Raw genomic sequence first — 72,089 nt, forward strand, 5'->3', positions numbered from 1 at the left:
GGTCCTTTCATTTAGCATCATACTGTATGGCCTTATGTATATAGGTTTTGCTCTATTGCAAATCTCTCACCTATGGACAGATCAACCAGGCAAAAACTCAACAGAGAATCCTTAGAATTCAACAACTGTATAGACCAACTAGATCTAACAGATATCTGCATATTATTTCATCCTGCAACAACACAATATATGTTTTTTCAACAGCACATGGAACATTTTCGAAAATAGACCACATATTAGGGCACAAAACAAACCTAGGCAGATTCAGAAACACTGAAATTATTCCCTGCACTTTCTCAGACTACAAAGGCATCAAATTGGAACTGAACAATCTCCACCAGCGAAAACCCTGTAGCTCATGGAGATTGATCAACACATTGTTGAATCACCAATGGGTCATCGAGGAGATCGGAACAGAAATCCAACAGTTTATGAAATTTAACAAAAAGGAGCATACAAAACACCAGCTCCTTTGGGACACAGCAAAGGCAGTACTCAGAGGAAAATTTATAGCTCTGAGTACCTACAATAACAAATTAGAAAATTCGCAAACCAACAATTTAATGTGTCACCTTAAGCACCTGGAAAAAGACCAACAAACCAACCCTAATCGCAGGAGAAGAAAGCAAATTATTAAAATCAAAGCAGAATTAAATGAATTGGAGTCCAAAATAACTATAGAAAGAATCAAGAAACAAGGAGTTGGTTCTTTGAAAAAATTAGCAAAATTGACACACCCTTAGCAAATCTTATCCAAAAAACAGAAGGGAGCATACTGAAATAAGCAAAATCACAGATGAGAATGGTAATATCAGGACAGAAATTATCAAGATCCTGATCATCACGAGGGAATACTTTTCAAACCTTTAGTCAACAAATTGGAGAATCTAGAAGAAATGGATGAATTTCTAGTTAATATTAACAAACACACGGAACCAAAAAGATCTATCCCAACTAAACAGGCCTATTTCAAGCACTGAAATAGAAATGGAAATAAGAGACCTTCCACCTAAGAAAAGCCTAGGGCCAGATGGATTCACAGCTGAATTCTATAAGGTCTTCAAAGCAGAGCTCACACCAATACTCCTCAAGCTCTTCAACGAAATTGAAAACGAAGGCTCTTTGCCAAACTCATTCTACGAAGCCAGCATGACTCTCATCCCCAAACCAGACAGAGATTCATGAAAGAAAGAGAACTATAGACCCATTTCTTTGATGAATATTGATGCAAAACTCCTCAACAAAATACTGACCTACCGTTTACAACAACTTATCAAAAAAATCATACACTATGTCAAACAGGATTCATCACAGGGAGGCAAAGCTGGTATAACATATGCAAATCAATTAATATAATTCAACACATCAACAGGATGTCTCAATAGATGCAGAAAAGGCATTGACAAGATCCAACATCCGTTTATGCTTAAAACTCTGTAGAACATTCCTCAGTATAATAAAGGCTCTGTATGACAAACCCACAGCTATTGTTATTTTTTCACCAGTCCTGGGCTTGAACTCAGGGCCTGAGTATTGGTTGCCCTTGGGCTTTAAGGCTAGAACTGTACCACTTGAGCCACAGCATCACTTCCAGCTTTTTCTATGTATGTGGTATCAAGGAATCAAATCTGGGTCTTCATGCATGCTAGGCAAGCACTCAACCCCTAGGTCAAACTCCTGACCCCAACATTGTCCTTTTCCACATACCATCTGATGTCACAGCATATAGGTCCTTTGTGAGGGGCCAGTGAGCGGCATTTGGGGGAGTGAATCTGCTGCATTTACTGATGAATGCAGAGAGCCAAAGAATACAGGCAATGGAGGATGTGGACTGTGGTGAGATAGGACCCTTGATGTTGAGATTCTTAAGCTATATTTTACATAACAGGTGTCTCAAAGCTGGTCCAGCTTGAACCTCAAGCTCCCAGCTGTTCTTTGGGATAACTTCCCATTTCCATCCACCAAAGGAAAAGGTTGCTAAGTGAAGCACTTTGCCTCCAGTGAGGCAGACTTCTTTGTGAAAATATGAAAGAATTTGAAGTCATAGAGGTAAGTCTTTGCTACAATGTTATGCTGTAAGCTGTTCCTTTCCTTGGAGGTGCTCATAAAGATTTTCTAAGTGTGCATGATGTATGACATGGACTGTTGATTTTCAGTATGTCACAATAGCTGATCTGGGGATCTGTTTGGAGAAAGGCCTGGAAAGAAGCTATCTGCACTTAGCTTATTACACAGAAAACCTGGGCTAGACTTTCATCTATACAAGAAGTCATTTTGGCTGATTTGCTTCCATTGAGATTGCTAACTTCAACCTCTAATATATGAGTAGATATGCTTTTATGTAAACAGATAAGAAAATCTGAGGTACTATTTTCAAGTAATGGTATTTGTGCTATAGGTATTGATTTTGTGGCAGGTGATACCCCTGGGATTTGTTTCACATTTTTTTTCTTCTTTAGAATCAAGAATATGTGTCAGAATGGAAAGGGATCCTGGTCATATGACCAGCTTTGTGAAGCTTCCCAGTTGGTAGCTTTGGGACACAGGGTCAAGTGTGAAAACTCAATGCAAGGTGGGCTGTGAGGGCCTGGAGTGTAGCCTATTGGTAGCATGAATGAAGCCTTGAATTTGATTCCCTGGTGCCACATACACAAAAAAAACAAAGTGGTGCTGTGGTTCAAGTGGTAGAGCACAATCCTTGAGAAATCTCAAGGCCAGTTCTCAAGCCCTGAGTTAAAGCACCAGGAGTAGCAGAAAACAACCAACCCAAAAACCAAGCACATAACATGGGACATCATCCATTTCCTCTTGACCTCAGAGAATCTCAGGGTCAGACCGAAGGCCTAGCTTCAAGTTCCCAAACTGGCGCCAAAGAAAAATTCTCATTCCACCAGTTGTATTTTCTCCCTTTTTGCCAGATATGGGGCTTGAAGAAAGGGACTGGACACTTTTCCTGGCTTTCCTTCTACCACTTGATGTGTAGATCAATGGATCTATACATATATTTTTGCCTTTTAGTTGTTTTATACTGCTGGGCAAGGTGATTTTGAAATGTAATTCTCACAGACTTTTTTTGCCAGGCTCTTATTTTTTAAATTTGGCAGCCTCTGGCTCAAACTCAGATCCTGTGAACCTTCCTTGAGTTTGCTTTGATGAAGGCTACCACTCCACTGCTTGAGCCATAGCTCCACACTTTTAGCCTTGTTTATGCGGTAGTGAGGAATCAAACCCAGCACTTCATGTATGCTTGACAAGTTCTCTTCTATTTTTTGTTGTTTTTGTTTTTTTTATTAAAAGATTTTATTAACACTGATTTTTTTACATCATATTTCAAATATCATGGTTAACAAGTATTCAAGAAAGAAATCTGTATATGCAACCACTAGCACATAAATTTTAGAACATAGTTAAAATTAAGCTGAGAGTTTGTATGTCATAGACACATAGCAAGCTAAGTAACATGTTTATATAGTATATATGGGATCATAGATTTTTATGTCTATGTAGTTGTCTTTACATTTCCAAGAGGTGTCAATAATCTTGAGTATGCAAATATTGCTCTTGTACTGTTTGGATGTTGTATCCACATATAAAGGAGACCAGGCCTCTTTTCTTTCTTTGGTCTTGACTTATCCCATTCAATATAATTTGCTCATTTCATCCACTTCCCAGAGAATGCCATCATTTTGTCTTGTCTGTAGGTTATGTATATATATATATATACATATATATATATATATACACTCATCTGTAGTGTTGCATCTGGTTGGTTTCCATCACTTGGCTATTGAGTAGCGCAGCAATGAACATAGTTGTGTAGGTGTCCTTAACATAACCCAGGTTATGATGCTCAGGGTAGATGCCTAGGAGTGGCATGATTGATTCATAGGGAAGTTCTGTTTTTAGTTTTTTCAGATATCTCCAAACTCCCTTCCAGTGGCTGTACTAACTTACATTCCTACCAGCAGTGCAGTAGGTTCCTCTTCACATCCCCACCAGCATTTGTTGATGTCTGAAGTTCTCTATTGAGCCACATTCCTGTACCATGCCCAGGCTGTCTTTATAGCATGAACCTGAGATTCAGTCTCTTAATAGACAAGTACACATGAGTGGCCCACAGGTCTCAGCTTCCACCACATATTTTTAATTTTTGTCAGTCATGTAAATTGAACTCTGGGCCTGGGCACTATCTTTGAGCTGTTCAGTACAATGCTACTCCCATACCCTTCAAGACATAGTGCCACTTCTTGTTTTCTAGTGGGTAAATTGAGATGAGTCTCATGGACTTAGGCCAGTGCTGTGGCTCATGCCTGTAATCCTGGCTATGCAGGAGGCTGAGATTTCAGGATCAAGGTCCAAGCCAGCTGGGGCACAAAAGGACCAAAGACTCTTATCTCCAATTAACCACTAGAAAAAGGGAGGTGGGGTTTGGCTCAAGGGTAGGACAGTAACTTAAAGCTGAAGAGCTCAGGGACGGCACCCAGGCCAATTTCAATCCTGAAGACAAGCCCCCCCACACAAGAAAAAGTTCTCATGGACTTCAGTGAGATCCTCAGATCTCAGCCTCCTGATTAGCTAGGATTATAGGTGTGAGCCACAGAGCCTGGCTACACTACATATTTTTTGTAAATGATTTCTTTTTCTTTAATCATGGGGCTTAGACTCTGGGCCAGGGTGCTGTCTCTGAGATCTTCAGCTCAAGGATACCACTCTATACCACATCTGTTTTACTAGTGGTTGACAGTAGATAAAAGTCTCTCTCTCTTTAGTGCCAGGGCTGGATTTGAACCTTGATCCTCAGATATCAGCCTCCTGTGATTAAAGGCATGAGACGCCATGCCTGGCATATAACTGAAGTTATTAAAACTGTCAGATAAATAGAAATTTATTAATTAAAAAGCCCATGTTTTGATCTGTGTGTTTCAATAGCTATAGTACAGTTTGATCTTGGCCTCAACTCATCTGTAGTATTCAGAATGTTTTACAGTAGTTCACGTTTGCATTCCCCTAAGGATTAAAACCTTTAATAACTATTTTAGCCAAGTCTCAGAATGGTATCTAACTTTGATATTCTATATGGTGAACTACGTATTAGATAGGAGTAGTGTGAGGAAGACAAATCTCAGACAACACAGGTGTTTTAATCACCACTCATGAAATGTTGCTTGTATCCTTCTTTTATTTATTTCTGACAGGCTTGGAGCTTAAACTCATGACTTGGCCAATATCCTTGGGCTTTTTTAAGGTTAGTGCTTTACCATTTGAGCCCCAGGATCATTTCATTTTTCTATGTATGTGGTACCAAGGAATCAAACCTAAGGCTTTGTGATTGTTAGGAAGCACTTTACCACTAGGCCATGCTCCCAGGCACAGATTTTTATTTATATATTTTATGCCTGCCTAGTGGGTCCTGGGCTTCCATGTACTAGTCCGGCATGCTTGAACCACAGCTTTAGCCTTATTTGTTCTATCTACCTGCATATCAATCTATCTATTGATCTCTATCTGATATCTATCAGTCTGTCTCCTGAGTAGCTAGGATTAAAGGTATGAATCACTGGCACCCCACTCTGAGCTATCATTTTAAGGATACTTAATCCTGGCAGTAGCGGTGGGAGTGGGATTTATTAAAGCATCTCCTTTACCTGCACACATTTGCATAGGAAAATCTTTACTTCAAGGATGGACAGACACTGGTTTAGAAGAAAGCAACATTTGTGGCCAGGAGTTTGTCCTGGTGGTAGAGTGCTTGCCTAGCATGCATCAAGACCCAGGTTTGCTTCCTTGATACCACATCAGTAGAAAAAAGCTGGAAGTGGTGTTGTGGCTCAAGTGATAGAGCTCTAGCCTTGAGGAAAGCCAATGAAAGTGCTCAAGCCCTAAGTTCAAGCCCCAGGATTGGCAAAAGAAAAAAGGCAACATCTGACTTTTATTAATCCTTTATTTAAAGGCATGCTAAATAAAAATGATGAATTTCATTATCTCTACACCCAAATGATATCAGTCTTAACTACAAGTACCATCAATAGGTGTCTAGAACAAAAGGAACAATCAGCTGGGTGCCAGGGTCTCATGCCAGTAATCCTAGCTACTCACAAGGCTACTCACGATCTGAGGATCGTGGTTCAAAGCTAGCCCAGACACTAAAGTCCGTGAGACTCTTACATCCAATTAACCACCAGAAAACAGGAAGTAGCACTGTGGATCAAATGTTAGAGCACAATCTTGAGCTTAGGGACACCACCCAAGCCCACAAAAAAACCCCAAAACCTACCACCTAAAAATAGAAAACAAAACTCTTCTTTCTTCTTTAACCTAGGAGAGTTTGGATTTGAACATTGATATTCTCACACAAAATCATCTGATGAAATTAAGTATATTTGTTTTGTGTTCAACATCACAAGAGTAAGGAAAGAGCCTGTTACTTTCCTGATTTCATTCAATTGAAAATAAAAGGGAACCCTTGGATCCCCTCCCTCCATCCCTGCAGAAATGACAGAATTTTTTTTCATTTTGCTTTTTCTAATTTTTGTGTTCATGATTGCATACATGTGAGAAAGAACAACCTAATTTGATGACTGAAAGTTGATCAGACTGAACAGGAATATTTTACCATTCAATATGGGCCATTATTTAAGGGCTGTTTATAAAATGTACTTTGTAAGAAGTCAGTACTTTAAGGATTTGCTCATGAAATCAAAATCCTTGATTCATGGCTGTTTTCAGATCTATACACCACCTATTCTCAGGACTGATGTCTTAGTGCAACCACTTGTATGTCCTTGCTTCCATTCCAATCTTCCTTTTATTTCTCCACCTCTACCAAGACTTAGGTGGTCCCTGGCTCATTGGAGGTGCCCTGCCTCTCCCACTTGGCATATCAAGCTTTTCAGGATTCCTTCTAACATTCAGAGCTGAGAAAACTTTTTTTTTGGCCAGTCATAGGGCTCGAACTCAGGGCCTGAGCGCTGTCCTTGGATTTTTCTCATGGCTAGAGCTTTACTACTTTAGCCACAGATCCACTCCCAGATTTTTTTCTATGTATGTGGTACCAGGCCTTTGAGCATGCCAGGCAAGCACTCTACACTAGGCCAAACTCCCGGCCCTGAGAAAGATTTTATTTTTTTTTGCAGCTTATGAAGATCTTTTTGATTTCTTTACTATATACCCTATTAGTGAGTACATGAGATTGTATTTCCTCAAGTAGTAAATGAAGCACAGGATAGCATTTTAATGGTTCTTCTTAGAAGCTTGATATCATCGGTCTTTTGGAGGATTCATTTTCTTATGACATCTGTGATATTGTCCATAAGGATACCAGTGATGCTTAGTAGTAAAGAATATTTTGCTAAGTTGCTCTATCATGGGTCCTTGTTCAAGAGGTCCATTTGTTTCTGCCAGTCTGGTTTTAAGCACTTGATAATGTGTTTCTTCATTATTATGCACAGGATTTGGTTGAGGGATGGGTTTAGTATGTTCATATGGAATATCTACAGAAGGATGGTAGCATACTATTGTCCTCCCATCAGATGTCAAAGCAAGCTCCACTTTGCAATTATGGTCATTTGAAAGAGGAGAGTAGGTAGATTTGTGACAAAGACAAGATAAAGCTCCATTTAGAATGCACAAAGGCCCAGGTTTGATTCCTCGGTACCACATAAATAGAAAATGCTGGACTTGGTGATGTGGCTCAAGTGGTAGAGATCTGGCCTTGAGAAAGAAAGTCCAAGGACAGTGCTCAGGCCCTGAGTTCAAGCCCTACTCAGGAGGCTGAGATTTGAGGATCTCAGCTCAAAGCCAGCCAGGGCACTAAAGTTCGTGAGGCTCATCTCCAAATAACCATCAGAAAACAGGAAGTGGGGCTGTGGATTAAGAGGTAAGACTTTAGCTTTGAGCAGAAGAGCTTGAGGACAGAGTCCAGGCCCAGAGTTCAAGCCCCACAACTGACAAAAAAGAAACAAACAAACAAAAATATATGTGTTGGCTAGGAATGTAGCTTAGTGAGAAAGTGCCTGTTTTTTGTTTGCCAGTCCTGGGGCTTGAACTCAGGGCCTGAGGACTGTCAAGGTTGGCACCTACCACTTGAGCCACAACACCACTTCTGGCTTTTCCTACATATGTGGTACATCAAAGAATCAAACCAGGGTCTTTGTGCATGCTAGGCAAGCACTTTTACCACTAGGCCAAACTCCTGGTGAGTGCTTGTTTAGTACACATGAAGCCCTGGATTCAATTCCTCAGTACCACATACATAGAAAAAGCAGGAAGTGGCTTTGAGGCTCAAGTGGTAGAGTGCTAGCCTTGAGCAAAAATAAGTTCAGGGACAATGCCCAGGCCCTGAGTTCAAGCCAAGAAAGAGGAAGAGAAGGAAGAGGAGGAGGAAGAAAAGGAGAAAGAGCCCTGAGAAAGCTTTTGAGACAGACAATTTTTAGTCTTCTGCTTAGCACATTCAACTGTGTTCCACCCTTTTGCTTATGCTCAAATGATTCTAGATCTTGGCTAATCTTATTCTGTCCCATTGAAGATATAATTTGCTAAGTCAAAATTTTTCTTTAGTTTTCTTTAGTGGGTCATCTTGGAAGCTGCGTCTATTCCCTTGGCATGGAAAAAAGATAGTTATAGAAAGTAGCACTATTCAATAGAAAGAAGAGTTCATTGGCTATTGTAACTCATGTAGTATTCTGCTTAGCTCAAGGAAAATATAGGTAAAATTACAGGATGGGCATCTGTGTCTCATGCCTATAACCCTAGATACTATGGAGGCTGAGGTCTGAGAATTAGAGTTCAAAGCCAGCCTGGATAGGAACTCGATGAGACTTACTTCCAATTAAATACTAACAACACTAAATGTAGAGCTTTGACTCTAGTGGTAGAGCAGGCATGTTGAGAAAAATAGCCCAGGTGCATTGACCAAACCCTGAGTTCAAAACTCAGGATGTGTACACATGCAAATCTATTGTCAGAGCAGGCCAGGGTTTCTCACGCCTGTACACCTAGCTACTCAGAAGGCTGAAATCTGAAGATCATGGTTCAAAGCCAGTCCGGGCACTAAATACTTTCAGACTCTTACCTCCTATTAACCACCAGAAAACCGGAAGTGGTGCTGTGGCTCCAGGGGTAGGGCTGTAGTCTTGAGCTGAAGAGCTCAGGGATAGTGCTCAGGCCCAGAATTCAATTCCCACGGCTGACAAAAAGAAAAGGCGGAAGTGGCGCTGTGGCTCAAGTGGAAGAACACCAGTTAAGAGAAAAACAGAAAAATAAAACAGGAACTGCACCCGGTTACTGCATTAAAGCCCCAAGACCTGTAGATAAAGAGAGAGCAACAGCGCCCCTCAAAACCTTTGATCTTATAGGATGGCACTCTAACCCAGGAAGATGCCTCTGAAATTCCTTTTTTTCGTGCTTTGGTTTGGCACTGGGCTTTGCTAGCCTCAGGGCTGACTTGCAAACGGAGCTGGACCACTGCAAGATTAGCCCGGTGCTGCACGGGAACACGCATGCTTAGCCAGTCCTGGTCCCTGGTGCAGAAGTCCTAGGCATGTGCAAGGGCACCCAGTGAACCTGGCTGCTGAGAAACAACCGGCATGAGAAAAGGAAGGCAGCACTCAGAGGCTACCGCGGCCTCTCTTCTGGCCTTGGTTCCAGGTTTCCTAGCTCCCAGTCTTCATGTGGTCATGGGGGATGCCAGAGCTTTCCCTTGTTGGCTCTGCACCCAGGGTGGCAACCAGGTGCTGGTGCCACTTCTGCTTGGGCTTCCGTGTTTCTGGGCTGAGTGTACCACCATCCCAGGCACACCGGGGAGCCGTAACTATCCCTGCTCTGAGGTAAATCAACACATCTTCTTGTAGAAAGAAAACAAACACCAACTGTCGTTTATGTGCTCATCATTTGTTTGAACTCACTATTTTATTCCTTGTCCCTGCACATTTAGGTCCCCAAATATCCACAAAGTAATGCAACACTGGAAACAAAAACCTCACCATTTGTGGAAGGTGAGATTGCAAGAGGATTCAAACTTGTTTTAGTTGTTGAGATAAGAGTTTTGAGAACTTTCCTGCCCACTGTGGTTTACAACCATGATCCTCAGATCTCAGTCTCCTGAATAGCTCGAATTATAGGTGTGTGAGCCCAGCTACTTGTTTTTTCTTTTTTCTTTTTTTATTAAAGAACTTATGAACATTGATTGTTACATCATATTTCAAATGACATGTTTAACAAACAAGTGTTCAAGAAAGGAATCTCTATATACAATCGCTGGCAGTTAGTTTTTAGAAAATAATCAAAGTTAGGTTAAGGGTTTTTATATCATAGATAAATTAATTTATGAAAAAAATATTATATCTATAGAGTCATAAGTTTTTTTAACTTTTTATTGTAATTAGTAAAAGGGTTACATGATATTTGCCAGATAGAAGGTGCATTAATTCACATACATTGATACCCTTTCACATGTCTTGGTACCCATTACCCTACCCCCCGCCCCCCCACCCATCTTGGTTTTCCCCCCTTCCCTATCAAATTTCAAATAACCAAGTACAACTAAATTCAATATATCAGATAACAAAGTGAGATACTGCAACAATATGAGATGACCAAGGGACAGCAAAGAGTGTCCCTTAGACTCATAGGTTTTAATGGGTATGTAGTTGTGTTTACATTGTTTTCTTTTAATAATTGAAAATTTGAAGAACTCCAGGGAAGAAATTTTTCCATTTGAGTATTTTAAGGATTCTTACTCTATTCCCCTTGTGCCTATGTTCTCATTTGGAAACTCTTTCCTTTTATTGCTGCTGTGCCCAAACAAGGAAGATTGCTCAGTTGTTGGAACTGACAGGAAATCAAGATTGTACGACACCAACTCCAACAAGTAAGAACTGCTGATGAGTGTCGGCCCACTATCTGTGATGTCAGGGTGTATTTAATTTGAGTTAATAAACTTAAATGCACAACAGTATTATCTGGAAGACTTTGTAGAATAAGTCAGCTTGGAGGACTAAGATTCAGAACTGAGAAGTTGGATTTTGTGCTGGTATGGAACTTGAACTCAGGGCATTTCCACTGAGCTTTTTTTGCACATGGATAGCACTTTACCACTTGAGCTATAATTCACTTCAACTTTTTAGTGGTTAACTAGAGATTAAAGTGTCACTTCCTGTATAGGCTAGCTTTGAATGGTGATCTTCAGATCTCAAAATCTTAAGTGGCTAGAGTTATAGGCAGGAGCCACTTCCAGCCAGCTACAAATTCACTTAAAGAGAAATGTAGGCATTACCTGAATTTTTTGTAGTGGTAACCTCTCTGTACAACACCTTAACAGTAATAATAAAAGTACAAATAACACTTGTTTCCAGATTTTAAAAATTTACTACAGTCTTGTCAAGCATAGACATGCTATCTAAATGAACTGTTTGCTTTTTTTTCTATTTCCACTCTTGGGCTTAAACTCAGGGTCTGAGCACTTTCCTTGGGCTTTCTCCAGGCTAGAGCTCTACCACTTGAGTCTCAGCACCTGTTCCAGCTTTTTCTATGTATGTGGTACCGGGAAATTGAACCTGGGCCTCCGTGCATGCTAGGCAAGCACTCTACCACTAGGCCAAATTCTCAGCCCAAAAATCAATATATTTTAAAAAACAAAATGCACAAGCTGTGCCTTCTCTGTTAGTTAATGATGTTTGTTTTACCTGTATATATTTCTTAAATGTGCAGAAGCATGAAAGAAAGTTGCCTCTGCTAATTGTAAAGCTAAAGACATTTTCTCATGATTGAATACAGTATTTTAATTACCATTAAGAACTATTTTCATAGTATGTTCTTATAATACACAGCATACATGTATATTGCTTTCAATGAGCCAAAATAATACTCTTATTATTCAAGGTAATTTTTCCCTTAGGTTTCATATAGTACACTCCAAAATGTCATCCAAATATCTTTCTCTAATGTTGTCCTTTCAAATGAAAGATTCTAAATCACTTGTATGATAAGCTATTGTATATATCATATTTGCCTATTTATTTATGGTGGTGTTTAACTCATTTATTTTCCTCCAGTCACTTCTGATTATATTCCTTGTATGCCCCATCAAGTGTGAATTAAGCATTCCATTATCTCTTAGCGCTATTGACTGCTGAGTCCTAGACTGGAGATGAGTCCAATTTCAGATGAGCCTAAGGGTAAAATTTTCTACTGTCTTGGTATTGTGTGTCTGTGTCTGATGTAGGGCTCAAACTGTGGGCCTGGGCATTGTCCCTCAGATCTACAGTTCAAGGCTAACACCCTACCCCTTGTGCCACAGTGCCACTTAGATTTTCTAGTGGCTAATTGGAGATAAGAGTCTTAGGTGCTTTTGTGCCCAGACAGGCTTTGAACCTCAATCCACAAATCTCAACCTCCTGAGTAGCTAGGGTTTCAGGCCCCAGAAACTCTTAGCTCCAATTAATCATTAGAAAATGGGAAGTGAGACTGTGGCTCAAGGCTAGGACAGTAGCCTCGAGCTGAAGAGCTCAGGGACAGCAACCAATCCCAGAGTTCAAGCCCCATAATCCACAAAAAAAGAAGAAAATTAATGAATTAAAAAACAAAAAGGACCGGAAGTTTGGCCTAGTGGCAGAGTGCTTGCCTGGAATGCAGGAATACCTGGCCTCGATTCCTCCATATCATGTACATAGAAAAAAGCTGGAAATGGTGCTGAGGCTCAAATGGTAGAGCTCTCGCCTTGAGAAAACCAAAGGACAATGCTCAGGCCCTGAACTCAAGCCCAAGACTGGCAAGGAAAAAAAGTAAATAATTAAATAGATGTACTGTTTACCTGACTAAAATGTAACTGTAATCCCTGTGTACATCACCTATATAATACCAAAAGACCCTATTTATATTAGATCATTATAGTCCAGACTGCAATAAAACCTATGTACACACACAGAATAAAAACAACTTAGAAAACATTATAAATGTCCTGATACAGTGACTACATTTGTGGTTTGCTGCATCCCTAGTATCCATTAAAGCATCAGTATCAAGTAATAATTTGGAATGTCTGGGAGAAACTGTTTACCTATAAACTCTACTAAGTTCTGAAGTGTTGGTGTAGTAGGTTTTTTCTTTCCTCAGTCCTGGGGCTTGAACTCAGGGCCTGAGTACTGTTCTTGGTCATTTTGCTCAAGGCTAGCTGTCTGCCACTTGGGCCCCAGCACCACTTCCAGCTTTTTTCTATGTATATGGAACCAAGGAATTAAACCCAGGTCTTCATGCATGTTCAGCAAGCACTCTACCACTAGGAAAAACTCCTGGTCCCAAGCAGAAATTTTTTTAGGACACACTGATGACTTGTTTTTGTGTCCTAACTTTTGATTATTATGTTCTGTCCCTTTTCCTCTTCTAGTCACCTTCAGCCTTGACTTTTTCTGCCTCAAAGAATTAGGTCAAACTTGGCACCAGCTAAACTGTGTAACCCTATCTAGTCAGAAAGCTGAAATCTGAGGATCGCAGTTTGACTTCAGCCTTGGCAGAAAAGTTCATGTGACTTTTATTTCCAATTTACAACCCCAAATCCAGAACTGAACATGTAGCTCATGTGCTATAACTCCAGCCTTGCGTGAAAACACCAAGTAAGAATGTGAGTGCTATTCCTGGCTTTTATACACACACAAACACACACACACACACACACACACACACACACACACACACACACACACTTGTGAAAAGAAACGGATCTTTTGTAATACCCTTTTTAATGCATATATTCAGTATAAGAGCTATAGTATTTCATTAACATATTGAAACATCTAGCATTTCTGGTACTTTTCTACATAGGGGTAAAACACAATTGTCAGAGACCAAGGAGTTAAACGGAACAAAGCAAAAACCCTCTAGCTTTGAGCAAACCGCACCTGGTTGAGTCATCTGCACAAAATACTTCTCGGAATAACCGCAGGTTGTGTCGCTTGGGTTAGCACAACAGCCAAAAGAATAGCCTGACCCACCCCTAACCTTGAAATTTCCCGTTCTTGTTATCGCAAAAACTTTCCATCCCCCCCCCATACTCCCTTCCTTACACTCAGGGTATATAATCCCTGCTTTGCTTTTAATAAATGAGACCTTGACGTGACCCAGACTGACTCTGTCTTTCTTTATGCGCCTGGTCTCCTTCCTCTCTTTCCCCCATTGGTTTTCTTCTCTTAGGAGGTGCCTCCTCGAGCCTGACGAATAACTGAACCCGCGGGTCGGGTCAAGTGGCGCCCAACGTGGGGCTCGGGGTACGGTGACCTGCCGAACGGCGCGGAAAATAGGAGCTCCGAACTATCCAGAGGTAGAGACGCCCGCACCGCATCACTCGTGCACCGTGGGAGGGTCTTGAGGTAAGTTCTGCCGTCCCATCTACCATGGGCAAAGCATTATCAAAAGAGGTATTATTTATAAAAGAAATGAAAGAATCAGTTAGGAAGAGAGGAATAAGAGTTAAAAAGAAAGATTTGGTAAAATTCTTTTGTTTTGTCGGAGAGAAGTGTCTGTGGTTGGTCTTGCACGGGCCAGATATCCATACCCTCACCTGGAATAAGGTAGAGAAGAATATCAATGATTTACTCCGTCAGGGAGAGGAAGTCCCCGAGGCCTTCTTTAGCTTCTATGGGGTTGTTAGAGACATCTTAAAGGACGCAGAGGAGGGAGGTGGCAGTGCTCGCTTACTAGTTTTAACAGAGGATTACCTAACGGGGTCACGTTGTCTGTTTCGTAAGAGCCAAAGCGACAATGAAAGACCTACAGCCACTGGCCTGCCGTCTGGCTCGCTCACCCCCTCTTTGATTGATAAGCCTGTGCCCACAGGACGCCGCTTGGCGCCACCTTTATTCCCGAAAAAGAGGAACAAGTCCAACCCTCTTTAGAAGACAGCACCAAGAACAATACTAAAAAGAAAAATATGCCACTAAAACCATATAAAAGTATCTATCCTATTATTTCTAAGACTTCTCCTGATAGTGGCGGACTCGATTCCTCCTCTGAGGTGGAACTAGAGGAGGAGGCAGCGCAGTATGAGGAAGAAAAGTATGGCCCTTTTCCTCTTCCCCAAGTTTTTGCAGCTACACAGACTCCGGAAACAAGGGCCCTTCACTGGCCCTCCCCTCCCCCTTATCCAGACCCTTCTCTCCCCTCAGCCCTACCACAGGAAACGTTGAAATCATTCTCTGTTCCTCCAGAGATGCAAGGCCTCCTTAAAACCAAAGATTCTCTCTTAAAACAAGTAACAGAATTAAAAAACGTTCTTCACTTGAAAAGAGAATTAAAGGACCTCACTTTACAAATTCATAACTTACAAATGGATCTTGTTGGGGAAACTCTACCTCCCACGCCTAGGGTAATAAGCCCATTAAAAATCCCTCAGCTTCAAAGAGCCGCAATAATAGACTCAAATCTGGAGCGCAAACTGTTTCCCTCTCCCTCCCCGTAATTACTAGCTCTACCTCCCAGTCTCGGGAAAGGGAGGAAGAAGAGGAGGCTGACACCACCAGGAGGCAGGAGGAAGGACAAAACTTAGATTCCTCTGCATCTGAGGAGGAGGGGGGTGATCAGGAAGAGACAAGGGAAAGTTCTCAAATTACATATAAAAAATTAAAATTGAAACAAATTAAAGAACTACATTCGGCTGTCAAGAATTATGGAATTAATGCCCCTTTTACTTTAACAGTACTGGAGGGCCTCGGGGGTGAGGGACATTTATTACCTCATGAGTGGCATAAAATTGTACAATCTGTTTTAACCAGGAGTCAATATTTAACCTGGAAAGCTGAATTTATAGATAAGGCAGAAAATCAAGCTATTACCAATAAAAAACATACACAAATGGCTTCTTGGTCCTCTGATAAAATTTCAGGGAGGGGCAAATTTGCCTCAGAGGAAAAACAGCAAAGACTCCCTGCAGGAATATTAATCCAGACTGCCCAGGCCGCCCTGGCCGCCCTGGAGAGCCGTGCCCGCTGCAGGAGCAGTTACCACCTCTCTTTCCAGGGTAGTACAAGCAGCCGAAAGAATATTAGGTGAGGTAGATACAGATAATATTATAGTTAGACAGTTGGCCATAGAAAATGCTAATGCAGCCTGTAAACCTGCTTTAAGAGGCAAAACAAAGACCCTAGACTTAAATGGTATGATTAAAATTTGTAATGATGTGGATTCCTTTGAATATAAAATGTCTAAATCTATTAATTTGGCCATTGGTGCCATACTTCAGAACCAGACTCCGCCTTCAGGAAAACTAGGACAAATATCTAGCCCTAAAAACTGTTTTAAATGTGGACAAATCGGACATTTTGCTAGAGAATGCCCTGAAACTATTAAACAACCCAACGTTCCTGGGGCGATTCCCCTCCCCCTCCCCCTGGCCTTTGTCCTAAATGCAAAAGAGGCCTTCACTGGGCTAGAGAGTGCCGGTCCAAGACCGATATAAATGGCCAGCCTTTGTCTGCGGTCTTGGGAAACAGGCTACGGGCCCCAGCACGGGGCCCTACCTACCCACCATGACAACCATTGACCATTCCCGCCCAAAATATGCCTCTAATGCAAACATCGCTGACTCAGACTTGTTCCGAGCCACTGCAGGCAGCACAGGACTGGACCTCTGTTCCTCCACCACCAGAATTATAACCCCAGAAGAAGGAACAGTTGTAATAAATTCTGGAAAGTATGCCCCCCCCCCCGCTGGAAATGTTTTTTCTTATTATAGGCCGAGCTTCAAGCTCACTGCAAGGACTCTCCGTCATCCCCTCGGTAATTTACAATGATTATTCAGGGGAATTAAAAATTTTAGTGCATGCCTCTCAAGGCCCTCTTACCATTTCAGTGGGCCAACGCATCGCCCAAGCCCTCCCTCTTCCGGTAATAGGACAATTCCCATATAAACAACCCCAACGTGGCAATTCTACCCCAGGATCAACAGATGTATTCTGGGTACATCAATTGACGAAATCTCAACCAACCTTAAAGCTTTTTTTGGAAGGAAAACAATTCCTGGGCCTTTTAGATACAGGGGCCGATGCTACTGTCATTGCAAAACAACATTGGCCTATCTCTTGGCCTCTGGAACCCACCAGTACCCACTTGCAACGTATTGGGCAGACGCGAAATACACTCCAGAGTTCTAAAATATTAACATGGACGGACCCTGAGGGAAACACTGGGACAGTTAAACCTTTTGTTGTGGAAGGACTCCCTGTAAATCTGTGGGGAAGAGATATAATGAGCCAAATGGGAATTATCATGTTCAGTCCTAATGAGACTGTGACTAACATAATGCTTAAGTCTGGATATTTGCCAGGAAAAGGACTGGGAAAGCATGAGCAAGGAATTAGTCACCCAATTATACCCACCCCTAAATGGGATAGAAAAGGTCTTGGGACCGACCTTTTTTCCTAAAGACCACTGCTCCCCCTGCGCTCCAAGCCGATAAAATAACTTGGAAATCTGACAATCCGGTTTGGACAGACCAGTGGCCCATGCCTCAAGAAAAGGTTCAGGCTGCTCTTCAGTTAGTGCAGGAACAATTAGAGCAGGGACATCTTGAACCTTCTACCTCTCCCTGGAGTACTCCAATATTTGTTATAAAAAAGAAAAATGGGAGTTGGAGGTTACTACAGGATCTAAGGGAAATTAATAAAACTATGGCACCCATGGGAGCCCTACAACCTGGACTGCTCTCTCCCACGGCTATCCCTAAGGGATTCTTTAAAATTGTAATAGATATAAAAGACTGTTTTTTCTCCATTCCCCTCGATCCTGGAGACTGTAAAAGATTTGCCTTCTCCATCCCCGTGGTGAATCATAAAGGCCCTAATCCCCGCTTTCAATGGCGAGTACTCCCACAGGGCATGGCCAATTCGCCTACACTTTGTCAAAAATTTGTGGCTCAATCCATAGACCCAATTCGTGTTCAATACCCTCATATATATATTATACATTATATGGATGATCTATTAATTGCCGCCAAACAAGAAACGGAGGCGCATCAAGTGACTCAAAAAATAATTATTACTTTACAAGATAGAGGATTTTTTATATCCCCAGAAAAAATTCAAACCTGCTATCCCTTTTTATTTTTAGGATTTCAATTAGAACCCAACTTAATTTATTCGCAAAAAAATTAAAATTAAAAGGGATAAATTAGTTTGCCTAAATGATTTTCAAAAACTTCTAGGGGACATTAATTGGCTACGCCCTTATCTTAAATTAACAACAGGAGAATTAAAACCCTTGTTTAATATTTTGCAGGGAAATTCTGATCCCATGTCCCCAAGAAAAATTACTCCAGAGGCCGAAAAGGCCTTAATAAAACTAGAAGTAGCTATTACCCAACAAAATATAGGCCATTTTGACCCCAGTTTGCCTCTTTATTTAATTATATTTACCACCGAATTCACCCCCACTGGTTTACTGTGGCAGAGAGCAGTACCCCTATTTTGGGTACATGCTTCTGCCTCTCAATCTAAAGTATTACCCCCCTACCCCTTTTAATATCTCAACTTATCTTTATAGGATTAAAAACTTCAGTCAGGTATTTTGGAAGAAATCCCGATATCATAATTACCCCTTACTCCAAGGAGCAAATTAGTTGGCTGCAACAAAGACAAGATGATTGGGCTGTGTTATGCACTAGGTTCCGGGGTAGTTTTGATACTCACATGCCCAGCGACAGACTTATTCAATTCCTTAATATTACCCCTTTCGTTTTTCTAAAAAATACCTTAATAAAGCCTGTCCCCAATATTTTGAACATCTTCATTGCTGGATCAAAAAATGGAAAAGCTTCATATGTTATCGATAATGTTCCCCACTTTGTAAATACTTCCTTTAATCTGCTCAGTTAGTAGAATTATTTGCTGCACTCTGTGTTTTTCGGTTATTAAAACCCACCCTTTTAATCTGTTTTCGGATAGCCATTGTGTTGTCAGAGCTTTACAAGTTTTAGAAATGGTTCTGGTTATTTAACCTACTACACCTACTTTTCAAATATTTTTTGAATTACAGAAACTTATTAGACAACGTTCGTACCCTTTTTTTGTAGGACATATTCATGCTCATTCCGGCCTACCTGGGCCACTAACCCGGGGTAATGAATTAGCTGACTTGGCAACCCAAATAGTTACCTTATCTCAAACAGTTGATCCGGTGACCCTTGCACAAGAGGCCCATGCTGTTCACCACCTTAATGCTCATACCCTGCACTTAAAATTTAAAATTACTAGAGAACAGGGAAGACAAATTGTTAAAAACTGCAAAAATTGCCTAACCCTGCTCCCTGAACCCCAGGTAGGTGTAAACCTCAGAGGGCTCATACCTGGACAACTTTGGCAAATGGATGTTACTCATGTCCCCTCCTTTGGAAGGTTAAAATATGTACATGTTACCATTGATACCTTTAGTGGATTTATTTGTGCCTCCGCTCATTTAGGGGAGGCCACAAAAGATGTTATAAACCATCTCCTATATGTTTTTTTTCTGTCATGGGACAACCCCAAACTATAAAGATGGATAATGGGCCCGGATATACCAGTCAAAAGTTCAAACAATTTTGCTCCCAAATGAGCATAAAACATATTACTGGAATCCTCTACAACCCCCAAGGACAAGGAATAGTGGAAAGGGCTCATCAGACTTTAAAAAACACCCTCATTAAACTTGCGTCACAAGAAACATTATATTCCCTTAAAGGAAACTATAAGACTCCACTATTACATGCTCTCTTTGTCTTAAACTTTTTAACTCTTGACGCTAATGGCAAATCTGCCGCAGAACGCCTTTGGCATCCCACCACACACACAGACTACGCCCAGGCCCTATGGAAAGACCCACAGATGGGAAAATGGAACGGCCCTGACCCAGTCATTATCTGGGGAAAAGGATCAGCTTGCATTTATAATTCTAAAGAAGGGGGAGCTAGGTGGTTACCTGAAAGATTAATAAAACCGTATAAGAAATCCAGGGACCCTCCCTGAGAAAGTTTTTCTCTTCTTCTAGGATCCACGGCGCTGCAGAGTCTCAATAACTCGTGACCATTCCTGTAATTGGTAAGATAAAGATGCAGCCAAAACTTGTGCCCCTATGGCTTTTAGCCTCAATAATAATCAAAAATGTAAATTCAGGCTTTGGACCCCTCCCCTCAAGAAAGGAACTTTATACTGCACTCTTTGGCCCTCCCTGTGACTGCTCAGGAGGATATTGGCCTGAAGCTCCTAGTAGTTACACTTGGACAGTGGATTGTACAACTAAGGTGGCCTACCTCCGCGCAGAAGTAAATACTAATTCTGGAGGATTTCATCAACCAAAATGGGTTTGCATTAATAAACCAAAAATAGTTCCCTCTAAAACAGGCCAAGCCAGACAAAATTGCTCAGAATCCTGCGCATATACTACAGCAATGCACAGCACTTGCTATACATCAGCCGCCATTTGTATAGGCAAATAAGGCCTTCAATACTTTCAAGCCTCCCTGACCAAAACCTTTCACCCTGAAGGAACGGCCACACCTGACCACTGGTCTTTTTGGGTATACAAGACTCCATACGCAGTTGCAACTTGCCGGCTGTGAGGGAACTATTGGCAAACCCTCTTGCTGGCCCCTTACAGCCCCCATAGGCGTATCTGATGGAGGAGGGCCCACAGATGCTATTAAACATATCCAAGTACTGAAATCACTAGAACCCCAACTGCCTCAACTTACGTATCATCTCTTAGCATTACCCAAGTCCCAAGCATCAAATTTAGATATAAATACAATGGATATTTTAAACACCACCTTTCTTTTACTCAACAACTCTAACCCTGTCCTTGCTAGCGATGGTTGGCTTTGTTTAGCAGCAGGGAGAGTTATGCCTTTAGCCATTTCCGCCACATATAATGTGAGTACTAAAGACACATGCTCCCCTAGCCCCCCTCTTAGGGTCCAACCTATGGGCAATTTTACAACCTGCCTCTCAGGTGCAATGCAAAATAATACCCTAAATGTTGATATTGGCACGTACCCCTCCAATAATTGTGAAATATTGAAGAACTATTCTCAACCTACACCGTCTCTTTGCCCCCCCCCGCGGCACAATATTTGTCTGTGGAGGAAATTTGGCCTATCCCCAATTGCCATGCAACTGGACAGGAAATTGTGTTCTCGCTTTATTACTCCCAGATATAAGTGTCGTACCAGGGGATGAGCCCCTACCTGTCCCTAGTTTTGATATGACAGGAGAAAAGAGACACACACGAGCAATTACATTTATTCCCCTCCTCGCGACCCTAGGAGTTACTGCGGCTGTAGGGTCGGGAACAGCCGGATTAGGTGGGTCTCTACATAAGTATAATCAATTATCAAAACAATTAATTGGAGATGTCCAAGCATTATCTGGCACTATCCAGGATCTACAGGACCAAGTGGACTCCCTAGCGGAAATGGTCCTCCAAAATAGAAGGGGGTTAGATTTACTAACTGCAGAACAGGGAGGTATCTGCTTGGCATTACAGGAACGATGCTGCTTTTATGCAAACAAGTCTGGCATTGTCCGGGACAAGATCAAGAACCTTCAGGAAGATCTGGAAAAACGACGAAGGGAACTGACTGATAATCCCCTCTGGACTGGGCTTAATGGGCTTTTACCTTATCTCCTACCCCTGTTAGGACCCTTATTCGGTATACTTCTTTTACTCTCTTTCGGGCCTTTCCTTTTCAATAAAATTATGACTTTTATAAAAACCCAAATAGATAACAGTAGTTAAGACTAAAATAATAACTATTCAATATCAGCCCCTTAGTACCGTTGACACTGACCAAAATCCAGGACTAGACTTTACCACTCTAGCCTAATTTCGGGACCTTTTTAAATTTTTCCAGTGTAATTCTTTTGGCCTTTGAGTTTTTTCAGCGCCTTACATATTTTATAAACATCAAGTTAATTCTGTCAATCTTGGTGCATTGTCGTTGCCTAGAGGATCTAGAAGGCCCTGCAGGGCCTGTTGAGAACCCTCCTGAGAGAGGACTTCAGTTCCATAAACTCCTCACCCGTTAACCCCAAGGTAGCTAGAGAGCATCCAATGACGGGAATAGTATGGAGCTTACCCTGGATGGCACAACATACAGAGGCCGTACTGGCCAGCTCAACAAGGCATGTTGCCAATAGTAAAGTGGCCCTCCATATAGCCTAAGACAGGATGTTCTCTCAAACAGTCTTTAAAGACTGTTCTTTAAAGGAATGGGGGAATTGTCAGAGACCAAGGAGTTAAACGGAACAAAGCAAAGACCCTCTAGCTTTGAGCAAACCGCACCTGGTTGAGTCATCTGCACAAAATACTTCTCGGAATAACCGCAGGTTGTGTCGCTTGGATTAGCGCAACAGCCAAAAGAATAGCCTGACCCACCCCTAACCTTGAAATTTCCCGTTCTTGTTATGGCAAAAACTTTCCATCCCCGCCCCCCATACTCCCTTCTTACACTCAGGGTATATAAACCCTGCTTTGCTTTTAATAAATGAGACCTTGACGCGACCCAGACTGACTCTGTCTTTCTTTATGCACCTGGTCTCCTTCCTCTTTTTCCCCCATTGGTTTTCTTCTCTTAGGAGGTGCCTCCTCGAGCCTGACGAATAACTGAGACCTCGGGTCAGGTCACACAATAAATCACCAAAAGTTGAACAGATCTCAGGTATAGTTTATTCTTCCATGATAATTCAAATTCTCGTTTGGTTTTTTTTTATGGGTCATGGGGCTTCTAATTCGTCAGGTCATTGTCCCTGAGCTCTTTAAGGCACTGCCCTACTCTTGACACAAGCCCCATTTCCTTTTCTAGAGTTTATTTGGAGATAAAGAGTTAGGTCCTTTAGTGCCTGGGCTGGCTTTGATTCTTGATCCTCAGAGCTCAGCCTCCTGAGTAGCTAGGATTAAAGGCATGAACCACTGTGCTGGCTCAAGACGAGTTCTGTCTTCCCTCTTCCATTTCCTCAAGGAGCTGGTGGACATCACAGTTGGTGGGAACTCACTAAATAACCTTAGCTTGTGGTGATTTTTCTTTTTTTGCCAGTACTGGGGCCCGAACTCGGGCCTAAACACTATCCTTGTGTTTTCTCAAGGCTAGAGCTCTACCAGTTGAGTCACAGCACCTCTTCCTGCTTTTTTCTGTGTATGTGGTACTGAGGAATCAAACCCAGGTCTTGGTGCATGCTATGCAAGCACTCTACCACTAGGCCAAACTCTCGGCCAAATTGGGGTGATTTCTATTCCAAAGCTCATTGGATTTCAGTTGTAGCTGATGTCTAGGAAATACCAGACTTGATTTTGAGCAGGTGACTTTTGGAGCCAGCCAGCCCATCTGGGCCTTGTAGTCATTGAGCTGCAGCCTGCTGTTTGCCACTAAGGACTGTAGACCAGCCAGGGGTAAGGGTGGTGGTGAGGAAGAGCCGCTGCATTCCTCCTGACAATTTCACGATCCACAATGTTACAGCGGCATCTACTGGCCATACACAGTGCTACAGGCACTCTTGTCTGGTCCTAGAGGGTTGTTTTTTTTTTTTTTGTGTGTGTGTGTGTGTGTGTGTGTGTGTGTGTGTGTGTGTGTGTGTGTGTGTGTTTGTGTTATTCCTCTTCCCCGCGTCTCCCCCCCCCCAAACCACACACACATCTTGGAGCTTGAACTCAGGGTCTGGACTATCCTTTTTTTCCCCTAAATCCTACTGCTGCAGCACTTGAGCGAAAGCTGTTTCTAGCTTCTTAGTGAATCCTTGGAGATGAAAATCTCCTGGAGCTTCCTATCCCACCTGGCGTGGAATGTTAACCCTTAGGTCTCAGCCTTCTGAGTAGCTAGGATTGCAGATGTGAGCCACCACCACTAGTGTGCAGCTGAATCCTGGCTTTCCTCTACACTGGCAGGAGGACATTGGGAAAATTGTTTAATTTCCTTTAGTCTCAACGTGTAGAAATGTTTTTGTTGCAAATCAAAAGAACTCTAAGATTCCACCTCACTCCAGTTAGAATGGCCAGGATCAGCAAAACGAATAACAACAGATGCTGGAGGGGATGTGGCCAGGAGGGATCACTACTACACTGTTGGTTGGAGTGCAAACTCATTCAACCACTATGGAAAGCAAAAGGGCAGTGCCTCCTAGGCTAAACATAGAGCTCCCCTATGACCCCGCAGTTCCATTACGTGGCATTTACCCAACCATCCAGAAATTAGGGCATACTAAATCCACTAGCACAACAATGTTCATTGCAGCATTATTCATCATAGCAAAAATATGGAACCAACTTAGATGTCCCTCAGTTGATGAGTGGATCAACAAGTTGTGGTATTTGTACACAATGGAATTCTATGCTGCTGTCAGAAAGAATGACCTCACCCCATTTGTCAGGAAATGGAATGTCTTAGAAAAAATCATATTAAGTGAAGTAAGCCAGACTCAAAGGAACTTAGGTTCAATGGTTTCCCTCATTTGTCATAATCAGTAGAAACCTTGGGCTCTACTAGCAGAGATCTACAATAGAGCAAAACCTTGATACATAAGGCCATATAGTATGAAGCTAATTGAAAAGACCCCCAGGATATTGAAAGAAAAGCCATATAATGAATGATTGTTGTCCTTAATGTACTATATTATCTCTTTTCTCTTTTGCTGTCCCTTGCTTATCTCATATTATTACAGTATCTCACTTTGTTATCTGATATGTTGGATTTCTTTGTATTTGGTTATTTGAAATTGGATAGGGAAGGGGGCAAACCAAGATGGGTGTGTGTGTGTGTGGAGGGTAGGGTAATGGGGACCAAGACGTGGGAAATGGTATCAATATATGTGAATTAATGCACCATCTCTCTGGCAAATATCACGTAACCCTTTTATTAATTACAATAAACAATATTAAAAAATGAAATGTTTTTGCTGTTGTTTTGTTTGGTCTTTGTTTTCTTTGTTCTGCCAATCTTGGTCCTTCAACCCTGGGCTTGGTACCTGTACCTGAGCTTCTTTTGATCAAGACAAATGCTCTACCACTTGAGCCACAGTACCACTTTCAGCTTTTTTTCAGTGGTTTAAATAGAGATAGGAGTATCCTGGAATTTCGTACCTGAGCTAGCTTCAAACAACAATCTGAGATCTGTGGAGCCTCCTAAGTACCTAAGATTACAGGAGTGAACCACTGAGCCCAAGGACAGTGCTCAGGCCCTAAGTTCAATTCCCAGGGCAGGCAAAAATAATTTTAATTTAAAACTTTTGATTTATTTAATAAATGAATTACCTACTAGGAGAGGTCAGTCATCGGGAAAGCCATACTATATCACTTTAGGAACAGGCTGAGCAATGGTCAGCGACAGTTGGGGGACAAACGGGGATGGGGACAGACCCCAACCACAGCTTTGGGCTTCCCTGGGCTGGGGCTGCTTCATGGTTCAGTGCCTGTGGGAAGGTCTGGTGTCTTTTGCCTTGCCCCTCCTCAGTGCCAGGACCTAGATGTCTTTATTGCCAAGGCTAGCTTTGACCCTGATTCTCAGATCTCAGTCTCCTGAGTAGCTAGGATTACAGGCATGAGCCAACCACACCTGAATCAAGACTACTTCTACTATTAGCTTCTTATTTATTTTTTGTGGGTCATGGGGCTTAAACTCAGCCTGGGTGTTGTCCCTGAGTTCTTCAGCTCAAGGCTACCACACTAGCTTTGAGCCAAGCCCCACTTCCAGTTTTCCAGAGGTTAATTGGAGATAAGCGTCTCAGAGTGTCAATATGTGAGAATTAATGTACCTACTACATGGCGATTGTAACTGTAACCTCTCTATACATTACCCCGACAATAAAAAATAAAGTTAAAAAAAGTCTCAGGTCCCTTTGTGCGTGGGCTGACCATGAACCTTGATCTAGAGATGTCAGCCTCCTGAGTAGCTAGTATTCTAGGTGTGACCCACCAAGACTGGCTCTTTCCAACCATCTTGTATCTTGATTTACTCCCTCATTTTTTCCATTACTACTTGAATTAAGTTTAACAAAAGCATGTCTTAATTGTGTGGTACACCTATCTTCAGAAAGATGGAGAAAGGGAAAATAATGATGGCAGATAGATGTTCATCCTCCTGAGAACTTTAATTTCAACCTCCACAACAGGGAGAAAGCACAGGCTCTTCACATTATCCACACTGATTTTTTATTATAAAAAACAGAATGGGCAAGAGTAAACAATCTCAAGCAACACATCATTCATGATTAATTCAATATATAGGAAAAGCTAGTCATTTTGGGGTTACTCATCCAAACTTTAAAGAATCTTCTCTTTATTCACCAACCAAAGAACCCCAATTGGTGAAGTGGCTGAAGTTGTAGAGCATTAACCTTGAGCAAAAGTGCATGGCTCCGAGTTCAAGCTGCCAAGACTTGTACCATCACACAAAGAAAATGTATACCAAAGTGTGTATCTGTTTTCTGAATGTTTCAGGAACTAACAAGGAAAAAAAGGAGTTGAGACAAGCCGGGCACAGTTGCTCACACCTGTAATCCTAGCTACTCAAGAGGCAGAGATCTGATGATCTCACAGCCAGCCTGGGCTGTAAAGACAACTAAAGTCCAAGAGACTCTTATCTCCAACTAATCACTAGAAAAAGGGGAAGTGGGCTGTGGATCAAGGGGTAAGGTAGTAGCTTAGAGCTGAAGAGCTCAGGGACAGTGCCCAGGCCCAGAATTCAACCACCATGACCCACTTTAAAAAAATGTGTTAAGAGAGATTTGAGATTTTATAATGTCAGGAACCAAATGGCTGTTATCTGTAAAACCTTGATTGAAAATACTATCTTTTCTACCCCTCCCATGATGGCCCAACCGCGATATCTTGTCTGGCAGAAAGAACTTGGCTAATATCCTGTTTGGTAGCCCAGCCTGACCCTCTCTGACATCCCAAACCTGACTCAAGCACATGATGATAGTTACTAGGCAGCCCACTTGCGTTAACTGCCTTCTCACTAAAGCATATATAAGCAGCTGTGTAAAAATGAAGTTTGAGACCTTGATCAGAATACTGTCTTGGTCTCCTTTCGCATGTCTATTTGTTTCTCTCATTCAGGTTTGCTCCTCCTCGAGTTCCAGTTGACTATCCTGTAGGCCAGGGCAAGTGGCGCCCAATGTGGGGCCCTAGGAATGGAATACAAACTGAACGCGTCACCCACCAGAGCAGCGGTGCCTCACCAGATTGCCAGTGCTAAGCAGTTATTTGTCACCCACAACAGAGAACTGCCTGCGGTGTAGGTCCGGAAGGAAATTGCCACTGCTAAGCAGTTATTTGTCATCTACCTCATTGAACCCGCTTGTGATGTAGGTCTAGAAGGTAAGAGAATCAACGTGATATGGAATAAACACTTAGTAAACATGAATTGTTTATCCACGGGCTTAAGGCCTCATTCAAGGCAAGAGGAACACGGGTTAAGAAAAAGGAACTATTAGATCCACATAGGGGCCACTGCAGAGAGCTTGCCTGCAATACAGGTCCATGAAGAAAAAAAAATGTAAAGTAGTAAAGGAAAAATGTAAAGTAGTAAAGAAATATATATATATATAATTTTTACAGTAAAAAGCAGTCTATTATGACAAAGCTGAGGCCAGGGGCAACAACAATGTCTTGCCTGAAATTCAGACTGCCTCCCAGGATTTAAGTTCCTCCCAATAGCTCCTTAGCAAACAGCAGGCCTCTCGCCATTCAGCCACTGTTCTTAAACAGGATCTGCCCAATAATCACTAGGATGAGACAAGATATGGATGTTGTGGCATTCTATGATGAGTGCATTAAACTGCCCCTTAATTCTAGGGGCCACAGTTAGTTTGGAAATCACATGATTCTGTATGGATGGAGCAATGGCCTTCTGGCAATAAAACAAAAACAAAAAGCAAAAAACAATCAGAGCTATTAAAATTAGTATAGAAACAGCTTCAAAATTCCCTATTTTTTTATCAAAAGTGTCAGAAAAATACAAGTTTATGAAGCCCAATCGGGGCTCCCAAGTCTTTCATAAATTCCCAATAAATTGTATGCTATTGAGATAAAGGATTGTTTTTGTTTCTTTTTTTCTGTTCCCCTTCACTCATTGGATAAGCAGTATTTTGTCTTTACCGCACCTCCTCTTAATAAACTTTTTTGGGAAAGATGCCCAGGTGAAAAGCAAAGGCCTCCGGAGGTAAGTAAAATTCAGCTGACTCCCTGTATGTCTGTGTTTTTTTTTGTTTTGTTTTGAAAGTGCACTGTGGGCCTAAAACAGAGAAAAAAGCTGGACGCAGCAAGCTCTCTAAGGCCTGGGTGGTCAGGGGATGCCTTGAACCCCCCCCTTTTTGGGTTTCTTGTCCATAACCGGGCTTGTCTGAGAGTCCCATCAGCAAGACATGTCTGAATCTAAATAAGCTGTTTGGTGAGAACGTTCATCTGAATTCATGTTTTTGTGTTAAGTGTATCTGATTGAGTCCAATTTTCTTGTTATAAGTCAATGTCTGGTTTTGTTTGAGAGCCTTTTGTAGGTAGGTTAGGATGGCCTGCCGGGTACCAGGGAATGGAAATCTCCGTAGGGGAGGCACTCCCTGAGTTCAGAGCCCCATGGTCTTTCCATTACTCTGGTAGTTTAAGGCCACGCATGCCATCAGAAGTTTAGGAGTTACTTAAAAGTCTCTGCTTCTGTCTTGTTCTTGTTACATGATTATCTTTGGCTATTTTTCCTTGCCCAGTTTTGTCTCTGAAATTGGTACCAGTTCTAAATATGATCCTTGTGGTTTTTCTGTGTGTGCTTGTGCACACATCTTTTTTATCTATTTAAATATTTCTGAGAAGTAAAATTTTGGCCCCTCCCACTCGGCTACAATTGAGGTGAGCCAAGGCCAGACAAAGCAGCTGAAGGTTTATTCTAGTTTCCTTTTTCCTAACAACTTGCTAAAGTGACAGTCTGGAGACTGTTGGTGGCAGGACACAGACTTCAGTCTTAGTTCTCCTAGGTTTAAGACTCCCACACAACTTTCATCTGCAAAAAGTAATATGCCTGATATCAGAAACAAGCTGTGGAAAAATAAATTTCAGCTAATTTGCCTTGTTAGAAAGCTTTGTTTTAAAACTTGATTGTCTCCTGCAAAAATAAGATTGGCTGAAAATCTCTTGACACTGAAACTTCCAGAAAATGTACGGCTGATATAAATTTTGTGTGTTTTAAGATCTTTGAGCATGAAGTGTGTTTGTTTGTGTGTGTGTGTGTGTGTGTGTGTGTGTGTGTGTGTGTGTGTGTGTGAATGGGTATGAGTGAACATATTCAAGGTTAAATTGTCAACATAGTATGTAAAACAATGGACAAATTTATACTTAAACTAATTACAATAAAAAATTTAAAAAAAACACAAAGGCAATTGGGTGAATCTAAGTTTGAACTTCAAGAAAAAAAATTAGGTTAGAATGTTTCCAATGTTTCAAAGGATTATTGCATCTTTTTAAAGAGGAACTGGTAAAAAGTATTTTTCTAAAGATCCTAAAATCTGCATTCAAAAAAAATCTGGTATTCTAATGCATAGAGCTGTTTATATTATAAATATTGTATCCTGTTTAGCACAGAAGTATTAGGGAACTAGAAATTTATTTCCTTGAGTTAATATTTGGAGATAAATATCAAAATTTGTTTATCAATGTCAGAGGTGATGTGATTAGTGTTTCATAAACTGCCCCCTAAAATATATCAAATTGGAAAAAGGGTTTTATAAGGAATGTTTAAAGGTTTTTCTCCTATGATTGGGTTTCATGTTACTTTACAATTAAATATATTTTAGAAAAACAAGGAAACTATGTCTGGATTTTTGGTGCACTGATGATTGTAATTCTTGCATTAGGGAAAAACTGTTATTTGAGTTTAAACTGTTATTGGAGTTTTAAGCAGTAGCCTAACCAATATAAATAAATGTATGTATAAAAATAAATAAAATAAATAATAAATAAAAATATAATTAAAATTAAAATAAAAACAAATAAAAAATTAAAAGAGAGAGAGCAAGGAGGGACAGTAGGGCTACCAAAATGATTATTTAATTGTTATCTAAGTTCTTTTAAGTTTATAACAATTTCCAATAGACCCATGGAGAAGGACAGTAGATCCTTATTCAGATGTAATTTTGGCCCTCACTAAATTCCAGGTAAGAATATGCTTAGAGACTATTTCTGTGTTGACCACCTTGTTGCCTTAGTTGGAATAAAGTGGCCTTATAAAGGACTCATTGACCTGAAAACTGCAGTTCTAAGGCAGCCCGGGGAAAGCAGAGTCCCTGTGAGTCTGTGGTGTCTAATCTGGCAGCAGAGTGCTATTGAGACAGAGTTGCTTTGGAGCTCAAAGTGGCAGAGTACTAGCCTTGAGCTGGAGAGCTGAGGGACAGCGCCCAGGCCTTGAGTTCAAGTCCAGCAACCAACAAAGTGAAATGCCAATGGGATGTTTCGTGTCTCTCCTGTGTGGAGAAACACTTACGGGGACAAAAAAAAAGCAATAAAGCATCCAGATGCAATAAGCCACTGCTTGGATGGCAGAGATGGTGTCAGATCCTAGAGTCACTTGTACTTGGCCATTCAAAATTATTCAGAGCCAGGAGGTCATAGAATAGTTTGTAAGCATGCCTTACTACTGCCCATGTCCATTTAATCCATAACTGGGCAAGAACTTGTCAGCCATATATAAAACTGGGTGGTTTACAATCCCGAACCTTATGTTTGAGCAAATTCTGAGTTGACACCAGCCACAGATTCTGAAAAGAAGTTTGTGAACCTGAGGCTGTGTCCCTATTGATTTGTGTATAGGCCTTTATAGGTAATTAAGCATTGTTAGAGTCATAGAAAAAAGTTCCCCAGACAAACAGGAAAATGACTTTGCAAATGGGTGCTAAGTAAGCTACACTGTTGCAGTCAAAGAAAAGTTTTGTACAGTTGTTAAATGTTGTATTTTTCCTGATATGTAATCCTTGAAACCCCTTGATAAAATAGGCTAAGCTCTTAGGGTCCCTAAAAACAATGCCCCTGAGTCAGCTTGAAGAAGTTACAGAAGATGGATCTTCGCCCATCAACCCCCATCCCCTTGTGAGATAAAGGGACCAGTCATTTACAAAAAAAAAGAAAGAGACACAAGATAAATTAGAGGCATGGGTATGAGTAGTAGTAGATGTGCAAGAGTAAAAACTGCACTTGTAAAAAATGTTTACAGGTTCAAGTCTTCTATACCTGTCTAAAAATCCTTGCTTCATTCAAAGGAAATCTGGTTACCAAGAGTTGTCACCCTGGTAAATTATTTTGGGGTCTCGCCTTTTACTGTCATGAAAACCAATGGGGTGCAAGCAAAAACAAGTATGCTGAGAAAAAGCAACCAGGAAATCATTGGAAAAATTTACCAAAGTTAGGCCTTAGGGTAAGTTTCTCTAACCAGTCTGTACAGAAATTTGCAGGCCACCCAGAAGGAGGTGTGAAGTTTCTTTGAAGCTACTGAAAGACAAGGCTGCTGCTACATATCCGCCTGATTCCACCACCCCACAGCTACTCCCTGAGAAGACTGGAACTAAACCCTTGGTGGTGGGACATTCTATCTGTGCTAAGTTCAAAGTCCCCTAAAGAAGTCATGGGAGAAAAAGTTCAAGCAGAAAATCTTACAAAAAAATTAATAGTATGATTTCATGTGAATAAAAAATTAAGTAAGGAGACTGCACCTAAGTAACTTTTTGCAGCCATCATGGTGACACTGGCTGGGTAAAGGAAATTTTCCATCCAGTGCTGAACAGCCTAGAGGTGAGAGGGAGGGGTGTGAGGCCTAAATTAATTTAGAAGTTTGATGAACTTCAGTAAAAATTATTTCTTTTTTTTAAATTTTTTATTGTAATTAGTAAAAGGGTTACATGATATTTGTCAGATAGAAGGTGCATTAATTCACATACATTGATACCCTTTCACATGTCTTGGTACCCATTTAGTAAAAATTATTTCTAAGCAGTCTTCGTTTTGTAAAGTTCTGAGAAATCCCCTAACTGCTTCTTCTCAGGGGAACTGTAAGATGCTCTATCAGTTGTTTACTCAGACAGCTAGCAAAAACATTTTAAGGTAATCTCTAGGACTACAGCTGTGTTCCACAGCAAGCAAGGACACCTGTGACTAAAGTTTTGTGGGAAACCATAACATACAAAATTTAAAATGTCTCTGTGTAAAAGTTAACTAAAACATGAGGCTGTGAGATTAATTCCCAGAGGACTTAATCAAATGATGCAAAAAATTGTTTGATAACCTCTTCTTGACTGGACTGAATGGAATGTGGCCCTATCTCCTCCCCATTTTGGGTCCTTTGTTTGGTATTTTGATTATTGTATCCATAGGACCATGCTTATTCAATAGAATCATGGGCTTTGTAAAACAGCAAATTGAATCCCTGGCACCTAAACCCCTTCAAATTCATGATCATAGGCTAAATTTAGCCAGTAAAGAGGCAGGTGAAGGCACGGAGGCCACCATCTCCTCCTATCCAAGCAGATCAACAAAAAACAGCAGTTCTACCAGGGCGGCGGGAACCAGAACAGGCTAGACACTGCCCACTGGCACCTATGGAAGGGTAGAACCGAGTGGTATCTACCAACGAGGGTCACAGATAAAAGTGCCATTCAGGCTTGTGGAAGCATACCCATCTGCATAGAGATTAGATCCAGCTAAAATACTCTCCACTCAAAAAGGATCCAATAAAACATTTCAGGGGGATGGGTCCCTACTTCCTTCCATTGGTTAAGGCCAACCATGCTTAGCAGTCTGCCTTCTTTAAAAATGCGACTCTGCCCCAAGCTCCTTCACCCACGTTACAATAATTGTCATAAAATGAATAAAAAGGGAGGAGATGCCTGGACCCAAATAGCTGTTATCTGTAAAACCTTGATTGAAAATACTATCTGTTCTACCCCTCCCACAAAGGCCTAACTGCGATATCTTGTCTGGCAGAAAAACCTTGGCTAATATCCTGTTTGGTAGAGCAGCATGACCCTCTCTGACGTCCCAAACCTGACTCAAGCACATATTGATAGCTACTAGGCAGCCCACTTGCGTTAACTGCCTTCTCACTAAAGCATAAGTAAGCAGATGTGTAAAAATGAAGTTTGAGACCTTGATCAGAATACTGTCTTGGTCTCATTTCTTGTGTCTGTTTGTCTCTCTCAATCAGGTTTGCTCCTCCTCGAGTTCCAGTTGACTACCCTGCAGGCCGGGGCATTATAATAAACATGCAATTGCATTTTCCACTTAAAAATTGAACTCTATGTAAAATGTCATTTCTATACTGAATGGACATACAGTGGCAGACTTTAGAGGAGTAGTGGAAAAATGGATGCTTTCCACGTTCTTGGCTGATTAAAAGACATTGAATGTTTGCTCTGTTTGTTACTTTTCTTCTAGCGAATCTTCTCTGATAAATACTGAGGCATGCTTTCCAGATGAAATATTTTACTCAATTGTTATAGTAATGAGATTTCTCTCTACTGTGTGTTTTATAAGTACAGAGCTATGAACTCTTAGTAAAGGACATTCCACAGTTGTTCCATTCAAACAATTTCTCTCATGTGTGTTTTCTTCTGCAAACTAAAGTCTGACTTCTTGAAAACATTTCACGGGTGCTGGTGGCTCAAGCATGGAATCCTAGCTACTCAGGAGGCTGAGATCTGCGGATCTCAAGTCAAAGCCAGCCCTGGCACAGAAAGTCCAAGAGACACTTATATTCAATTAACTACCAGAAAATAACTACTCTTACATCCAATTAATTAGCCGACAAGTAAAGTAAATGTGGACAACATTTGTTTCATTCATAGGATTTCTGTCATGTGGAACCCTGAGCTGTGCCTTTGTCCCTGAGCTCTTCAGGTCAAGGCTACTACCCTACCCCTGGGCCTGGGTGTTGTCCCTGGACTCTTCAGCTAAAGACTACTATCTTACCCTTGAGCCAAGCCCCACTTCAAATTTTATAGTGATTAATTGGAGATAAGACTCTCTAGGCTTTGTATTGCCCAGGCTGTTTTTGAACCTTGATCCTCAGTTCTCAGCCTCCTGAGTAGCTAGGATTACTCGTATGAGCCACTAACCAGCTTTAATTGGTTTTTTGAAAAGCATAGAATTAAATCTTCTTGTCATGGATACTAAGGAACGTTGTTTTTTTCCTGCCAGTGTTGGAGTTTGAACTCAGGGCATGATCACTTTCCTGGGGCTTCCTTAAGGCTAGCGTTTTACCACTCGTGCCACAACACCACTTCCTCTGTTTCCGTTGCATGTGGTACTGAGGAATCCAACACAGGTCTTCGTGCATACTACGCAAGCACTCTACCAGGAGGCCAAACTCCCAACCCCAGGAATATTTCTTTCCTGGGGAATTTTTCTTTGACAGTCATGGGACTCAAACTCTGCACCTGGGTGTTTTTCCTGAGCTCTTCAGTTCAAGACTACCGTCTTACACATTGAGCCACAACACCACTTCTGGATTATGGTGGCTTTGAACCGCAATACTCAGATCTCAGACTCCTGAGTAGCTAGGATTATAGGGTTGCACCACCATGCCAGGCATGGGAAAATTCCTTTAGTGGCCTATTTTTTTAATTATATAAGCTCACATTGAATTTGGGTGGATATTTTTTGTTTTTTTTTTTATTTGTTTTGTTTGTTTGTTTACCGTCTTTCTACCAAATCTTCAACAAACTATACACTATGTTGTTTCATTGGAATTTGCTGAAAAGTTATAACATTTTCACATTTTTGTTTTGGTATTTTAGCAGTTTTGGCTTCTAGGGTGCTAATGGGCCAGTACTAGGGTTTGAATTCCGGTTCCAGAGCTTTACATTAGTTGTTTTTTGCTCAAGACTGTCAGTGGGGCCGGGAGGTGGCCTAGTGGTAGACTGGCAGAGTGTGAGAACGTTTATGAGGTACTGAGCAATCAAATCCAGGGCCTCATGCATGCTAGGGAAGCACTTTACCACCAAGACACATTCTCAGCGCTGCTGATAATCTTTTTATTTTGGTATTTTGTTTTGTTTTGTTTTGGTTTGGTTTGGTTTGTTCTTTCCAGTCCTGGGCCTTAAACTCAGGGATTGGGCATTGTCCTTGGGCTTTCCCAAGGCTAGAGTTCTACCACTTGAGCCACAGCACCATTTCTGCTATTTTTCTATGTTTGTAGTAGGGAGGAATCGAACCCATGTCCTCGTGCAGGCTAGGCAAGCACTCTACCACTTGGCTAATCTCCTGGCCGTGTGTTTGTATTTTATATGTGTAGTGGGGTATAAGTATGTATCTGCTGATCTTGAGACCATTTTTACCTAGGACTTTTCACAGAGAGGGCTGCTCTGTACAGAATGGTTGAGACTAAATATTAGGTAAATGAAATCAACATCCCATCCAACTGCATCCCTCCCAAATATATGCATTTCCTGTGCTGTCCTCAGGGTTAGTTTTTGCATATGTGAGGCTGTGTCCTGGCTTGCTTAATGGCCCTTAGCACTTTTATGCAAAGCTTAGGCCTCTGGCATTTTAACCACAAGTCAATGTTCTGTTTTTTGCTGGTTAATTAGAGGTAAGAATCTTATGGAATTTTTGCATGGACTGATATTGAACTGGAATCCTCAGATTGAGTAGCTAGGATTACAGTCCTTTTACAAACTGTATGCTCATACATATATCTTCTGATCTGAACACTCATTGTTCAATCTAACTTACAAGATGTGAGGAAAGATGATTGACTGTAATTTACCAGATGGGCTTCTAGTGAGTACATATTTCCACTTTCACTCTGAAGACAGGGAAATGTTTCTATACATATTTCAACTATCTCCAAAAGAGGAAATAATGTGTGAGTACGTTTGCTAGTATTTCAGATAGGAGATGGTCTTTGGTATTTGGTAATTGGTGGGCAGAGTGAATCAGCTGGGTTGTGGGCATAGAGCTGATATTTCAGACAGGAAGATTTTCATCCCAGACAGACTTTGAATCCAGATCCTCTGATTTCAGGCCTTGAGTAGCTAGGATTACAAGGGTGAGATGCCACCACCAGCTACTTCATTTTGGAAACCTTAATTGCTTCTCATTTATTCCTTTTCCTTTTTTGGAAGATTGATCTAAGCTGGATGATTGTGCATCACGATGAAGTGATTAGCCTCTGGAAATGTTAATATTTGTTTCATCAGCATGGGATGAATGAAGTTGATCTAAACCCAATAGCATTTTCCTTCTGATAAATAGGGAACATACTTATATCATTTTCCTTGCCTTTGCTTTCCCTAAGCAAGCAACATGTTTCTGTAAAACCCTATTAATAAGAATATTATAATTATAAACTATCATCTGCACACTTCAGAATAGTCACTGCGTTTAAAAACTTATATTACACTATTAGGTAGAAGACTGGTGACAGTTTCAAAACTATTGCATAGGTTTTACTCTTTAACGCTCATTAACTCAACAAGGGATTAAATACATTTAGACAATAGTAGAATATGGCTGCTGCTGATTTGATGTGTGTGCAAATTATACACATATTTCTTAGGATTACTCAAACGATTTTTTTCAAATTTTCAGTAGTAGACTGCTATGCTAACTGGGTGGAGATGGTAATGATGCTGAAACTCTATGATTCAGCTAAGAAACAGAATTTCAGGTGAGAGCATTTTCTAGGGACTTCACTTCTAAGGCTCATATCATGTATATTGAACTACAACATCCAATGATGGAGGACTCAGCATCACATTTTGTTTTATGCCAGTCTTAGGACGTGAACCCAGGGCCTGGGAACTGTCCAGGCATTTTTTTGTTTTGTTTTGTTTTGTTTTTGCTTAAGGCTAGTGTTCTATCATTTGATCCACATCTCCACTTCCAGATTTTTGGTAGTTAACTGTAAATCAGAATCTTATGGAATTTGTTTGGGTTGGATTCATACCTGATCCTGAGACATCAGTCTTCTGTGTAGATTGGACTCCAAGTGTGAGCACACAGAGCCTGGCTAGTTCAAGTCATGGGACTTGAACTCTGCGCCTGGGTGTTGTCACTGAGCTCTTCAGCTCAAGACCACTGCCCTACCCCTTGAGCCATAGGGCCACTTCAGGCTTTCTTGTGGTTAATTGGAGGTAAGAGTCTCATGGACTTCAGTGCCCAGGCTGATTTGAACTGCTTTCCTTGGATCTCAGCCTCTTGAGTAGCCACCATACCTGGCTAAATTATTTTTTTGTTAATTCAATATACAGTTGACATATGGTTACATAAGTAATGAATACATTTCTTAAGAAAATTGTTACCTCCTCACTCGTTTTTCTCTGTTTTCTGACCCTCAGGCTCCTATCCACCCAGGTTGTTCAAACAGTATCACTGTTCAATTGGTTCACCTTTTTTTCCTTAGTTTTTACTATTTTATTATACCCTTTCCATTCCCCAAATCACATAAACCTATATACAAGACACAGGGTACCCAAATTAAACACAGTGACTACAGACTATAAAACTAAAGGGAATAAGAACAAAAGAGGTAAAAAGCAAAGAAAAAGAAAGAACATCATACAGTATCTTAGAAGAAACAACATCAAAAAACAAAACATAAAAACCTTGGGCTGAAATTGTAGCTTGCCTAGCATGTATGAAACCCTGGATTTCATTCCTCAGCACCACATAAACAGAAAAGCTGGAAGTGCCACTGTGCTTCAGCTGGTCGATTTCTAACGTTGAGCACAGTGTCTCAAACTGACAAAACTTTTTGATTGTCACATTTAAGTCAGGCTTCAAAACTTTGCTAGGAGGCAGTTATGTGATTTGGAGGAAAGTCCAATTTTCAGAAAATCACTAGCCAGGCACTGGAGGGTCATAATTGTCATTCTACTAGCCAGGGAGAAAGTGATTCAAAGCCATTGCAAGCAAAAAAAACCTGTAAGATTTTTCTCTCCTCTTATCCACCAAAAAACTAAGTGGAGCTGTGGCTAAAACTGGTACAGCATTAACCTTGAGCAAAAAAGAACTAAGAGACCTTCCCCAGGTCCAAAGTTCAAGCTCCTCACCAAGAAATAAAAAAATAGGAAACTAGATACCTCAGTTGCGAAAGTATATATGTATATTTGAGTATATTTTTCCTTATCTTTCCTCATTCATCTCATGGACCCACATAATCGTGATCCACATCTGACTAAGAGCCTGCTTTGTGCTTAATAAATTCATTCCACATACTCCAGTAGAATCTGGACAGCTAACAGCCAATTACCAATGCTTTATTCTACATTTAGGCCAGTAATGTCTTCATACCATCTACACAGTCAGCTATATCATCTTTCCAGAAGTATCATTGAGCGTAGAACACTCAGAACTAAAACAATTGCATAAAGATGTTATAAAAACACTTGATTCATTAAGAAAATTTCTGTACCACTTAGAGCAAATCCAATAATAGTCTTTACCTCCAGCCTATTTTTTTAAGGATTTTATTAACATTGATTTTTACATCATATTTCAAATGTCATGTTTAACAAACAAGTATTCAAGAAGGGAATCTCTATACAATGACTGGCACATAGATTTTAGAATATAGTAAAAATTAAGCTGACTCTTTGTACGTCATAGATACAGATTAATCTATAATAAAACATATGTCTATAGAGTTTATAGTCAATCATAGATTTTTATGTGTATGTAGTTATGTTTATATCTCCAAAACTATGTCCATAACTTCGGGGACCAACTATTGAGTCATTGCTTTAGTACTGTTTGAATCTAATATCCATATATTGAGGATACCATGCACCTTTTGGTCCTTTGGTCTTGACTTATCTCACACAACAGGATTCGCTCTAATTTCATCCACTTCCACGAAAATGCCATTATTATTTTTTTCTGTGCAGATCTTCTTTATTATGTATTTATTTTTATTGTAATTAATAGAAGGGTTACATTATATTCATCAGATAGTAGGTGCATTACTTCACAAACATTGATAACACCTCTCATGACATGGTCCCCATTTCCCTACCCCTACCCCCACTAATCTTGATTTCCCCCCTTCCCTATCCAATTTCAAATAACCAATTAGGCACATATGAAATATATGAGATAACAAGGTGAAATATTGTAACAATATAATATAACCAAGTGATAGCAAAAGAGATAAGAGATAACATAGTACATTAAGGACAACAATCACTCATTATGACTTTTGTTTCTTTATCCTGGGGTTCCTTACATTTAGTGTCATACTATTTGGCATGATGTCTCTAGATTTTGTTCTATTGTAAATCTCTGCTAGGAGAGCCCAAGGTTTCTACTGAATTTGACAAATGAGGGAGACTCTTGAGCCTATGTTGCTTTGAGTGTGGCTTACTTCACTTGTTATGACATTTTTCTTTTCATCCACTTCCCCAAGAATACCATTATTTATCTTCTCTGTTGGCTATGTAGAATTCCATTGTGTGTGTGTGTGTGTGTGTGTGTGTGTGTGTGTGTGTGTGTGTGTGTGTGTCTGTGTGTCTGTGTGTGTATCACATTTTTGTATTTATTCATCTGTAGTAGGGCATCTGTTTGTTTTCATCATCCAGCCTCATGTTCTACAGATATTTTTTGTAGTCTCTTTTTTATTGTCAGGGTAATGTATAGAGGGGTTACACTTATATTTAGAGGTAGTAGGTTGCATTACTTCTCACACATTGATTCCACTCCTCATGTTTTTGTCCCCAGTTTCCTCTCCCCACCCCTTCCCTATCATCTTGTTTCCCCCTACCCTTTCCTATTTCAAATAAACAAATAAACATATATACAGTATGCCAGGTAAAAATGACAGATACAGTAACAATCTGAGATTAACAAAAGGGCAAAAAAGAGATGAGAAATAACAGAGTAGATTAAGGACAACAATCACACAAGTTGAAGTACAACGACTACACAAGATACAGCTCTTGTTCCCATATCCTAGAGATACTTTCATTTACTCTCATCCTATATGACCTTATATAAGTAGGTTTTTGATTTATTGTAATCCTCTGCTAGGAGAGTCCTTGATGTGTACTAATTATTAAAAATGAGGGAAACCATTGAGCTTATGTTCCTTTGGGTCTGGCTTACTTCACTTAATATGACTTTTTCCAACTCTTTCCATTTCCTTACAAATGCAGTGATGTCATTCTTTCCGATGCAGCATATAATTCCATTGTGTATAAGTACCACATCTTCTTGATTCAGTCATCTACTGAGTGGCATCTGGGTTGGTTCCATATCTTTGCTATGGTGAATAGTGCTACAATGAGCATCATCGTGCTAATGGCTTTAGTATGTCCTTGTTTCTGGGCAATTGGGTAGATGCCAAGTAGTGGAATTGCTGGGTCATAGGCGAGCTCTATGTTTAGTCTTTTGAGGGACAACCACACTGCTTTCCTTAGTGGTTGAACGAGTTTACACTCACACCAACAGTGTAGTAGTGATCCCCCCTGGTCACTTCCCTGCCATTATCTCTTACTAGATTTCTTGATAATTTCCATTCTTTCTGGAGTCAGGTAGAATCTCAAAGTTGTTTTGATTTTCATTTCTTTTATTGCTAGAGATATGGAGCATTTCTTTATGTGTCTAAAGCCCATTTTAATTTTTTCTTCAGAGAATACTCTTTTAAGTCTTTAGCCCATCTTTTAATGGGATGGTTGTTTGTTTGAAGATTTGTTTGGGAGAGATTCAATTTTACTCTAGAGATATTTTAGATAACTACACATATTTTTGTAGGAAAAGAATGGAAGCCGGGCATGGTGGCTCACACCTTAATCTCAGCTACTTAGGAGGCTCAGAGCTGAGGATGATGGATCAAAACCAACCAGAGCACTAAAGTTTGTGAGATCAAACTCTGTGAACATACAATGATTTTAAGAGGAATCTCACTGGGCCTGGGAATGTAGCCTAATGGTAGCGTGCTCACCTAGCATGCATAAAGCCCTACGTTCAATTCACCAGTACCGCATACTCAGAAAAATGCTGGAAGTGGCGCTGTGTCTCAAGTGGCAGAGAACTCACCTTGGGCAATCGAGTCCAATGATAATGTCTAGGCCCTGAGTCCAAGCCCCAGTACTGGCAAAAAGAAAAGAAAAAGAGGAATCTCACTTAAGTAAAAAGGAATATACCCTATCTTTATACAGACTGAAAAATTCATTAAGAAATTAGAAACTATGTATGAATTGCTTAATTTCTTTTGTGTGTTGGCACTGGGTCTTCAACTGAGTGCCTCAGCTCTATCCCTGACCTTTTCTTCTCAAGGCTAGCACTCTACCTATTCAACCCCAAATCAACTATATTCGATTGAGATATAAGTAATGAACATTTCAGGGTGTTTCATGAAAAAGATTTTTGCAAATTGAGAGTTTTAACACAGTCTTATTTTAGTATCAAGGTAGAGGTGGGAAGAGATAGAAAAAGTGAAATATTTCCTGAACCCATAGAGAAGAGACTCAGTGGAACAGCTCTAGTCTGCAGGCTTCTTTGTGAGTTTTGTTTGCTTGTTTGATTTTTGTCAATTGTGGGGCTTGAACTCTGGGCCTGGGTACTGCCCTGAGCTCTTCAGCTCAAGGCTAGTGCTCTACTCTGTGAGCCACAGTGCCATTTTTTTTCTAGCAGTTAACTGGGTACTCTGGCTGGCTTTGAACTTTGATTCTCAGATCTCATCCTCCTGAGTAGCTAAGAATACAGGTGTGAGGTACCATCACCAGGCTGCTGCTTTGTTACTATGCAGGTTCTGGATCAAGAACTTCAAGTTCTTACTTCAGTTTTTTCTTCACTTGCCTGATACTCTGTCATTTGAACAAAGCTCCAGTTCCTGGTCTTTTTTGGTTAATGAGAGATATTATGATTTTCTAATATGCAGTGCAACATTTATAAAACCCAGCATTTTCCTTACTTGAATAAATTAAGAGACAGAACCTAGTGAGAGGGAAAACATTTTTTTTCAAGTTTCTATCCTTTTCTAATGCATAAGTCTGACTATTTTGCTTACATACAAATATGTAGTTTACCAGTTTCTACTCTATTTTTGCTTAGCTTAAAACCACCATTGCCAACACTTCATAGATTTTGTTGTTGTTGTTTGCAGTGCTTGAACTCTGTGCCTAGCTAGGGCTGTTCCTGAGATCTTCTGCTCGATGCTAGTGCTCTACATGAACAACATTATTGAAAACAATAGTTTGAAATGTGTTTAAAGGATATAGGTTGATATATTTATGAAAATGGATTACTTAAACTCTAAAATAAACATTCTAGGTGACTTTTCTCATAAAATTGTACTAATGCTCTATAACTAACAAAAAAAGAAATTTTAGTTATTAATTTCTTACCTTTTACCTTTACCATTATTACACTAAGCACACTGTTTATGGTATTAATACAGACAGCATGAAATGTGATTATGTAAAAAAATTAAATAATTAAAAATAGTAAGGTTGTGGGCCAGGAGATTAGCTTGGTGGCACAAACCCTGGACTGGCAAAAAAAGAAGTAGGGTTAGATAAATCAGATCTATTTCAAAATGTACGAAAAATGGTACGATTACTTGTTTGGCTAGTCCTGGGGCTAGAACTGAGGGTCCAGAAACTGTCCTTGGCCACTTTTTGTTCATGGCTACCACTCTGAAACTTGAGCCACAGTGCCTCATGTGGCTTTTTCTGTGTATGCAGTGCCTAGGAATTGAATCAAGGGCTTCTTGTGTACTAGGCGAGCACTCTAAAACTAGTCCACACTGAAGGCCAAAGTAGATTTTTAATGCTGTCGTGGAGTTTTAATTTTATTAAATATTTGTACAAAGCACAATGGATATATAAACAGACTTGAACTCAAAAAACAGAGTCCCACATAATACTATAGTTACTCTGGCAATTTTCCCAATTGACAAAACACCTTTCCATGTATCTGCTCTGCCCTTAAGCTTTGGTAGCTAACCTGTCTCTGCATAGAGGCCTGGCCTGGATTCCTGGTGATTCCATGCATTTCATAGTTCCCTGTATATCCAGGAAGGCTATCTTGTACAGGTCTAGACCTGTCTGGTTTTTGCCCCACCTAGGACCTATGTGTCTGGGGCCTCACACTGTAGGTGGAAAGTAAAACACAGTATAATAAGGACTGAAGAACTGTACACCATACTATTAACAATGAGAGTTTATTAGTTAGAAAAGTAAATGCAATGAACCCTTGACACCGATTATGAGAGTGAGATAAAGAGATGTCTTTTTAGAAAGGGGGCAGGGAAGCTCTAAAGCCAGACTGGTCTCCAAGTAGCCTTCAGGCAGTCATTCTACCTGAGTCCTCAGAAGGGTCTCCCTCCTCATGAGAAACAGAATGTCCTTCCTGAGTTAAGAGGGGCATGGATTCTAGTTTGTCGAATGAAGTTTGATTCTCCTGTGGTGAGATGGATGGGTCTAGATATTCTGTGAGGATCGATTCATTTTCCTCCAGTGAATCCATTATTGAGACTGCACTCTTCCCCCGCTCATAAGCTGGGGACACTTTCCATGAGCCCAGCGGGTGGCACTTCAGCCTGCACAGTAAGTGGAGTGTCGCTTTGACTCACGTGGACTGACTTTGGGTGGACTGTGAAAGCAAAGGGAAGGAATTGTGGCTCCTCTTTTTCTTCATCCAAAGTAACTACAGATTCAACAGTGTCACACGTGGGGTTCAGAGCACAAGGTATATCCACAGGACTCCAAACCTGTTTGGTATTTTCTACAGAAGGCCCATGCCTTTCTGGAGTGCAGTGATGATTCTCCATCTCCATCAGTCACCAGCTCCACTGGTGGGTTTTTCATCTGGAGTTCAGGAGAAGCTCTTTTACGGCAACCCAAACCTAAGAATGAAAATAGGTACAGCATTCTTAGAGTGGACTCTGCAAGTTGAAATGTCAGTCAACTTCCATGAGGCTCTAATTGAGGAAGCTGTAGAATTGGAGTTTGGACTGAACAATGAGGAGATGTAGGGTCTTTCTAATGAGTGCTTATGCCTGAGTCCTTTCAAACATAGAAAAGACATTACCTGGCTGACACCACCCATAAAGGACATTTTACCAAGCTGGGTAGAAGTAAGGGCCAACCAGTTCCTAGACCAAATGGGATTCCTACTCACAGGCTCTGAGAAGCCCACACCAGGACTTCTTATTTTTCTTAGTCTTACTGGTTGCGTATTCATCCAGCTGGTCAAAAAGGATATGTAATTGAAAGAGCAGCTCTACGTCTGGCATGTGGAGCCTCATATAGAGCTTGAGTTGTGTCAGGGTGTGGCAGTTCTTGAGCTCGTAGAATTCACTGTGGTAGAAATCCATTCATATCGTAGAGATGGACACATGATGCTGCGGGCATATTCAGTACAAGGAATGTGAGAGCCTTCTCTCTCCATCCTGAGCCTTCTACCAAAGCCCCTTTCTTGCAGGACTCTAATGCTGTGGCTTCCCTGCAGAGATGTGCACTTATATGCTGAGAGGGGGAAGAGACTCTCGACAACAGGATGACTTTTACACCGCACTTCCAGAAGCTTCTGAGAGAGGCCTCTATACATCTGTCCAAAGTAAATGCACCTCAAATTAACTAAGTAAATGCTCTAAATAAATGAATGCTCTAAATAAAGAAGTAAATACTCATGCCTCTAATCTTAGCCACTCAGTAGGCTGAGATATGAGGATCACAGTTGAAATCCAGTCTAGTCAGTAAATGTCTAAAGGCACAAAAAGATTGAACCAGGGAGTCCCAAGAGCCAACTACCTTAAGAAATTCACAACAACAAACTCAAGAAGCAACGGAGAAGGACTCAAATTGGAAAAGAAATCCAGATAAAGCTGGCATCCAACTTTCTCAAATAATTCAAAACTCGAGGACCCCTTCCCCACCCCTCACCGCTGGCTCCAAGCTGGGAAATGTGGCGGCAGAGGGCACCTGGCTGGGCAGCCCCAACCCGCAGAAACCAGCTTAGGACCAGGCCAGCAGGCAGCAGAAGCCAGACGCAGGAACCAGCACAGACCAGAACAGCAAGCAGCAGAACCCAGATGTGGACCACAAGCCTAGGGCAGTGAATGACTCCCCAACACCGTGGAACAACCAACAGCCACACACAGAGGAATAGATCAGCGGGTAGTCCAATGGGTTCCCAAACCCATTGGGAAAGCAGAGCTGGTGCCAAGCTTAGAACTTTACTCAGACCCTCCACCTCGCCTGAGAAAGACTGGCAAGGGAGGGGACACGGAATTTAGAATCCTCCCCCAGGCCATTGACTGGAGGCAGACAGGCGGGCGGACGCTAAGACCCAGCACCCCACCAATGGAGGCGGAGGTGTCCCAGCCCCCACTCTCCCAACAGCCTCCTCCCCCAGGCCTCAGACTGGAGGACTGGAGACTGACAGGCAGGCAGGCGCTAAAACCGAGCACCCCACCAAGGGGGCAGAGGTGTCCCTGCTACCACCCGCCCAACAGGTTCCTCTCCCAGGCCACTGGGTCTGGAGAATGGGAGGGCACTGAGAACCTGCTTTCCAACAGCGGGTGGGGTCTGTGGGAGTCTGGGAACCAGCATCTGTCCCACTCAAATCTTGAGCCGGGCAGCCTCCAGCTGAGGAATCCCCAGCAAGACAGCACCAAGGGGACACCCACAGTCACAGACTCTTGGCCAAAGTGGTGAAAACACAGCAGGGAACTAAAGGGCAGACCAGTAGCCAAGCTTGCCTTTTGAGAACCAGAAAGGCACGGCTCTGCCCTTGGAGGCTATGTCCTCGGCTGGGCCCCACCCCTGGGAACAGAGAGGACACCACGTAGTCCAGCTGAGAGCTCTTGGAAACTCCCAAACTCCAGACCCTAGGCTGGGAGCCCACCCCTGGAAACACCGCAGGAAAACCAACCATCCATCCAGCCCGCTGAGACTGAAGCACACAGACCCATTCCACGGCCCACTGTGAGGCCACTGGTTGGGCTGAGAGCTAGTCGTGCAGCAGCACACAGCCTCTGGGAACCAGCCGAACACCTGCAAAAACTGCAAACTGACCTAGTCAGCAGCAGAATCAATTTGGCTGAGAACCACTGGTCCCATTCCTAGTAAACAACGCCACCTACCGACCACAGAGTGACCTACAATAACAGTTATCAATGCCTAGAAGAGCACAAAGACAAATTACAACATACATAAATAATCAAAGTCCCACACAAAGCCCAAAAGGAAACAAGAGCAAAGGGACAAGAGAGATGTCACCATCCCAAGAAATGACACCTGAAGAGACACAAAATATGACTCAAATCAAGGAGCTGATTTTGGAAATGAAGGCTGAATTCCAAGAACAAAAGGAAGAAATTCCCAAGGAACTCTTCGAATTTAAAAGAGAAGTGGAAGAAAAGTTCAATACCCTCTCAGCAGACATGATCAGCTCAGTGTCCACACTTCAAGCAAAAATGGAGGCATTAAGCAGCAGATTGATTGAGATGGAGAATAGAACATCAGGAACAGAAGATAAAACACAAGAGGTGGAACAGAGAATCGCCACCTTGGAAAAATCAGTCAGAATCCACTAGAGAGAACTCCAGGACCTGGCAGATGCAGTAAAGAAGTCTAATCTTCGTATAATAGGGTTTGAGGAGGGCGCAGAATTTCAGGACAAAGGAATGCAACCCCTATTCACCAAAATCATAGCAGAGAACTTACCCAACCTCAAAAGGGAAAATATTCACATTATTGAAGGTTTCAGGACTCCAAACAGGCAAGATCCTAGAAGGAACTCATCTAGACATATCATAGTAAAGACACTAGACCCGAATACCAAGGAATTGATAAATGCTGCAAAAACAAAGAAAGAGCTATCCTACAATAGGAAAAAATTTAATCACAGCAGATCTTTCCACGCAAACCCTAAATGCAAGAAAAGCTTCGAAAAACATCATTGATGTCCTGAAGACCAACAACAGCCAACCCAGACTGATATATCCAGCAAAACTAGCATTTACATTTGAGGGAGAAACAAGAATATTTCACTCCAAAGAGAAGTTTTATGAATCCGTGCACACTAAACCAGCGTTACAAAAAATATTAATTAATCAAGAACAAATTGTAGAACATCAAGAACCCCCATCAAGAAGCGAATATCTATAATTGACTAAACACAAAAGGGGGAAAAAAGAGAGAGAAAGAAACTCAGAAGTAAAAATAAATAATGACATTGGACACTAACCACTTCTCTATAATTTCTCTAAATGTGAATGGGATGAACAATCCAATCAAAAGAAACAGAGTAGCAGACTGGATTAAGAAACACCACCCATCCATATGTTACCTCCAGGAGACACACCTCACTGCCAAAGACAGAAATAAATTCCCCCCCAAACCCAATAAACCATTCATTAAATGGGCAAGGGATCTAAAGAGAGACTTATCAGAAAAAGAGATTAAATGGCATAAAAGCATGTAAGCAAGTGTTCATCATCTATGGTCATAAAAGAAATGCAAATAAAAACAACCCTAAGATACCACCTTACCCCAACAAGAATGGCCAAGATTTTGAACTCAGACAATGACAGTTGCTGGCAGGGTTGTGGGGAAAAACGAACCCTATTACACTGCTGGTGTGAATGTAAGACTAGTTCAGCCACTCTGGAAAGCAGTGTGGAGGTTTCTTACAGAACTGAAAACAGACCTTACCTACGATCCTGCCATACTACTTCTGGGCATCTATCTTGAACATCATGACCCAAGATATTATAAGGAAACCTGCTCAGCTATGTCCATCTCTGCACTATTCACAATAGCCAGGCAATGGAAACAAGCCAGATGCCCTACTGTAGATGAATGGATAAAGAAAATGTGGTATATATACACAATGGAATTCTATATAGCCAACAGAGAAGATAAAATAATGGCATTCACAAGGAAATGGGTGAGCCTAGAGCGAATCAGTGGGACAAGTCAAGACCTACAGGACAAAAGGCGCATGGTATCCTTTATATGTGGCTATTAAATCCAAAGAGCACAAGAGCGAGGTCTCAATAACTGCATACTAAGTCCCAGTGATTGTAAATAGAGATTCCCGCCTTGAACACTTGTTTGTTAAACTTGTCATTTAAAATATCATGTAAAAATTAACCTTAATTAATTCTTTAAAAAAAATTCTAAAGGCACTTGTCTTCAATTAGGCAGCAAAAAGCCAGAACCTGACATATGACTCAAATGGTACAGTGCTAATCTTTGAACAACAAAGGGATGGCATTTAGACATGGGTTCAAGTTCAAGTGGCACCATTGGACCACACAACAAAACGTAAATGCTTTGAGGGTCTAACAGGCAAAGCTATCACAATCCCTCCCTGATGGCTCAAAAGTGATTCAGTCCCCAGTTTTTCCTCTGTCTCCAGTACTTCAGAGGCCTCCACCTTTGCTACTGAATCCTTATTTCCTACTGGGAAATGGGATTTCCTAGGACCTCACCTAGGTGAGGGCTGCAATTCGGTGCCAATCACTCATGCCTGTAATCCAAATTCTCAGTAAGCACACTGCTGAGATCCAGCAGCTTCTGAGGGAAATGAAATGGCAATGGTGGCCCAGTCCTAATAAAGTAGTCAGCTTGTGCACTTGTGTTATGCTAAGCTCCCCTGTGAACATCCCAGTGAACCAAACAGGCTCAGAGAGGTGCAAAGTATTTCAAGACTCGGTCAGGAGGGGCCACATAAAAGAGATCACCTTTCTGGTAGGAAGGGATCAGCTTCATCAATAGTATCTCCAACAGGCCTTCCTTCAGTATCCATAGGTTACAAGGCCCATTCAGAGTCTGAGCAGACTCACCGTCACACTATGGTGGCAAAAACTATGGATATTTCAAACATAGAAATGGGAGCAAACTTCACACTTAGGAATTGGGATAGAGTAGATTGAAAATGACACAAACTGCCATCTCAGTATAGTCACTTGAAAGCACACAAGAAGGTTGTAGTGTGGGGAGGATGATGGGGTCAAATACGTTTGCTCTCAGGAATATACCTCGTGTGAATTGCCCTGGTGTTTCCCTCTTTCTTCCTAGAGAAAGGCCTGATATACTAGATTTGTGGCTTGGCACTGATCCAGCAACTACATCTTCGAGTGAAACATCCATATCTCTCATGCCTGAGACCCGAGTCGCCTAACCTTTGGCAACAGCACCGCAACATCTTTATTCCTCCTGAGCCACAGGCAAAGTGAGCTGGCTTGAGATGGTTACAGTGCCTTGGTTACCAGGGTTCCATATTCTGTTCCATTGTGACGGAGGTAGGGTCACCTACCAGGTACTACCCTGGTCTCAGGCTCAAGGAGACTTTCTTAGGTAAGATCCAAATGTAACTGCCGCTATTCCCCTTATCCTTCACAAGCCATTTCGCTTCACAGTGCCTTCTCAGCCTGCATTTTGCCTCTTGTAAATTTTTTTCCTAGTCCTGGGACTTGACCTCAGAGCCTGAGCATTGTTCTTGGGCTTTCTTTAGGCTATAGCTCTCCCATGAAGCCACAGCCCTACTTCCAGCGTTTTCTTTTTTATATATACATATTTTTATTGTAATAGAAGTGTTACATTATATTTGCCAGATAGAAGGTACATTAATTCACATACATTGATACCCTTTCTCATGTCTTGGTCCCCATTTCCCTCCCACTCACCCCCACCCCTCATCTTGTTTACCCACTTCCCTATCCAATTTCAAATAACCAAATATAAATATATCCAATATATCAGATAACAAAGATACTGTAACAATATGAGATAATCAAGGGGTAGCAAAAGAGATGAGAGATAACATAGTACATTAAGGACACCCATCACTCATTATATGGCTTCTGTTTCTATATCCTAGAGGTCCTTTCATTTAGTGTCATATTTTATGGCCTTATGTATCTAGGTTTTGCTCCATTGCAAATCTCTGCTAGGAGAGCCCAAGGTTTCTACTGATTATGACAAATGAGGGAAACCATTTAGCCTATCTTCCTTTGAGTCTGGCTTACTTCACTTAATATGATTTTTTCTAAGTCTTTCAGTTTCCTAACAAATGGGTCGGTCCTTCTATCTGACAGCCGCATAGAATTCCATTGTGTACAAATACCACATCATGTTGATCCACTCATCAACTGAGGGACATCTGGGTTGGTTCCATATCTTTGCTATGGTAAATAGTGCTGCAATGAACATCATTTTGCTAGTGTATTTAGTTTCACCTTGTTTCTGGACAATTGGGTAAATGCCTAGTAGTGGAATTGCTGGGTCATAGGGAAGCTGTATGTTTAGTCTTTTGAGGAACTACCATACTGCTTTCCATAGTGGTTGAACAAGTTTACACTCCCACCAGCAGTGTAGTAGTGCTCCCTCGTGGCCACATCCCCTCCAACATCTGTTGTTACTAGTTTTCTTGATCCTGGCCATTCTAACTGGAGTGAGGTGGAATCTTAGAGTTATTTTGATTTGCATTTCTTTTATGACCAGAGATGTTGAGCATTTCTTCATGTGACTATAAGCCATTTTTGTTTCTTCTTCAGAGAAAACACTCTTTAAGTCTTTGGCCCATCTTTTATTGGAATGGTTGTTTCTTTGGAGATTAGTTTTGGGGTGATTCAATTTTTTGACCTGTTGATATATTTTAGATATGAGGCCTGTATCTGTTGTGTGGTTGGTGAAGATCTTCTCCCACTCTGTAGGATTCCTATTTAATTTACTAGTTATGTTCTTTGCCATGCAAAAGCTCTGCAATTTAATGCAGTCTCACTTATCCAGCCTTTCTCTGATTTTTTTGATTCTTGTTCCTTATTGAGAAAGTTTCGACCTGTGCCAAGGAGGCCTAGTGTATCTCCTATTCCTTCTTGTAAAGTTCTCAGTGTGTCAACTTTTACCTCCAAGTCTTTGATCCATTTGGAGTTAATTCTAGTGCAGGGTGAGAAAGAAGGATCCAACTTTAGTTTACTGCAGGTGCTTATCCAGTTCTGCCAGCACCACTTGATGAAGAGGCTGTCTTTCTTCCATTCTGTTTTTTTGGCTCCCTTGTCAAGGATTCAGTAGCCGTAGGCCTGCGGTTTAATATGCAGGTCCTCAGTTCTATTCCATTGGTCTTCAGACCTGTTCTTGTGTCAGTACCAAGCTGTGTTGATGATTATAGCTCTGTAATAGAGTCTAAAGTTTGGTATTGAAATTCCTCCTGCGCTGTTCTTTCTCCTAAGAAGTGTTTTTGCTACACAGGGTCTTTTATTATTCCATATGAAATTTTGGATTGCCTCTTCTATTTCTTTAAAGAATGCCATTGGGATATTGATGGGTATTGCGTTGAATTTTTAGATAGCCCTTGGCAAATTGTCATTTTCACGATGTTGATTCTCCCAATCCAGGAGCATGGGAGGTTTTTCCCTTTCCTCAGCTCTGCTTTAATTTCCTTTTACAGGGTTTTAACGTTTTCATGTATATGGTACTGGGGAATCAAGCCGGAATCTTTTCGTGTGGTAGCCAAGCACTATACCACTAGATCAAACACCCAGGCCATCTTGCACATATTTTTGACATCAATCTACTAGGATGTTGTTAGGTTTCTGTACCCTAATTTATTTTTTTCCTGATGAATATCTGTGCTGTCAATTGTAAAAAATGCAAGTAGGAAAATCACAGAAGCATTGGTGATGTTAAAAAAGCATTACACACATAGATAAATGTTCATTCTTTGTAGGAGAAAGTATATTTTGATATGATGATGATGACTAGTTATAAATACTATATCGGGGTTGAGAGTTTGGCCTTGTGGTAAAGTGCTTGTCTAGCATCCATGAAGTTCTGGGTTTGATTCCTTAATACCACATAGATAGAAAATCCAGATGTGACACTGTGGCTCAAGTGGCAGAGGGCTAGACTTGAGAAAACCCAAGGGCAATGCTCAGGCCCTGAATTCAAGCCCCAGGACTGGCAGAAGAAAGAAAAGAAAAGAAAAGTGCTTTTTACAAGATCTTCACTCACAGCATTTGCCTCTGAATTCTTCACTTCTGCATCTTCTGACCTATCCCTTTCCCTCAATGTAGACAAGAAAAACACATTTCATTACCTGCTATGCTGTTGTCCAATCTCTGGATATTAATTCAAGATACAATATTGCCTGAGATATTGTGTGTGTGTGCATGTGTGTGTATGTCTGCGAGTGTGCGCATGCACAGGTGTGAATAGGGTTTAGGGCTTACTCTTAGGGCCTATGTGATAACCCTCAGCATCTTTCCTCAAGGGTATTGGTCTTTCACTTCTAGCTTACTGTAACTATTTGGAGTTGAGAGATTCACACAATTTTTTGCCCTATGCATTGGAACCCAGTGCTGGGTTCTCATACTGTTAATTGTAGTTATAAATCTGAGGATCCTGGTTAGAAGCCAGCCCCAGAAAAAAAGTCACTGATAGAGATCTTTTTCTTCAGTTAAGCACAAAAAAAGGCAAAAGTGGAACTGTGACTCAGTTCCTCTTGTACCACCCATGAGAAAAATAGTAATTGGCAGCACCTGGTCCCTGAGAGGAATCCATAGTACTGGTTTAAAAAAAGAAAGAAAATAATAGAAAAATTAAAACTTGCTGAGGACTTCATAATGATAAAGGTGCCTGTGAATAATCTTGTCCTTTCAGATTCCCCCAAGAGCTTATGTCTAGGTATTATCAAAGTTTTTAAATATATTTACATATTTTCCATCTTACTTAAACAGAGATAGCCATCCACAAAACACACACCCAAACTCACAAACTATACCACCCACCCATAAGTGTCTGCTATGTATATATGTATAGTCATATGTATTAATCTGTCTCTCTATACTAATATATAAATGCATAAAGCATATGTATTTAGACAAACAGATATGATACATACATAGATAGGTCTCAGGCACTTCCAGATTCTATGCAAGTCTTCTGAGTGCATCTTACCATTCTATTGTTTGTCAAGATAGAGTCCCTCTAACTTTTGGCCATCTCCTTGTCCTTTGATATTTTTTTTGCCAGTCCTGGGATTTGAATGCGGGGCCTGGGTGCTGTCACTGAGCTTGAGATTCTTGAACTCCGTAGTTTATTGCAGATAAGAGTATCATGGAGTTTCTGTCCTGGGCTGGCTTTGAATTGTGATCCTCAGATCTCAAACTCCTGAGTAGTTAGGATGACAGGCTTCAGCTACCAGTACCTGGTTACTTTGCCTCTTTTACCCTTTTTTAGCCCCATCATAGCCATGGTATCTACCTTCCTATGTTTTCTACACCTGCCCCCAGCCAGGGGTCTGACACAGGCTTCCCACCCACTTATTCATGTCCTCCTCTATATTGGCTAACAGCTAAGAAATGCACTCACTGGTCTGGATTTCAAACACAAAGCCATGTGATTGTTTCTCAGTCTGGAAGGTCCTATCAGATTTCTAGCCCCACAGAGGCTCAGGTTGATGCTCCTCCAGGGCTTCTTAGATTGTTCTCATAGTAATCCACAACAACTTTGTCATCACTTGTCTAGCTAATTCATGGACTAAACCAGAATTCCCTCCAGAATTAGATCCCCATACCAACAGGACAATCAAGGGTGCATTAGGTGTGGGGCCTGCAGGTGGATCAGGGGATTTCTCCACTACAGGAAAGGGAATACAAATTCAGACTCTGCTTTCATGAGGTGACAATCTCTGGCAGATGTTCTTATCAAATGTGGCACTGCCTACTTCCAGCGTAGGACATGGCTTGATGACCCAGCCCAACAGAGAATGTATTCACCCAGGCCCAATGCAAAGGCTGTGACCCTGAACTTTCAGGTAGCATTTGGCTTTAGAGGTCATGAGATCTTTGTCTACAAATGATGAGCGCCCTCCCATTAGGCATAGAGTACAGAGCCAAAGTGCAACCCAGTAACTCAGCAAATTAAGCTTCCCATCTTCAGTAGGGTATGGTTTGAAAACTGCATAGCTAACTTTTCAGGTTCTGTTTGAAGCCAGCCCAGAAAGGAAAGTCCATGAAACCCTCATTTCCAGTTAACTGCCAAGAAAAAGCCCAAGATAGAGATTAAGTTCAAGAGAGGTAGAGAGCCATCTGTAAAGAATGGTTAGACCCTGCAGCATCCACACTATCTAACCTTGAAAATACCTCTACCTTCATCCCAGCATGCAGCCAGCATCTGGGGGTGACAATGACCCCTGCGCCCATTGGCTATCTGCAATGTCTCTGACATCTGGGGTGTGAACCTCATTCTATGGGCTCTGTGAAGAGGGGTCAACCCTACAGAAGAAGACAACTGTGCCACTGTCCTCTGGGGCCCCTAGCATTCCCCCATCTGCACCCCTCCTGTGGCCTATGGTCTTGGGGAGCCCTCCTGCCCTGTCCACCACTCACATGAAGTGCATATTTCTTTTCCTGGTCAATTTCTCCATTGAGAGCACATGACATGCCCACTCTCCATGGCAGGGGGAAAGCCTGCTAAAGCAGCAATTCAGTGATAAGGACATAAAGTGATGAACAGAATCTTTAGATCCTGATGGTAGACTGTCTGCAAAATCCAAGGGAGAATGGAATTGGAGGGGGCCAGGCATCAGGATGTGGGCATGGCACTTCCCTGTAAAGGGAGGGGTGGGGAAAGTCACAGGCTAGAGTATGCACAGTATGGGTGATGGGCCCTGGGCAACTGCTGGGCCACCCCCTTCTGCATTTCAGCCTTTGATTTTGAGCTCTGTGATTGCCATGGTGTGCACAGTCTGTGCTCTGGCTGGCAGAAGAATGGGCCCTTGGAAGACAAGTGTAGTCCCGTTGTGAATGTGGGAAGGGGTAGGCTGGACACCCATTCCCAGAGGAGCTGTGAATGGAGTCGAGGGGGGTGCAAGGGTTAGGGGTGAGGGGTGGGGGCACTCACAGTCAAGGCATAGGTGGCTCTGTTTGTGGGGTGGAGTGCCTCCCTGCAGGCACAGCACGGGAGATATCAGAGTTCTGCATGCAAAGAAAAAGCGGGAAATGGCACTATGGTTCAAAAGGTAGAGCATCAACCTTGAGCAAAAGAGCTCAGAGAAAGTACCCAGGATCTGAGTTCAAGCCTCACGACTGGAAAAGAAAAAAGGAGCCAGGACTGTGAGAGGGAATCTGGCACTCTCTTGGACTAATCAGTCACAAGAGCAGCCTGGGATAGGCTTTGGAAAAACACAGAGAACACCTGTCCCCAGCTCTTCCTGTCCTGCATGCAGGGATGGCCATATAACTAGGTCTACGGTGGGAACATCTTCACCCCTGTGCTGCTATCTGAATGGTAGACATCTGTCCTGGCATAGGGTGTCCTGGTGGCTGAGCCGGTGCCCTCACCCTAGATGGAGAGCAGCTAATGGAGCAGTACCAAGGCTTGAACTCAGGGTGTAGAGCACTAGATTAAATTTTTTTTTCTCAAGACTGTCAATGGAGCCGGGAGTGAGCTTAGTGGTAGAGTGGTAGAGTGGTAGTATGTGAGTAAGTTTATGTGGTACTGAGGAAACGAACCCAGGGCCTCCTGCATGCTAGGCAAGCACTTTACCACTAAGCCACATCAGCCCCATTGACAGCCTTTATTTGTTTTATTTTTTGCCAGTCCTAGGCATTGTCCTTGGGCTTTCTCAAGGGTAGAGCTCTACCACTTGAACCACAGCACCATTTCTGGCTTTTTGTATGTAATAAGGAGGTATTGAATCTGGGTCTTCATGCAGGCTAGGCAAGCACTCTACCACTAGGCTAAACTCCTGTCTCTGTGTTTGTATTTTAATTGTGCAGTGGGGAATAAGTATCTATGTGCTGATCATGAGGACCATTTTTACCTAGGAGATTTCAGAGAGAGGCCTGCCTTGTACAGAATGGTTGAGACTAACTGTTAGGTAAATGACATCCCATGCATCTGCATCCCTCTCAAACATATGAATATCCTGTGGTGTTGTCAGGGTTGGTTTTTGTGTGTGTGAGCCAGTTCCTGGGCTTGAGTCATGGCCTGGATGTTACCCCTCAGCACTTTTATACAAAGCTTAGGCCTCTGGCATTTTAAACACAACTCAACGTTCAGGGTTTTTTTTGCTGGTTAATTAGAGGTAAGAGTCTTACAGAATTTATTGCATGGCTGATTTTGAGCTGGAATCTTCAGATCTCAGCTTATCCTGAGTACCTATGATTATAGTACTTTTTTGCCAGTCCTTGGCTTGAGCTCAGGGCCTGAGCACTGTCCTTAGACTTTCTCAAGGCTAGAGTTCTACCACTTGAGCTTCAGCACCATTTCTGACTTTTTTCTGTGTATGTGCTACCAAGGAATCAAACCCTGGTCTTTATGCATGCTAGGCAAACACTCACCACTAGGACAAACACCAGCCCTGATTACAATACTTTTACAACCTGTATGCTCATACATATCTCTTCTGATCAAAACACTCATTGTTCAATCTAGCCAACAAGATGTGAGGAAAAATGATTGACTGTATAATTTACCAAATGGGCTTCTAGTGAGAACATATTTCCACTTCAACTCTGAAGCCAGGGAAATGTTTCTGATACATATTTCAACTATCTGCAAAAGAGGAAATAATGTGTGAGTACGTTTGCTAGTATTTCAATTAGGAGATGGTCTTTAGTGTTTGGAATTTGGTGGGCAGAGTGCATGAGCTGGGCTGTGGCCACAGAGCTGATGTTTCAGACAGGAAGATTTTCATCCTAGAAAGACTTTTAATCCAGATCCTCTGATTTCAGGCCTTGAGTAGCTAGGATTACAAGTGTAAGCTGCCACCGGGAGCTGCTTCGTTTTGGAAACCTTAATTGCTTCTAATTTGTTCCTTTTTCTTTCTTGGATGATTGATCTAAGTTGGCTGTTTGTGCATCATGATAAAGTGATTTGTATAATGCTTCCTGGCCTCTGGAATTGTTAATATTTGTTTCATCAACACTATATGAAGGAAGTTGATTTAAAGCCAGTAGTATTTTCCTTCTGATATGTAGGGTAACTTACTTATATCATTTATCCTTACCTTTGCTCTCCCAAAGCAGGCAACATGAGTATGTAAAACCCTACTTTATGAGACTATTAGAGTTAGAAGCTATCATCTACATACTTCAGAATAGTCCCTGCTTTTATAAACTTATATTGCAATATTAGGTAGAAGAATTGTGACTGTTAGTTTCATAACTATTCCATAGGTTTTATTCTTTACAGCTCATTAACTCAAGAAGGGATTAAATACACTCAGATAATAATAGAACATGGCTGCTACTGATTTGATGTGTGTGTAGATGATAATCAGATTTCTTAGGATTACTAAAACGATTTCTTCAAATTTTCAGTAGTAAATTGCTATGATCACTGGGAGGAGATAGTAATGATTCTAAAATTCTAGGAATCAAGTATGTAGCAGAATTTCAGAGGAGACCATTAGCTAGGAACTTAATTTCTAAGGCTCATATCAAGTATATTAAACTATAACACCCAATGATGGGTGATGGAGAACTCAGTGTCACATTTTGTTTGTTTTATGCCAGTCCAGGGACTTGAACACAGGGCCTGGGAACTGCCCTTGAATTTTTTTTTGCTTAAGGCTAGTATTCTACCACTTAATCCACAGCTCCACTTCCAGAATTTTGGTAGTTAACTGTAAATCAGAATCTCATGGAATTTGTTTAGGCTGGCTTCAAACCTGATCCTGGGACATCAGTCTCCTGTGCAGATAGGATTCCAAGTGTGAGCCCCCAGAACCTGGCTAGTATCATTCATACACACACACACACACACACACACACACACACACACACACACACACACACACACACACACATATAGTCAGTCGTGGGACTTGATCACTGGGTCTGGGCCTTGGTGTTGTCCCTGAGTTCTTCAGCTCAAGGCTACCACCTTACCCCTTGAGCCATAGAGCCACTTCTGGTTTTATGGTGGTTAATTGGAGATAAGAGTCTCACAAACTTCAGTGCCCAGAATGGCTTTGAACTGCTATTCTCAGATCTCAACCTCCTGTGTACCTACGATTACCGGTGTGAGCCACCATGCCTGGCTAAACTAGTTTTTAAGTTAATTTTTTGTGAAGTTGATATACAGTTGGTATACAATTATATAAGTAATGAGTACATCTCTTGTGGAGTACATTGTTACCCTCTCCTCATTTTTCTCTGTTTTCCAACCCTCAGCCTCCTGCCCACCCAGGTTGTACAGTTCATTTCCATTCAGTGTCTTGTAAGTATCACTGTTGAATTGGTTCGCCCTTCATTCTTTGTTTTGTTTTGTTTTGTTTGTTAGTTTAAAAAGAGATTTTTTATTATTTATTAACATTGATTTTTACATCATATTTCAAATGACATCTTTAACAAACAAGTATTCACGAAGGGAATCTCTATATACAAACACTGGCACTTAGATTTTAGAACATAATTAAAATTAGGCTGAAGGTTTATGTCATAGATACATATTAATTTATGTAATAAAACATTATGTCTATACAGTCATAAACTTGTGTTTATATTTCCAATACCATGTCCATAGCATTGGGTATGCAAAATTTGAGTCCTCGATCTTGCACTGTTTGGATCTAATAGCCACACATTGAGGATACCATGAGCCTTTTGTTGCTTTCGTCTTGACTTGGATCACTCAACATGGTTTGCTCTAGATTCATCCACTTCCCTGTGAATGCCATTATTTTATCTTGTCTGTTGTCTATGTAGAATTCCATTGTATAGGGCATCTGTATTGTTTACATCACCTGTCTATTTTGAATAATGCGGAGATGAATACAGCTGAGCAGGTGTCCTTATCATATCCTGGGTTATCATATTCAGGATAGATGCCCAGGAGTGGCATGGAGGGATTGTTGGGAAGGTCTATTGTCAGTTCTTTAAGGAACCTCCACACTGCTTTCCACAGTGGCTGAATGTGGGGCAAGTCACATCAGGGAAATGGTTTGGGACTGCACCTGGCAGAGATGGTGCCTGCCGCCTGCTTGGAAGGGGTGGCGGTGGGTGCATCCTCCCCTGGCCCTGCCCACCTTTGTGCTGATTTGCTCCTGCATCCTATACTAGCTAAATGTACTTCTGCAACAAACGAGTTCTTGCCTTGATGAGTCTCCCTTGTGCATCTGATTGTGCTCAACAGAGGGCTGGGTGCGGGCAGTCAGCCGGCCCTTTCCTTTCTCAGCCTCATCTTAGTAGGGATGTGTTCTCTCTATCCCTCCTGCGGGTCTGGAGAGATGAAGGACTAAAAACCCCAACAGCTGAACTTGCTTACAATCCCACCAGCACTGCAGTAGGGTTTCTTTTTCTCCACAACTCCACCAGCATCTGTCATTGTCTGAGTTCAAACTCTTGACCATTCTTATTAGGGTAAGGTGGTATCTTAGGGTTGTTTATATTTGCATTTATTTTAGGATCATGGATGATGAGCATTTTTCTCATATGCTTTTCTGTCATTTTAACCTCTTCTTTTGATGTCTGTCTTCAGTTCCCTTGCCCATTTAGTGATTGGTTTGTTGAGTTTGCGGTGGGGAGGTTAATTTCTTGAGTTCCTTGTAGATACTGGATATTAAGCATTTGTCTGATGTATTATTGGTAAATATCTTTTCCCAGTTGATTAGCTGTCTTCCTACTTTAGTAGCTATGCTTTTATCTGTGCAGAAACTTTTTAGTTTTAAGTAGTCCCATTTATCAAGTCTCTCCTCTAATCTGTTGTGACCCTGGGATTCTGTTCAGGATTGTTTTGCTTGTGCCTATGAGTTCCAGTGTCTCTCCAACTCTTTCGTATAGCAGTTTCAAGGTTTCCGGTCTGATATTGAGGTCATTGATCCATTTTGAGTTAATGCTTGTGCATGGCGAAAGGCTAAGGTCAATTTTTAGTTTTCTGCATGTGGCTGCCGAGTTTTGGCAGCACCAATAATTGAATAGGCTGTGCTTGTTCCACTGTATATCTTTGACTCCTTTGTCAAATACAAGTTGACTATAGGTATGTAGTTCTGTTTCGGGATCTTCTATTCTGTTCCATTGATCTTCTGGTCTTCTTTTGTGCCAATACCATGCTGTTTTTGTTATTATGGCTCTATAGTACAGTTTGAATTCTGGTATTGTAATACCACCTACATTGCCCTTTTTGCCTAGAATTGTTTTGGCTATTCTAGGTCTTTTCTTGTTCCATATGAATCTTTGGATTATATATTCTATTTGAGTAAGGAATGTCATTGGGATTTTGATGGGGATTGTATTGAATTTGTGTATCAATTTTGGCAGTATGGCCATTTTCACTATATTGGTTCTCCCTACCCATGAACATTGGATGTCTTTCCATATCCTGTTGTCCTCTTTAATTTCTTTCATTAGGCTGTTATAATTTTCATTAAATAGTTCCTTAATATCTTTCTTAATGCCTAAATATTTTATTCTTTGGGGGGGCTATTGCAAATGGGATCATTTTCTTGATTTGGCCTTCAGTTTCTGTATTGTTGGTGTACAAGAAGGCTACTAGCTTTTGCAGATTAAAGTATTCTGTCACTTTGCTAAAGTAGCTTATTAATTCTAGGATTTGTCAGTGGAGCTCATTGGGTCACTCAGGTAAAGGATCATGTCATCTGCAAATAGTGATATTTTAATTAGTTCTTTCCCTATGTGGATCCCTCTGATGTCCTAAAAGAGATTATTAATTTTTTTTGTCACTCCTGGGCTTGAGCTCAGGGTCTGAGCACTGTCCTTGGACTTTCTCAAGGCTAGAGCTCTACCATTTGAGGCACAGTACAATTTCAGGCTTTTTTCTATGTATGTGGTACCGAGGAATCGAACCTGGGTCTTCATGCATGCTAGGCAAGCACTCTACCAGTAGGCCAGACTCCCGGCCCTAAAAGAGATTATTGTTAATAGTCATTTTGTATATCTGTGGATGTTCTACTTTAATAATAATATTTCTTAGACATTAATTTCAATATGGGAACTAAATTGATTTCATGCAAATTATCAAGCTTTCACACATTAAATATCTTGGTTTATCTTTATTTTAGGTTTTTGGTTCTTGTCATGGTTTGTTTGTTTTAGTTTCTCTGTGCTGGGGATGAAACACAGGGATTGGTGCTAAAGAAGTACTATATTCAGTTTTTTTATTAAAGAATTTATTGACATTGATTTTTACATCATATTTCAATGACAAGTTTAACAAACAAGTGTCCAAGAAGGGAATCTCTATATACAATCACTGGGGCTTAGTATTTTAAAACTTAATCAAAATTAGGCTAAGGTTTGTATGTCATTGAAACATACTAATTTATAATTCCCTATGTGGATGCCTTTGATGTCCTTTTCTTGCGTTATTGCTCTGGCTAAGAGTTCCAGCACTATATTGAAGAGAAGTGGAGAGAGTGGCTATCCCTGTCTAGTTCCTGATTTTAAGGTGAGTGGTTCCAGTCTTTCACTATTTAGTGTAATACTGGCTGTAGGTTTTTCATATGAGGCTTTAGCTATTTTGAGGAATGTACCTCTTATTCCTATTTTTTTGAGTGCTTTTATCATGAATGGATGTTGTATTTTGTCAAATGCCTTCTCCACTTCTAGAGAGATTATCATATGATTCTTATCCTTAGCTCTATTGATGTGATGTATTACATTGATTGATTTGCAAATGTTAAACCAGCCTTGCATCTGTAGGATGAAGTCTAATTGATCATAGTGTATGATTTTTTAAATTTGTTTCTGGATTCTGTTGGCTAATATTTTATTGAGGTGTTTTGCGCCTGTGTTCATTAAAGAGATAGGTCTGTTGTTTTCTTTTTTTGTTGCGTCTTTCCCTGGTTTGGGGATGAGAGTAATATTAGCTTCATAAAATGAGTTTGGTATTGCTCCTTCTGTTTCTATTTCTCAGAGGAGTTTCAAGAGTATAGGCGTTATTTCATATTGAAACGTCTTGTAGAATTCTGCAGTGAAACCATCTGGACCTGGACTCTTTTTGGTTGGCATTTCCCTGATTGCTTCCACAATTTCATTGTAAGAGATTGGTTTGTTCAATTTGTTTACCTCATTGTTGTTCAGTGTGGGTAGCCTCTATTTATTTAAGAAATCATCCATTTCTACTAAATTTTCTTATTTCTTTGAACATAGGCCTTGGTAATACTTATTCATTATGGATTGAATTTCTTGGATATCAGTTTTGATTGTTTTCTCTTGTCCCTTCACTCTTGTTTCCTTTTGGGCTTTGTGTGGAACTTTGATTATTTATTATGTCGTAATTCATCCCTGTGCTCTCGTAGGCATCGAGAACTGTTGTTGTAGGTTCCCTCTGTGGTTGGTAGATGGTGGTCTTTACTTGAATTGGGACTGGTGGTTCTGGGAATCTGTGTACATCTGTGGTATATGGCGAAATTGATTCTGCTGCTGACTAGGTTAGAGTTTGCAGTTTTTATAGGTGTTCAGCCTATTCCCAGAGGCTGTGTGCCACTGCACAACTAGCTTTCAGCCCAACCAGTGGTCTCACAGTAGGCTGTGGGATGGATCTGTGTGCTTCAGTTTCAGTGCAATGGGCGAATGTTGATTTTCCTACTCTGCTTCCAGAGGCGGGCCCCGGCCAAGGACCTGATGTTTGGAAGTTTCTGGGAGCTCTCAGGTAGACCAGCTGGTTTCCACTCTGTTCCCAGGGGTGGGGCTAAGTCGAGGACATGGGCTCCGAGGGCAAAGCCAGGCCTTTCTGATTCTCAGAAGGCAAGCTTGGCTACTGGTCTGCAGTTCAGTTCCCTGCTGTGTTTCTGCCACTTTGGCATGTCTGTGACTGTGTGGGGCCCCTTGGTGCTGTTTTGCTGGGGATTCCCAGCAGGAGGGTGCCCAGCTCAAGATTTTGGTGGGACAGATGCTGGCTCCTAGACTCCCGCACACCCCACCTGCTGTTGGAAGGTAGGGTCTCAGCGCCCTCCAGTCCCCAAATCCAGTGGCCTGCGAGAGGGACCTGTTGGGCAGGTGGGAGCAGGGACACCTCTACCCCTTTGGTTGGGTGCTGGGTCTTAGCACCCGCCCACCTGTTAGTCTCTGATCAATGTCCTGGGAAAGGAGGTTGTTGGGCAGGTGGAAACAGGGACACCTCCACCCACATGGTGATGTGTTGGGTCTTAGCGCCTGCCGGCCTGTCAATCTCCAATGAATGGCCTGTTGGGGTAAGGGACAAAGGATTCTAAATGAGGTTTCCCTCATTTGTAATAATTAGTACACATCTATGACTCTCCTAGATGAGGATTACAATAGCTCAAAAACCTAGGTATATAAGGTCTTTTAGGATGAGACTAAATGAAAGGGTCTGTAGGATATGGAAACAAGAGCTTTATGATTTGTGATTGTTGTTCCTTGTTCTTACCTTGTGTGATTGTTGTTCTTAATCTACTATGTTATTTCTCATCTCTTTTTTTGCCCTTTGGTAAATCTCATATTGTTACTGTATCTGACTTTGTTACTTGGCATATTGATATATGTTTATTTGTTTAATTGAAATCGGAAAGGGAAGGGGGAAAATAAGATGATTGGGAAGGTCTGGGGGGGAGGGAACTGGAAACAAAAAAATGAGGAGGAGTATCAATATGTGAAAAGAAATTCAACCTACTACCTGTAAATGTAATTGTAACCCCTCTATACATTACTCTGACAATTAAAAAAAGAGAATACAAAAAATATCTGTAGAAAAAGAGGCTGTATTATGGACCAGATGCCCTATTGCAGATGAATAGATACAAAAAATGTGATACACACATACACACACACACACACACACACACAATGGAATTCTACATAGCCAACAGAAAAGATAAAATAATGGCATTCTTGGGGAAGTAGATGAAATTAGAGTGAATCATGTTAAGTGAGATAAGTCAGGACCAAAGGAACAAAAGACACATGATATCTTTAATATATGGATATTAGATTCAAACTATGTTAGAGCAATGACTCAATAGTTCGGTACCCAAGGTTACGGACATAGTCTTGCAGATATAAACATAACTATGTAGACATAAAATCTATGATGGGCTATTTACTCTATAGACATATGTTTTATTACATAGATTAATCTGTATCTATGACATACAAAGACTCAGCTTAATTTTAACTATATTCTAAAATCTATGTGCCAGTGATTGTATAGAGATTCCCTTCTTGAATACTTGTTTGTTAAACATGACATTTGAAATATGATGTAAAAAATCAATGTTAATAAAATCTTAAAAACTGAGGCTGGAGGTGAAGAACACTAATGTATTTGCTGTAAGTACTACAGAAATTTTCTTAATGAATACAGGGGTTTTATAACATCGTTATGCAATTGTTTTAGTTCTGAGTGTTCTACACTCATTGATACTTCTGGAAAGATGATATAGCTGACTGTGCAGATGATATGAAGACATACTGGCCTAAATGTAGAATAAAGCATTGGTAATTGGCTGTTAGATGTCCAGATTCTACCTGAGTATGTGCATTGAATTTATTGAGCACAAAGCAGGCTCTTAGACAGATGTAGATCAAGATTATGTGGTTTCATGAGATGAATGGGGAAAGATTAGGAAAAATATGCTCAGATATCCAGATACAGTTTCTAAAGTGAGGTATCCAGGTTCTTTTCTTTTCTTTTCTTTTCTTTTCATTCTTGGTGGGGCACTTGAACTTTGGACCTGGGCAAGGTCTCTGAGTTCTTCTTGCTGAAGGCATATACTATACCAGTTTTAGACACAGCTCCACTTAGTTTTCTGGTGGTTAAATGGATACAATATTTCAGGGTGTTTCATGAAAAAAAAATTTTTACAAATTGAATGTTTCAACATTGTCTTATTTTAGAATGAAGTTTGAGGTGGGAAGAGATAGAAAAACTGAAATATTTCCTGATCCCCATAGATAAGAGACTCAGCAGAGCAGCTCTGCACTGCAGGCTTCTTTGTAAGTTTGGTTTGCTTGTTTGATTTTTGTCAATTGTGGGGCACTGTCCCCGAGCTCTTCAGCTCAAAGCTAGTGCTCTACTCTGAGCCACTGTGCCATTTTTCATTTTTCTGGCAGTTAACTGCTGCTGCCTTTGAACCTTGATCCTCAGATCTAAGCCTCCTGAGTAGCTAAGATTACAGGTGTGTGGTACCATCACCAGCCTGCTACTTTGTTACTATGCAGGTTCTGGATCAAGAACTTTAAATTTTTACTTCAGTTCTTTCTGCTCTTGGCTGGAGCTCTGCCATTTGAATGAAGTCCCTGTTCCTGGTCTTTGTTGTTTAATGATATTAGGATTTTCTAATGTTAGAGCAACAGTTACTAAAACCCAGCATTGTAGTTACTTGAATAAATTAAGTGACAGGAGCTAGTGAGAGGGAAAACAATTTGTGATACTGTTCTAATGCATAAGTCTGGCTATTTTGCTTATACACAGATATGTATACCAGTCCAGTTTCCAGTCTTGTTTTGCTTAGCTTAAAACCATCATTGCCAACATTTCATAGATTTTGTTGTTGGTGGTGGTGTTCGCGATGCTTATACTCTGTGCCTCGGGGTGTTCCTGAGATCTTCAACTCTATGCTAGTGCTCTACCACTTTTTTTGGGGGCAGTCCTGGGCTTGAACTCAGGGCCTGAGCATTCTCCTTGGACTTTCTCAAGGCTAGAGCTCTACCACTTGAGCCTCAGCACCACTTCCAGCTTTTTTCTTTCTATGTATGTGGTACCGAGGAATCGAACCCAGGTCTTCACGCATGCTAGTAAAGCACCCTACCACAAAGCCAAACCCACAGCCCAAAATTATTCATCATTACATATTGGCTATCTTTTTTGTTTCTCATTTTTTTTGATTGATTGGTCATGGTGCTTGGACTCTGGGCTTGGGCACTGTCCCTGAACTCTTCAGCTCAAGGCTAGCGCTCCTGCTCTACTACTTTTGATTCAGAGTTCCATTTTTGGCTCTCGTGGTTAATTGGAGATAAGAATCTCACAGACCTATGTGCCCAGGCTGGCTTTGAACCAAGATCCTATGATCTCAGCCTCCTGAGTAGCTAGAATTGCAGGATTCAGCCACCCATGCCTGGCTCCTTGATGCTTCTCTCTCTGACTTTGTCTCTCCTTGGTTGTGAGATGTTAATTGTGCAAGTGAGCAGTGTCCCTGGGCTCTTCAGCTCAAGGCTACAACCCAACGCCTTGAGCCACAATGCCACTTCTGGTACTCTGGTGTTTAATTGGAAGTAACCATTTCATGGACTTTAGTGCCCAGGCTGGCTTTGAACTGTGGTCCTCAGATCTCAACCTTCTGAGATCATTTCCGGTTTTTTTTGTATATGTGGTACAGAGAAATTGAACCCAGGGCTTTGTGCATTCTAGGCAAGCAAACTACCCCTAGCTCACACTCCAGCCCTAGAATAGGGCTTTATTTCTTTTCTTTTCTTTTTTTTTGTCTGTAAGCATTGAGTTTGAACTCTGGGACTGGATGTTTTCCCGGAGCTCTTCAGCTCAAGGCAAGGGCTCTACCACTTGAGCCACAGTATCATTTCAAATTTTCTGGATTATTTGGCGGTAAGAGTCTCATAGATTTTTATGCCTGGGCTGTCTTTCAACCTCGATCATCAGATCTCAGCCTCCAGAGTACCTAAGATTACCCGGGTGAGCCACCAATCACTAGCGTTAAATTATTTTTTTGTCTGTTCAGGGCCTGAACACTGTCCTAGAGTTTTCTAAAGGATAGCACTCTACCACTTGGGCCAGCAAACTCCTGGTCCAAACAGGCCACTCTTGAAACTAGAATTATGGAGATGTGCCATGATACTGGCATGTCTTTATTCATCTATGTAATTGTTATTTCTTTTGTTGATGGCTTTTCCTTGTCAGTGTACATATTTCCTATAAAATTTGTCAAAAATATCCTTCCCACTGGGGTCCTGAGTTTAGCCTAGTGGAAGAGTTCTTGCCAAGCAAGACCCAGGTTCAATTCCTTAGTACAACATACATAAAAAAGGAAAGTGAAAAATATTACTGTGGCACATGTGATAGAGCTCTAGCCTTAAGAAAAAACAAAAACAAAAGCAAGGACAGTGTTCAGGACTGGCAAAAAAATTCTCCCCAAAGTAGACTTTTAAAATTTTTGTACTTTTTGGATTTTGTTGTCAAGGTGATATACAAAGAGATTGCTGATACATATGTAATGAGCACATTTCTTGTAAACACTGTTACCCATTCCCTCCTGTTCTCTTTCCCTATCCCCAAAAACCCATCCCACAAGTCATAAAGTTTATTTACACCAAATATATTTGTATTTTTATTATTGAAAACAATAGATTGAAATGTGTTGAAATAAATTATATAGGCTGATATTATTTATTAAAATGGATTACTTGAACTCTAAGATAAACATTCTAGGTAACTTTTCTCAAAAAATTGTACTAATGCTATAAAATAAATTAAAAAAGAAATTTTAGTTATTAATTTCTTACGTTTTAACTTTATCATTATTACACTAAGCATACAGTTTATGGTATTTTTTATTTTTTCTATTTTTTTATTGTAATTAGTAAAAGGGTTACATGATATTTGCCAGATAGAAGGTGCATTAATTCACATACATTGATACCCTTTCACATGTCTTGGTACCCATTTCCCTTCCCCCTCTCACACCCCACAACCCGTCTTGGTTTTCCCCCCTTCCCTATCAAATTTCAAATATCCAAATACAAATAAATTCAATATATCAGATAACAAAGTGAGATACTATATCAATATGAGATAACCAAGGGACAGCAAAGGAGATGAGAGACAACATAGTACATTAAGGACAACAATCATTCATTATATGGCTTTTGTTTCAATATCCTGGAGGTCCTTTCAATTAGCTTCACATTATATGGCCTTATGTATCAAGATTTTGCTCTATTGCAGATCTCTGCTAGTAGAGTCCAAGGTTTCTACTGATTATGACGAATGAGGGAAACCATTGAGCCTAAGTTCCTTTGAGTCTGGCTTACTTCACTTAATATGATTTTTTTCTAAGTCTTTCCATTTCCTAACAAATGTGGAGATGTCATTCTTTCTGACAGCAGCATAGAATTCCATTGTGCACCAATACCACAACTTGTTGATCCACTCATCAACTGAGGGACATCTGGGTTGGTTCCATATCTTTGCTATGTTGAATAGTACTGCAATGAACATTGTTGTGCTAGTGGATTTAGTATGTCCTTGTTTCTGGATGGTTGGGTAAATGCCAAGTAGTGGAATTGCTGGGTCATAGGGGATTTCTATGTTTAGCCTTTTGAGGCACTGCCACACTGCTTTCCACAGTGGTTGAATGAGTTTGCACTCCCAACAACAGTGTAGTAGTGATCCCTCCAGTTTATGGTATTAATACAGACAGCATGAAATGTGATTATGTAAAAAAATTAAATGACTAAAAATAGTAAGGTTGGAGGCCAGGAGTTTGGATTCATGGCACAAACCCTGGACTGGCAAAAAAGAAGTAGGGTTAGATGAATCAGATCTATTTCAAAATGTGTGAAAAATGGTATGAATTCTTGGTTGGCTAGTCCTGGGGCTTGAACTCAGTGACCAGGAACTGTCCTTGGCCACTTTTTGTTCAAGGCTGGCACTCTGACATTTGAACCACAGTGGCTTATCTGGCTTTTTCTGTGTATGCAGAGCCTAGGAATTCAATTAATGGCTTCTTGTATACTAGGCGAGCTCTCTAAAACTAGGCCACACTCAAGGCCAAAGTAGATTTTTGATGCTGTTGTGGAGTTTTAAGTTTCTTAAATATTTGTACAAAGCACAATGGATATAGAAACAGACAAACTCACAGAACAGAGTCCCACATAATACTATAGTTACTCTGGCACTTCTCCCAATTAACAGAATACATTTCTAGGCATCTCATCTGCTCTGTCCTTTAGCATTGGTAGCTGACCTGTCTCTCCATGGAGGCCTGGCCTGGAATCCTGGTGATTCCATGCATTTTATTGTTCTCTGTATATACAGTAAGGATATCTTGTACAGGTCCAGGCCAGTCTGATTTTTACCCCACCCAGTACCTATGTGTCTGGAAGCTCACATTGTAGGTGGAAAGTAAAACATAGTATAATAATGACTGAAGCATTGTGCACCATAATATTAACAATGAGAGTTTGATAGTTAGAAAAGTAAATACAATTAACACTTGACAACAATCATGAGAGCAAGATAAAGAGATGTCTTTCTAGGAAGGGGACAGGGAAGCTCTAAATCCAGACTGGCTTCCAAGTAGCCTTCAGGCAGTCATTCTACCTGAGTCCTCAGAAGGGTCTCCCTCCTCATGAGAAACAATGTCATTCCTGAGTTAAGAGGGGAATGGATTCTAGTTTGTCGACTGGAGATTGCTTCTCATGTGGTGAGACAGATGGGTCGAGATATTCTCTGAGGACTGATTCATTTTCCTCCAGTGAATCCAGTATTAAGACTGCACTTACTGCTTCAACTGCACATAAGCTGGGGACACATTCCATGAGCTTAGAGTGTGCCCCTTTAGCTTGCACAGTAAGTACAGTGTCATTTTGACTCATGTGTACTGACTCTGGGTGCACTGTGAAAGCAAAGGGAAGGAATTGTGGCTCCTCTTTTTCTTCCTCCAGAGAATATGCGGGATCAACTGTGTCACACGTGGCTTTTAGAGCCTAAGCTATATCCACAGGATTGCAAACCTGTTTGGTGATTTCTACAGAAGGCCCATGCTTTCTGGAGTGCAGTGATGATTCTCCATCTGCATCAGTCACCAGCTCCACTGGAGGGTTTTTCATCTGGAGTCCTGGAGAAGCTCTTTTATGGCGACCCAAACCTAAGAATGGAAATAGGTACAGCATTCTTAGAGTGGACTCTGCAAGTTGAAGTGTCATTCAACTTCCATGAGACTCTAACGAAGGAAGCTATAGAATTGGAGTTTGGAGTGAACAATGAGGAGATGTATGGTCTGTCTAATGAGTGCTTATGCCTGAGTCCTTTCAAATAGAGAACAGACATTACCTGGCCAACACCAACCATAAAGGGCATTTTGACAAGCTGGGGAGAAATAAGGGTCAACTGGTACCTAGACCAGGTGGGCTTCCTACTCACAGGCTCTGAGGTGCCCACACCACAACTTCTTCTTTTTCTTCGTCTTACTGGTCATGCCTTCCTCAATCTGGTCACAAAAAGATGTGTACATGGATTTCCTAGCACCTCACCTAGGTGAGGGCTGAAATTCGGTGCCACTCACTCATGCCTATAATCCAAATTCTCAGTAAGCACACTGCTGAGACTCCAGTAGCTTCTGAGGGAAATGAAATGGTGTGGTGTCCCAGTCCTAATAAAGTAACCAGCTTTTGCCCTTGTGTCATGCTATGCTCCCCTGTGAACACCCCAGTGAACCAAACAGTCTCAAAGAGTTGCAAAGTATTCCAAGACTCTGCCAGAAGGGGCTGAGCAAGCGTGGGTTTGGAGGGGGAACCCTCACTTTTTCAAGAGAATTTCCAGCAACTGTGCCATTGTACCTCACTGGCTGAAATTGTGCAGGAAATTTTCCACATAAAATACATCCGCTTTCTGGGAGACAGGGATCAGCTTTTATCAGCAGCATCTCCAACAGGCCTTCCTCCAGGATCCATAGGCTACAAGGCTCATTCAGAGTCTGAGCTGACTCACCAGTCACACTATGGTGGCAAAAAGAATGGATCTTTCAAACACAGAAATGGGACCACACTTCACACTGAGGAATTGGGATAGAGTAGGTTGAAAACGCCACAAACTTTCATCTCAGTATAGACACTTGAAAGCAACAAGAAGTTTATAGTGTGTGGGGAGGGTAATGGGGTCAAACAGGTTTCCCCTCAGGAATATACTTCATCTGAGTTGCCCTGGAGTTTCCTTCCTTTCTTCCTAGACAAAGGCCTGTACACTGGATTCGTGGCTTGGTACTGATTAAGCATCTACTTCTTAGAGTGAGGCATCCACATCTTTCATGCCTGAGACTCGAGTCTCCTAAACTTTGACAACAGCACAGGAACATCTTTCTTCTTCCTGAGCACAGGCCAAGTGAGCTGGCTTGAGCTGGTTGTCATTTACAGTGGGTTGGTTACCAGGGTTCCATATTCTGTTCCATTGTGTGGGAGATAGGTTCACATTCAGGGCCCAATGACCAAAGCTCCTTGCTCACAGAGGACCTCACCAAAGACGTACTGGAGGCTGAATCTTCCCTCCAACCTCACAATATAATTCGGATGTAGTAAACAGGACACCTAGTTTGTCAAATCCCAATGTCTTTAACTAGGCCCAACTACCAACCTGGTCTCAGACTCAAGGAGCCCTTCTTAGGTAAGATCCAACCTTAACTGCCACTATTCTCTTCATCCTGCACAAGCCATTTTGCTTCATAGTGCCTTCTCAGCCTCTGTTTTGCCCCTTGCACATTTTTTTGATAGTCCTGGGGCTTGACCTCAGAGCCTGAGCATTGTTCTTGGGCTTTCTGTAGGCTATAGCTGTCCCACTGAGCCACAGCACCACTTCCAGCGTTTTCTATGTATGTGATACTGAGGAATTGAGCCTGAATCTTTTTGCATGGTAGCCAAGCACTCTATCACTAGGTCAAACTCTCAGGCCATCTTGCACATATTTTTGACATTGATCTTCTAGGACGTCGTTAGGTTTCTGTATCCTAAGCTATTTTTTTCCCTGATGAACATCTGTGCTGTCATCTGTAAAAAATGCAAGTGGGAAAATCACAGAAGTATTGGCGAAATTAAAAAAGCATTACACACATAGATAAGTGTTCCTTCTTTGTAGGAGAAAGTATATTTTGAGATGATGATGATGATGATGATGATGATGATGATGATGATGATGGCTGTTTATAAATACTATATTGGTGTTGGGAGTTTGGCCTAGTGGTAGAGTGCTTGCCTAGCATCCATGAAGGTATGGGATTGATTCCTCAGTACCACATAGATAGAAAATCCAGATGTGGAACTCTGGCTCAAGTGGCAGAGGGATAGACTTGAGAAACCCAAGGACAGTGCTCAGGCCCTGAGTTCAAGCCCCAGGACTGGGAGAAGAAAGAAAAGAAAAGAAAAGAAAAGAAAAAAGAAAAGAAAAGAAAAGTGCTTTTTACAAGCTATTCACTCACAGCATTTGTCTCTGAAGTCTTCGCTTATGCAT

The sequence above is a fragment of the Megascapheus bottae genome, unplaced genomic scaffold, assembly GCF_031878675.1.
Source record: "Megascapheus bottae isolate mThoBot1 unplaced genomic scaffold, mThoBot2.hap1 HAP1_SCAFFOLD_62, whole genome shotgun sequence".
Taxonomy (NCBI): Eukaryota; Metazoa; Chordata; class Mammalia; order Rodentia; family Geomyidae; genus Megascapheus; species Megascapheus bottae.